Source organism: Sebastes umbrosus, chromosome 1 (assembly GCF_015220745.1).
Source record: "Sebastes umbrosus isolate fSebUmb1 chromosome 1, fSebUmb1.pri, whole genome shotgun sequence".
Taxonomy (NCBI): Eukaryota; Metazoa; Chordata; class Actinopteri; order Perciformes; family Sebastidae; genus Sebastes; species Sebastes umbrosus.
Window position 1 is genome coordinate 11,646,915 of NC_051269.1, and position 57,282 is coordinate 11,704,196.

The 57,282-nt window shown below is 41.3% G+C and overlaps 2 protein-coding genes across 5 annotated transcripts in view; both read right to left on the reverse strand.

Moving 5' to 3' along the window:
- Positions 1-6,872: 6,872 nt before the first annotated feature.
- Positions 6,873-49,187, reverse strand: LOC119492565 (E3 ubiquitin-protein ligase TRIM62-like). 4 transcript variants are annotated; one of them, XM_037777092.1, is made up of 5 exons: positions 49,044-49,187; positions 46,552-47,071; positions 14,006-14,367; positions 12,156-12,271; positions 6,873-7,776 (listed from the first exon to the last, which is right to left on the reverse strand). In XM_037777092.1, the coding sequence occupies exons 2-5, from the start codon at positions 46,957-46,959 to the stop codon at positions 7,226-7,228; spliced, it is 1,437 nt and encodes a 478-aa protein (XP_037633020.1). In that variant the 5' UTR covers positions 46,960-47,071; positions 49,044-49,187; the 3' UTR covers positions 6,873-7,225. The 4 variants fall into 4 exon arrangements, with proteins under 4 accessions (XP_037633020.1, XP_037633028.1, XP_037633046.1 ...); XM_037777100.1 differs by having other exon boundaries at positions 14,111-14,367; positions 49,044-49,186; XM_037777118.1 differs by lacking the exon at positions 49,044-49,187 and adding an exon at positions 19,475-19,571 and having other exon boundaries at positions 14,111-14,367; positions 46,552-46,670.
- A 3,334-nt stretch (positions 49,188-52,521) lies between these two features.
- tnfrsf1b (tumor necrosis factor receptor superfamily, member 1B) overlaps positions 52,522-57,282 on the reverse strand; it is a 7,593-nt gene continuing 2,832 nt past the window's right edge. Inside the window, exons 3-9 of the mRNA XM_037785831.1 lie at positions 55,666-55,791; positions 55,395-55,553; positions 54,229-54,322; positions 53,797-54,149; positions 53,592-53,684; positions 53,391-53,446; positions 52,522-53,287 (exon numbers count right to left, since the gene is read on the reverse strand). Of these exons, the coding sequence (XP_037641759.1) occupies positions 52,718-53,287; positions 53,391-53,446; positions 53,592-53,684; positions 53,797-54,149; positions 54,229-54,322; positions 55,395-55,553; positions 55,666-55,791 (1,451 nt within the window). The 3' untranslated portion in view covers positions 52,522-52,717. The remainder of the gene's footprint in view (positions 53,288-53,390; positions 53,447-53,591; positions 53,685-53,796; positions 54,150-54,228; positions 54,323-55,394; positions 55,554-55,665; positions 55,792-57,282) is intronic.

Here is a 57,282-nt window from a genome sequence, read left to right on the forward strand (position 1 = left end):
GACATCATTGTGAAGGTAAATAAACAGGCTTTCCAACCATGTAAAATACAATGCTTAAAAGCATACTTAAAAGTATACTTTTAGAAACTAAAAAGTGGGCCAATTTAGTCCCAAGATTTATTAAAGCAGTACGCTTATAAGTATACTACTAGTACATTGATATTAGTATACTTACTACATAAACTTGGGAAATATATACTTGAACTTTCCTTAAGTATACTTCATAAAATAAACTTGAAGTGTAGGCTACTGCTTTTTCGTAAGGGAAGCGGCTGCTGGCTGTTTAACGGACAGACACGAGTGGCCGTCTTCTCATTTAACTCTGTTCCTGTAAATGGAACAAAGAGATGTATTGTAGTCTGTGATGTATTGTGTAACTGGAGAAACTCAACATAGCACGGCTGCTTTGTGAGTTACTCACATGTAGGACTCATCAAGCCTGAGCTGTCAAGTGTTGAAGTTAAAGGCGAGCAGCAGGGACACAGATGTCAACACCAGAGGGCACTCCGGTACAACAACAACTCAGAGAGAGACTAACTAACACCCTTCAAGACACTGAAGCTCCTAAAACGTTTGATAGGTGAGCTTTAGGAAGTAACATGAGAGGGATGAAGGGGATTCAGGAGACAAAAGACGGCATTTTTAGCTTGTCTTGCCTTTATGGAGCCTCGGGGTTCGAGTGAACGGCCTGCACGCCTCCTCTTTCAAAGTGCAGAGACCTGTGCAGACAAATACTGAAACCACAGCAGCACACGCTGACTTTGGCAAGATTAAACGACAGAGCCACGTTCCTATTTTAGACGCTGTTAAAGATCCAGATGTATCAAAAGGAAAAGTATTGCTTCAATCAGACACTTAATGAGTACAATGGTTTTGTGTCTTTGAGGATTTATATTTTTTAATGTTTTAATTATATGAATGTCATGAGAAATATTAAGAAGCTGTATGATACAAGAGTTGAGATAATTCTCTTCCTAATGGTGTTTAATTTTATTGCTTTAACAGAACACCCACAAGTGATTTAACTGCTCCCAGCCAGATGAGTAGCTTTGGAGACTCTTAAATTGCACAGCACAGATTTTTGGAGGTAGTCTAATATTCATTTCAGATTGTCTCTAGTGCCAAATCAAAACAAAAAAGCAGATAGACTGCCAAAGTGACTTAAAGATGTAGATATTCCTGTAATTATTCTACATAAAATGAAGAAAAGAACAAGAGAAGTGCAATTTGATAACTCCACCATTAGGCCTATTGTACATCTGAGAGTGTTGGGCTCTGAATATCTTTATTCTGTTCAATCTGAATGATCATGTTCAGATTGAACAGATTGATTAAGAATGACGACAAAATATCATCAGACCATCCACCCAACCGTCCAATACTGATAATATATCTTATCTTCAATGATATAAATGAGAGAAAAGCAGAAAATCCTCATATTTGACAAGCTGGAACCAGGAAATGTTTGGTATTTTTGCTTGTTAAAATTACTTAAATTAAAAAAACAGTTGGTGATTAATTTTTCTGTTTATGACCAACACTTTATTTGGTTCTAAACAGACATTACATCCTTAAATAACAGGCAATTGTAGAAACAGAGAAAATAATGTTTTTATTAATACCGTATTATCATGAATCCCAAGTAATATTTACCCTGATACATAATCCTAAAACATGTATAACAAAATATGGATGATTGATGTGGTGTTTGAGCCACCAGCGTTATAGCTGCAGTTCTTGTTATTTAACTGTAAGTGATAGCAAAAATGAGCCTTCATTTCTGCTTTTTCCATCGCTTACAAGATTAAAAACCTTACACTGGCGCCTCCGGAGGGCCACATCAGACTGGAATCAGATACAGGTCTCTCAAAGGAGAGCTCAGTGACTTTTTAATGGACACTTTCCCCTTGGGTAAAAATGTCTATTACAGGATGGACACCTTCTGCACGGATATAAATGTCTCAATCACAGGAGTGAGAGGAGGAAATCAAAGCTGGGGATATGAAGCCTCTTGTCCCCGAGGGTCTGCTGTGAATAAACGGCACTCGGCTTCAAACCGCACAGTTTGTTGTGGAACAGCTGTAATCATGATGCAACGAGGCTCAACTTCACAGTGTGAAATAATAAAGCAAGCCGGGTACAAAGTTGCACCCAAAAAAAACTTTCTGGGTTTCTGACGCAGTGTATGACTCAGATCTTAACTTTCTATCAGGATTTCAAACTGTATGATAATTTATTCCCACCAGTTTAACAACCAGTCATTCAAACGCGTCACAGATGGCAAATGAAGAGGACCTATTGAAAGCGGCGGCTCACCCGCGGCGAGGGAACACTGAACCCATGCAGACATCTTGTTATTCATCATGTCACATGCCCGGGCCTCAGCCTATGCCAAAATAGGGAGCAGTAATAAAAAGAGTGCACCGCCTCCCACCTCCCAGCTGGATGGCTTAGCAAGGGCTGAGAGTTTGGCACATCTCAACTAAAAATGTCTGGCATGAAACTCGTACTGAACTGGAGCAGGTATTGACAAGCAGAGCCTTCCTACATTTCAAAGAGGAGACGTCTGCCTCCAAGATATGTTTCATTTTATAGTTTAAATTACAACTATGTTGATTTTCTTGCTCTCAAAGTAATGATTGATCGTGTTCGCTCTCTGACTAAAGAGTACAACATTACACCAGCGTCAGCATTAACGCAAATTGACTTGTATGTCCTTTAGCCCGTGACCTTTTACAATGAAGCATCATGACCGCTTGTCAAAGGCTACATTTCTTATTGAACTTGAAGTAAAGAGTGATTTTTTCCCTGAATTGGATAATTGTATTGAAAGTTTGTAGACATTTCCCCAGAGGGTGTAGCTCAGCGGGTAGAGTCATTCGTCCTTTAAATGTAAGGTTGGGGATTTGATCTCCGGCTCCTACTGTCTGCATGTCGAAGTGTCCTTGAGCAAGACACTGAACCCCAAGTTGCTTCACAGCAGCCCATTGCTCCGAAACGCTTAGGATGAGTTAAATTCAAAGGTCAAATTTCATGTATGCAAGCTATATGACGAATGAATGTGCTTACTTTGGTGATCCCCTGACTTTTCATCTAGTCCCACCAGTAGGTCAAAGTTTTGATTTGTCCAATACGCTGGTTTATGAACAAATACCTGCCGTCACCCATTGGTCTGTGGACTGCCGTTTTGAAGCCTCGAGTTCGGCTTTTGGCCGTCGTCCTCTTGGGTTTACTGAAAACACACTGTGAAAGGGTTAAAGTTCTACGATGAAAGCACAGACAACTGCGTGGTAACAACCTGTCAATCACAAGGTAGCCACGCCCTAAAGCATACCCTGCTTTATGGTCTATTTGACTCTAAATGGGACCATAATTTACTAAACGAACATCATGCTGGATTGAAGAGGACTTGAAACTATATAGACGTTAGCATTTATAGCTCAAAGCATCACTGTGCCTATGTGCAGCCTCACAGAGCCGCTAGCACAGCTGTAGATTATTAGTTTTATAGGCCTGAAGAGGTAAAATGACCCAGTATCTCACAAGAAAATAGCAAAGATGTGAGATGTCTGGAAAAAAATAAACAAACTTCATGCAGCAGATGAATGATTTGTTTCATCTCTCTTAAATTGTTAATCACCCAGTGAACCCTCGGATCTAGCTTGTGACTTCTCGGAGGTTACGAACCCCCAGGTTGGAAACTAGGGACAAATGGATCTGATACGCCGGATCAGATCTTATTTAGTGGTTCGGGCATTGGCCATGACATGACCTCATCCATATTAAATGCAGTACAATTCAGTGTTTGCGCTATCAGTTACATTCATCATGGCTACTGCTGACTCAAGTTTTTAGTGCCACAGAAGTTTCCGGCTCATGTTACCTGCATACGTTCCACACAGAGGGGTGAACAGGTTTTAAATTTAGGGCAAAAAAATCCTTATCGATGCTCTACAGGCTCGGTGTTGATGCAAATCCAATCCAGGACAAATATAAAGAGACTGGCTGATTTTCGCAGTAATTTATTGTACATTAAAACATTTCCCACAAACCTCAGCTGCAGCTAAAGTGAAACACTAGGGTGTGTTCACACAATGATGGGTGCACAGCGGCCATCATCAAAAGACACAATCATCATTATATAATCATTAAAAGTGTCATAGTTATCATCATAAATCATTTTAACAACTAGCGTCACCACCACCACCACCACCACCACCACCACCAACACCACCAGTAACCCGACACCACCTCACAATAATCTCCTTCTTAATATTCAAACAGAAAGTCTTAAATGAAGCAGACTCCACTGAAGTCTGCCACACAGCAAACTGGGGTCAAATGTAAGCTTTTTGTTTTGAAGCACCAGCTGGTTGGGATTTACTTCTCAAGGACAATAAATAAGAGTCTCAATCAGAGAGATGCAAAAAGACTAAATACGGTACTGATTGTCTGGTAATTACATAAATCCTGTTTACAGAATCATCTGTATAAATCCCAGAAAAAAAGACATGTTCACGGTTTTATTCAACTTAGTAGATCTGCTTCTTGAAGCAGGCTCCTGCAGATGTGTGCAAGATAAAACAAATACCAAGAATACTTTGCAGATGCTCATCATTTGACCCTAGTTTGCATCATACTGCACATACCGGAATCACATCCTACAAAAACAAGGGCACTGCCCCAATTTTTTTTTTTTTTTTTTAAATGGACAACAGAGACAACACACACACACAAATGCAAAGATGTACAGTGGCAAAGGAAGAGTGAGGTGATTTCATTTTTGTTTGTTGTTGTTTTTTTTTTTTTGCTGTTTACCAAAGTTCTACCCGATTCCAAAATATTTCGTAATGATCACTTTTGGCCACTGCATGGGTTCGCTCGGAGGGCCAGATGGGCTTTATCAAGCACAACCAAAGCTGGATTTAAAATTATAGCTGAACCAGGCCACACAAACACACCCGTGTGTGCACATGCCCGCCCACCCACCCTCCTACAGACATGTCTCTCCGTATGCTGGACTTGGCTGAGTGACTGGAGCCTCTTAGAGCAGATTCTGCAGGAGTTGTGTTTCAATTAATGATAAACAAGAGCACTTGAGGCACGTGGGGCGAAGAAATAAACATGGGCGAGCCTCGGGGGAATTATCAGTGATTATGTCATTATGTAACACAGCAGCAGCCTGGGGAATGCCAATCACACAGGAATAGCATATTTAGCGCAATCCATCCATCCATCACTATTTTCCTTGATAATTGCCATTTCCCAAAACATACAGCTTGACTTCATTTACATAAATTATATGATTTAAAATAAGAGAAACAAAGTCAATCAAATCGAGTAATAATTCATCTTTAAAGGGTAACTTTGGAATTTTTCAACCTGGATTTTCTATTTTCCAATGTTTTTGTGTCTAAGTGACTAATGGGGGCAAGGCTTTTTGAAATTGGTCCAGTATTGAGGGAGAACGCTGCAGCCGCCAGCCGCTAAACAAGCTGTAATATAATAATTTAGGGCAACCTGGCACCGTCAGTTTACGTACACTAAAAGTGCTTGTTTTTGCCACGGACAGGCTCAGATTGTTATCATAAGTGTCTGACAACATTATGGAAAGGATCCTACAGAGAAATTAAACGTTTTTCTTACCTTTCTGTTTGTCATCGTGTCATGTGACTTGTTGCCGGAAGAGGTAATGATGGAAACATGAGTGAGAGTTGGAGTGCCGCTGGAACACCAGTGTTGTCAGAGTTTGTTGTGTTGGATTACAGAAAGCGTAGCATAGTGTTATCTTTCAATGTCATGGCCGAATATTTAGCTGATTTTCACCATGAGGAAAAGGTAAGAAAAATGTTTAATTTCTCTGCAGGGTCCTTTCCATAACGTTGTCAGACATTTATAATAACAATCAGAGCCTGTCAGTGTCCAAAACAAGCACTTTTAGTCGACTAAACAGACGGTGCCAGGTTGCCCCAAATGATTACATTACAGTTCGTTTAGCGGTCGGCGGCTGCAGCGCTCACCCTCAATACTGGACCAATTTCAAAAGTGTTGTCCTTATTAGTCACTTAGACACAAAAACATGGGAAAAAGGGTACAGGTTGAAAAATACCAAAGTTATCCTTTAACCTTTCAGATTTTCACCTCTGAGAAGTTATGCTTTTACAACTATAGGTCTCCGCCTCTTGAGGCTATCTACTCAGAGGGCATAATATAATATTCTTTTCATTTTAAGACAAATAGAACAAACATCATGACTGAAAGCAGAAATGTACTTGAATTCAACGCTGAAGTGGACAGAAATACCCCACAGGTATGCTCGTGGTTAGCATACTTGAGGTTTTGGAGCGGAAACTTAAACATGAGCCAGCATGAAGAGAGACTTATTTCTCTTAACCCTTGATACTCTATATACAAACATGCACGTCCTTACTCCATCAGTAGCAGCATAATACTGGACAACCTGCACCTCCAAACAGCGGATAGGACGGGCAGCCTGTGAACTACTTTTTGACTCATTTAGTTTGTTCTAGGTGACGTGGAGCTTCCCTTGCCATGATTAAGAATGAACAGACACATGTGGACGTGACCTGCAGGAGGAACGAAGATCCTGGTCTCACACAGGAGTAAAAAGTACTGACAGACCTGACGAGATCAGGGTGGATCGCTGGCCAAACAAAAGCCAAAAAAAGGAGCCGAGTGCCGTCAATCACATTCCACACACAAAGCTAAGCCAACTGTACAGCACAGAGAAGACAAGTGACCAGTCTTCAGTGTCCTCTTGCCTGGACGGAGAGGGGACGTCAAGTCTGACAAGCCTTGAGCTTGATAAGGAGAGGGGAGCCCCCTGGGAGTGTGCAAGGTGGGTCAGGGACTTTAAGAGGGGGAATCACTTTATTTATTTATTTATTTTTTTACATCACTGCCACAGACCCCAGAGGAGCCTAGCGGTCCCTCTGCCTCCATTTAGTGTCATCTTTTCAATTAAAGATGCGGAATGAGGCTCAAAGTGCAGGCCATTATCGCATGGTCGTTTCAAGTCACACATAAAATAACAGCGCCAGTTTTAAGAGCAACATCAAGCACAATTCTGAACTGAACTGAAAGAAATAAAAACACCCTATTAAACATTTTTTTAAACGGATTTCTTGAACATCTTTTCGAAACCTACACAAGTCCTGTGAACTATCTGTCAGGACAAATCGGGGACCACAGATGCGTGCAGCTCTTAAAGGCGTACAGTGTTGATTCGCAGCGGCTGCACATTCTTGCCGTTGGCGTGGCTCTGGCCCGGGCTGAAGTAGGGGAAGACCTTGGCGGGGAATTTCTCCCGGTAGGTGTAGAGCCAGGACATGTCGTCCGCATTGTAGAAGATGAGCAGGCCTTTGTGGTAGTCCAGGTACACACCCACCTTCTCCAGCTTGCTCTTTACGTTGAGGCGGGTCCACGGCTCGGTGCAGGCGCTGTACTGGTTGCCGTCGTGCATTACGATGCAGTAGAAGCCGCGGCTGGGCTGGATTTGGATGCTGCCTTTGCGGCTGACTGTCTCATGGGCCACGCCGATCATCCACTGGGTCTTCTCCGACACCATCACCTCCCAGTAATGGACACCCGACACAAAGCCCTCTGCACCCAGGACAGACACCTCCACGTCAAAGCGGCGCGGGGAGTCCTGCAGGGGCTGCGGATGGAGATTCCCGTAGGCCACTATGGTGCAGTCGTCCGAGAGGATCAGTCTTTGGTGGGCCGTGATAGGGTCGAGGGTCAACGCCACCGGCACTGAGGAAGACGAGGAAAGGGAACAGACAGTTTTAGCACAAAGAGTCAGCATTTATTTTCATTTTTAGATTCAAATCCGTGGAGAGAAAACAGCCAGCCTAGATAAACAGGCCAGTCATGGATATAAGTAAGTAGGATAAAACAACACAGCAAAACAAATACATCAATATGTTATGACTGAGCTTGGCCAAACAGAAAAGCGAGGACAGCAGTGTCACTCTCGGAGCCTCATTTTTCTTTCTCGTTGCAGATGCTGTGTGAACAGTTTTATGCTGAGGCAGAAAGTAAATACATCCCGGCTGCTCAGGAGCTTTACGGGAGAGGTGCGTTCAAGGTTATGAACTGATCTCTGAAATGATCCCAGTGAAAAGATTTCATCACAGGCAGCAGATTAAAAACAAAGGACGCTGTCTGGTTGGAAAATATATAGTGAAAATGTTTTTTACCAGGAGGTCACTGAAAATGGTTTCCATTATATATTTTCCTAGGTAGGTTTCACAGAGCAGATACACTTCCATTTGATCAAATGCATCAATCTACACGGATTCAATGGGAAATAAAAGCAATGAGTCAATGAAAAAACACAGCCGCTTTCTTCCTTTATACTCCTAATGGAGCCTACTTATAAACTATTTTTGTCCAGTAAATATTGCTGTAATGTGGAGCCTCAGTAACACAGTGGAGGTCAATTAAATTTAATTTGTGGTGCTTGAAGCATTGAGAAAAGCATTTTTCTTAGCATCTTGCTTTCATCTGATAGTTTTGACATTAGAGACAGAGATGAAAGATGTGGAGAGAGCATGGTTGCCAGCCAGAATTGAACCGGTGGGGACATTACTACATAGTATGCACCTTACACCTCTTTCTAAATGGACTCAATGCGAATATCAGATTGTTTCAGTTTTTCCCAATGAAGATGTCCTAACCTACTCTGTGCATCACCGAACAGGCTAAGCGGCGTGTCACTTGCTGCTCGCCCTGCCTGTATTTTTGCAAACTTCCGCGCACCTACTCCACCTCTGAATTTTTTTCATTGGTGAAAATTGATACTAACAGTAACCAACAGTTAAAAGTCCAATGTGTAACATCTGGGGCATCTAGCGGTGAGGCTGCAGATTGTAACCTCTCCTGTGTACCATGTGTGTAGAAGAACTACGGTGGCCGACGTGAGTGTGTGTACGTGGGAAGTGAGTGGTGAAGCAAGAGAGAGTGAGCGCCGTCGAATGTGTGTGAGCGAATAAGTAAGGGAGTTAGTTTAGCTCTGAGAATATCAAATGAATGTTCAGTGGAAGTTGCAGTTTGTGCAGAAATTAATGCTGCAGCTCCTCAAGACCAACTAGTTTCTTGTTTCCCGACGGCTGAGTGGAGTGACAGCGAGGGTTAACTCTGGAGCGAGTAACGTTATCGACAACGGCTCAAGCAGGAAAAGTTAACACAGTGGTTTGTTCGTTCTGGGCTACTGAAGAAACATGGCGGCCGGCTCCGTGAAGAGGACCCGCTCCTTATGTAGATATAAACAGCTCATTCTAAGGTAATGAAAACACGATTCTTATTTTCAGGTGATTATACACTAAAGAAAACATACTTATTAATATTATATTCCATTTCTGCCAATAGATACATTTAAAAAAAATCATCAGTGTTGTATCTTTCCAGAAACAACGTCCAGGTGACTCTGGACGGATCGCCTCACTGTGGACAGTTTATCACGGAAATATTCACTCCGTGTATTATCCAGAGTAAAGACATTGTTATTGAAAATAGATGTTGCTAAAATCCATAAAACATCCATTCACCTCCATTGTTTTGTAGTGGAGGCAGAAATTTCAAAAGACAGAAGCCAGATATCTCTAAACCTGGACAAATAAAACCAGATTGATCTCAATGCATAAAGACTAACACATTAAGACTAACAACCTGGTGGAGATACTAAAGTATATACATACATCAGTACTGCCAGAGTTGGAGGTGGTGATCAAAGGCATGCCCTGAGGTAAAAGATGACTTATGGCTTGTTATTATATGGCGCGCCCAACTGCTGCTGCTCGACTCTTATTTCAGGAAAACGAGCAACGAGTGTGACTGTGAGTACACCGCGATACATTTTTTATAATCTGTTTTACCTTCATGCATAAACTAGAGTCTTCAAAGTCAAGTGCTCTCCAGAGTCTGATAGGGTAGCTCAATTTGAGCAATATCAGACCGCAGGAAGAGTGCAAACAATACAGTGAAGCAGTAATTACAGCGATGGGAGGAGCTGCTCCAGCTCGCTCCACAGGCTCCAGGCCCGCAGGAGGCTGTTTCTCTGTGCAGTTATGTGGTTTTAGGGAGGGAGAATCTGCACCCATGTCTGCTGCTTATTAGGGAACCATATCAGGCTGTGAACAATAACGGCTTGTTCTCTTTGCTCTCTGGAAAGAGTGGGAGAGGCATTTTTTTCTTTTTTCAGCTCTTCTATATTTATATCAGCTCGGATAAATGGAGGTGAAATGTCTGGCGGCCGGCCAGCGGACAGGACAATGCCTTCTTCAGTCAATGACATCTCCAGTGTTTGTTACAATCAGGTCATTAAAATTTCATAACCTGAGTGCCTCTTTGTGTCATACAGAGAAACCTGCAAGCGTACACACATCAGCGGAGAAACCATTTTTCCTGCTGAACATGAGAGGGGTGGGAAAAAAAAAAGCTTCTAGTTATTCCCGCTAACCCATCGGTGACAGCGAGGGATGAGGGATGATGGGAGGAATGTCTTTATTTCGTCTCTGGCAACCGGTGGTGATGGATCGTAACCAATTGTTCCATTTGGCAGCCAGTCGAGGGAGATCAAAAATACCCTGCCTGGCCCCTCCTCTCGGCCCAGTAGCGGGCTGAAATGGGAGAATTGATTGAGGGAGTAAAAAATTCCTCGGCACATTATTTGAAATAATCTCCTGTGAGTGAGTGATGGCTGTAGGGCAGCGGGAGCAGAGCTCCTCTCGGCACTGTCAAACACAGAAGGGCATCGCCGCCCTCCAGGTCCGACCACTATTTCTCAAAAAAAAGCACAAAGCATTCCAGCAATTCAGGGTAAGATCAGTTCCTGCACTCCGTGTAATCAAGCTGTTTTTAAAGGAACAGTTATACATTTTGGAAAATATGGTAATTTGCCGAGAGTTAAGGCCCAGACACACCAATCCGACATCAAAGAACTAGCGGGGATGAAGGCCGACTGTTGCGTTGCCTCACGTCGCCTTTGTCTTGGCCGACAAGTTGCACTCGAACACACTGCAAAGACTACAGCCGACGGCCAGTTAGCACGTACATTCTGCGCCTGTGTGAGAGGAAATAACTCTCCATACCAGCAGGTAGCGGTAGTCTGTATTCGTCATTCAAAAAGGGAGACGGAGGACTACGGATATACGAGCCGTTGTTATGATACGGACATGAAACGAAGCGGCGTTTTGCCGACCATTTTCACACCACTCTCACTCACCACTTAGCTTCATTCCAGATGGCCATGTTGTTGTGAAAATATCCGTGTGTTGGAATGATCAGGTGAGATGAAGATGAAAAATGAGAAGAGCCTTCTGTGTTTGCCTTCTTGACTTTACTCGTTGGCTTGCTTTCCTCACGTCTGTTTCTCTTCTTGTGCACTGATTCGTTTAAGCTGAACAGCCAATCAGAGGGATATCTATCACCGACTGGCTCCTCCGCCGATTCAACATGCTGAATCGGCTAAAAAAAACTCCCAACACGGGCAGACCAGAGCCGATGGTGTGCGACACACCACAAACTAGGTCGACAGACGCTCACTGACGGCACCAAACTGGCCGATGGCCGACCTTCAGCTTGGTGTGTCAGGGCCTTTAGATGAAACAACTGATAGCACTCTCCCATCTGTCTGTTATATTACATATGCTGTAAGTCTACAGTAAGCTAGACGATGGTTATCTTAGCCTAGCATAAAGACTGAAAACAGGTTGCATGGCTTTGTCCAAAGCAACAAAATCCTCCTACCAGCACCTCTAAAGCTCGCTAAAGAAACAACAATTGGTAGTTTCACATGGCCAAGAAATACACCAACTCATAACTGTGAGCAAAAGCACACAAAAAACAGATTAAACAGAAGAGATATAACGTGTTAATTAGTGATGGATTCTGTTACCTTTGAACAGAGCCGGCTGTTTCCAGTCTTCATGATAAGCTAAGCTAAGCTGCTGGCTGTAGCTCTATATTTAACAGAGTGGTATCGATCTTCTCATCTAACTCCCGGCAAAAAAAAGCAGATAAGCATATTTGTGGAATCATTCCTTTAACACCTGCAGTGCTTTACACTAAATGACACGCTGTATATTTACTAACCAGCATGTTTGCATAACATTCAGCTTATGTTCACATACCTGGCGAGATGTCCTGGAAGAGCGACTTCCATATTGTGTACTGTAAGGGCCCCATGTACTTGGATGTCGGGAAGTCTTCATACGTCAGATTGGTCTCATGTATCTTCCCTTTAATCCTGAGACAGAAAAAAAACAGATCAATAACAGTCTAAATCCAATTTGCTGCTTTTCTTCCCAAATAACACTGCCTCTTGTTCAACCCACAACGCCGATGCTTCATGTCATTATTCTGGTTTGTGTCTTTGAAATGTGCCATTATTGAAATTAAAGAGATGACAAACTGCTTCATGAATCACCAGCAACAGTGATGAATGTATCAGTGAGAGAGGGGGGGGGGGGGGGGGGGGGGTGGGGGTTCAGCTCTAACGCCATTACAATATGATTCAATATGAACCTCCAAATGAATCACTCAGCGCACTCCTACATGTAGTCCAGAGTTCAGCCGAGATATTGAGTGGGTTACTTATCACAGTGTAAACCTGCAAATAACAGTGCACTGTGTTGAAAAGGGACCTTGTATAATTGTGCAGAACATCATGTTATTTGTGGTGTATTGTCAGACAATACGGAATAAAATAAATGAATAGTGCAATGTGTATATGTATATACCAGAAGCAGACAGGAGTTACCGAACGGGAGAAAAGCAATGTACTGCTGTGGACGGGGCCAGAAACAACCCACCTAAAAGAAGTTTAAGTGTACGTTATATTAGAATACTTTCGCCGGTTTACCTTGCCGTGAAACAGCTATACAGTCTATTTTTTTTAAGCCGTTATCTGTGCTCTCGCCAAAGCAACCAGACTCCATTGAAAGAAACAGCAATTTTACTTCACAGAGCACGGGAGTTGCTGGTGGACCGCTGCATCGATCGGTTAGTCTGTTTGTGTTATTATGTGATTTGATTAGTTCTTCGGCTTCACCAAAGTCACACAATAGCACAAACAAACTAACTGTTCGAGGCAGCGGTAGAGCAGCAACCCCTGTGTTCTGCAAGGTAAAATTACAGTTTTTTTCTCCAATGGAGTCTGGTGACTTTGGCGAAAGCATAGATAACTGCTTCAGTCCCGTGTTGAAAGGGCCGTCTCACAGCAAGGTTAAAGCGGTGGAAATATTCTAAATATAGCATACACTTAAACTGATATTGATTTTTTTTTAGGTGGGCTTTTCTTTTAGGAGGCTATAATATGTTTTGCTGCCGGACCCGACCACAGCAGTACATTACTTTGCTTCCGTGCCGGTAACTCCCGTCTGTTTCTCCGAACTGGGGGCGTGCTGACCGTCATTTACTGTAGGTAATACACTGACTATGCATAAGTACCTCATACAACCCCACTTCAAAACACACTGACTATCCCTTTAGGGACACAGGGAAATAAAATAAAAAATCCTAAATGTGTGTTTCCTTTGTTTTAGCTGAGTGAAATGTACACTGATCATACCTGCATGTCCATCATATTTACATACATTTACAATCTCTTCTCAGACATGAAATCATCCCCCTCCAGTTTACATGAAATACAAATGTTAATATTGTAACTTTAAAGATATTGTGGTATTTTGCAAAAGATAACATAATATTCTATTCTGTCACTCTTGTAAGCTCTATATTCAACCTCATTAATCTTCTCTAAGATATTAAACTGTTCAATTAAATCGTCCTCAAGTACCCTCCCAGATTAAACACTACAGTTGGTTTATTTCAGGCCCACCATCTGTTCAGGGATTATCTCATGCTGTTTTTTTTTTTTTTTGCATTTAAGCAACTTTACGTTTTGCACCAGCAGAACACACATGTGGCATGTCATGTCAGGCTAAAGTGTTGATGCAAGACTTCAAGAGTTGATAAAAACCTGATCTTTCTCGAAGCAAATGTGTTTACAACCACATTTCTGTTCTTATCGGACTGCGGTGATGATACTGGGACTGCTTTAGCAAACTCAGAGCAGTTGAAGCACCTCTCAGATGTGACGGCCACTCCCTCCAGGAAGTCGTGTCGTCCCGTCTCGTTGAGGCGCTCCTGCAGGATCTGAATGCCCTCCTTGACGTCGCGCAGCTGCTGGCTGTAGCGCTGGATCTTGTGCTCGATGTCGGCCAGCTTTCGGGCCGTGTCCATCTCCAGCTCCTCCAGCATGCTCTTCTGACGCTCGCGCAGGAAGCGGTGGAGGCGCTCGAATGCATCGCCGATGGTTGCGCGCAGACTCTTGGCTGAGGACTGAAAAAAAGAGGCGGTTTACTTAAAAAAGAAAACAGCCAAGGTATTTATAGCTGCCATTACAGGACTGTGAAAGAGACTTCGTACTGTAGTTAGCTGAGTGTTTGAGTCACAACAGCCTGACTGTTCACTAGACAAGGGTCAGTAATTCAAGGGCTTACAAAGTGCTCTAAATTGTGTTAATATTACATTAACATTCATTAATTTAGTTTGTATATGTATAAATTATAAGTGGCTCTCTGAGAACAGTGTGTGTACAACCTTCCACTGAGAGCATAAAGCAGCTTTTACACCGTTTTACTGTAAGGAGAAACAAACATGAGTATGCTGTAACAGAAATAAAGACGATCAGGATGGGGGTCGCAAAGGACATCCTGCCTGTGAAGACGGCTGATTACAAGGCCCGTGGCCAGGCAGAGAAGCTGACGCTATTACAGACAGAGCCGAGCAGTTTGCAGGCGACAGCAGACAGGGAGCTGAAGAGTTGAAGAAACTGATTTGTTGCTGAAGAGGGGGAAAATGGGAAGCTGGACATCAAAGAGAATAAATCATCTGGGTGTCGGAGAGACAGAACAAGAGCCTTTCAATTAGCCGCTTCTGAGGGAAGCAGAGTCTGGACTTCATTCAGAGGTTTGTTGAAAGTTTCCCTGTCTGTCCGTAACAGTCATCGTTTTACTGGAAAAGTTTGTACAAGTTTGTTAAAATAAAATTTAATATTCTTATTTAATACTTATTTATACTCTTCTTGCATTTATATTAGGGCTGTCAAAGTTAACGCGATAATAATGCGGTCTCCCTTCTACATAAATGCCCACTTTATGATAATCACATGCAGTTTAGGGCAAGTCATAGTCAAGTCAACACACTGATTTTTAAACTTTCTCATTTTACAGCTAAACCGTACACTACAAGATGATTCTGAAACATCTGAGGAGAGAAATAGGCATTAACGTAACATAATATTGATTCATATTTGATCAGCGCTGCCTAGTTTGACCGTTTGGTCAGAGTTCGCGAGTGATTGACAGCCGGCTCTCATAGACAGCAGATGGACAACAGACCTCAGATCAGCTCTTACTGCTTGTTTTCCTCTGGTATGTGAAATCTTGTAGATGCCGTTAGGAGCACTGGAGGACACAGAGGAACACATTTTTTAAATGTTTTAAATTTTAATTGTTTTATAAAAATAACTTTGTCTAATCCTATTTGCTCCAATCTCGCCTACTTCAGCTTTAATGGATCCCACAGCAATTTTATATTTACCTATTTACACTGTGGTTCTATATTGTATGCCTTTGATGCAAATATTTCCTCATTTCTTATTATCTGTTCATATTTCTTTTATGAAAGTTTAGTTGCATTGTGTACATACTCCTTTATTATATATTATATCTTAGATTTCTTTATGCTTTTATATAAGAGCAGCTCCCCCCGGGATCAATAAAATATTTCTGACACCAAAAAAAAAATCTGCCCATCAAAGAGCAGATCAGAACAAGAGAGAAAGAATGAATCACAGTAAAATTGATTTAAACAAGATTTTCAGATGAAACTAGTTTTATTTTCTCTGTTGGGAATTTCAACCACTCCTCTGATCTTTTTCAGGATTTAGGAGCTGTGATCTGCGATTTAATTACACTTGCCTAAAAATTCAATCAATCCCCTTCAAACAGCAGGCGTGTTCCTCTCAGAGACCGGGGGCAGGTATTATCACTCTGCCTGTGGGAAACTTCTCAGATGACTATTTCACTTCAAGCACGAGAGCTATGACATTAAGGTGGGCTGTATCCCAGCCCTCCTACCTAGTTAAGAATTGAAAGCCGATGGTGTAGGAGGGAGAGAAGGAGGAGGAGAAGGAGGAGGAGGAGGAGGGCTGCAGCAGCCCAGCTATCAGTCTCTCAGCGACGTGTCTGCTGCTTTGGCCCAGCAGGCTGTGATGGCACTGAGAGGGCGTCTGCAGCCCCTGGAGACAGCAGGCTGGCTACCTTTCAGGGAAGCATGTGATTATCAAGCGAATCCCCGGCGGTGGGCATGACAATAGGACACAATGTCTACCCTTCAGACAGAGACCCTCCCGAGCACACACGATGCCAAGGACCCAAATTGGAGTGCGAGGCGGCCGCATCCACTTAAAATGACAGCCGGGCTGCTGCAGCGATTCCTTCTCAATCTGATACACCACTCAGTCTAACAATAAAGTATGCAAATAAGGCCACTGATTTTACACATAAAAGTCTGTTTGCAGGTCTTGATGAGTACTGCTGCATATGTGAAAACGTTTTATTCAGCCTTTTGTGGCTCCAGAGGGAGCTGAGCGAAATCTGATATATTGCCTCGAGTTGATGTCACCTTGGTCACCAGCGTCGGTCGGGGCTGAAGACGAGATTGAAAAAGAAAAAAATGTGGAGGTGTGAAATTAGAAAGAAGTGAGCCCACCACCAGACCTCTGTAGCTCCTCATCTCTGCCTGAGGCATCAGCAGCCGCTGCTAACATAACGGACCTGGATCTATGATCGAACTGTCGGCGGTGGAGTTGCATTGTGGGTAATGTAGGTGCAAAGTTTCAACAAAGTGGAAGAATGTGTGGAATAAATTTGCCAATATCTCTGGCTCTGCTATACTGATTATTTATTTATTTTTAACAGCCCATGGTGGAGTACTCCTTTAACAACAATCAGGTACGGACGTCACGAGAACAGATTCTTCAGCACCAAGTCGATGACAAAAACCTGAAAACCTGACGGTACTTGTTTTCATTCGTCAGGGCTCGAGACTAACATCATCACATCATCCAAGGGACGATAGAAAATGCGTTTGGGACGCAGTAAACTCACTATTGAAGCGTCTAGAGGACGCACGCTATTTTTCCCTGATAACGCTACATTGTGAACAATAAATGCGTGTTGAAATCGTCAGAACGAGAGCTAACGTTAGCCGTTAGCTCCGTGCAGGACTGAGCTGCTCACCGGCTGCTAATATCTAACGTTAAATAGCTCTCATTTTGCCGATTTCAACACGGGAGGTACCAATGATTTATATTATGATGCGTTCAGGCTCTATTCAGTAAAACTGAGTAAATTCTAACATTATCATGATGTGTTCAAATGCAATCTTGAAAAAAATGTACTTTTTAGTGAGAAACTTGAATGAATCCAGTTGATTGAAGGAGATGTTTTAACAGAATATAAAATAGATAATAGAGGAAATTATGACCTGTTTAACTTCCTAACAAATACCAGCATGCAAACGGTAACAAAGGAGTGGATGTTGAAGTACATGGATTATTGTTTCACTTTTGTTTTTTGCTGTTTTTCCTGGTATCGTGACATCCCTACATTCAGGTAAAAACAAAGAAGAAAAATGGCTTCAAGCAACCTAAAATTTGGCAAGAAGAAGAAATGCAGGGAAATGTTTCATTGTCAGCTACCTAAACACACCAGAGATCAATGTGGCCACAGCGTGGCTCTCTTCCAGGCAAAGCACTCTGTGCAAATGGATGTAAATCTAATGAGATCAGCTCATTTCCAATGAGAAGTGGGGGCGGCTGAAAGGCCTACATCTAGCAGTCAGAGTGAGTCGATGGACGGGCTGAAATGGACGGGGCCTGGCTCCCTCTGGCAGAAAGAAAGACGAGCGGTGCCGTGACGCCGGGCAGCACTTGGGTACAAAAAACAGGAGAAAGAGGAATGTGCTCCCTTAATGACAAACAACGCTGACGGCTGTGACATCGTCTCTGCCAGAGACCCCTGGTCAATAGCTTCAATGTCACTACAGGAGAGAGAGGAGACGTGCATGTGTGGAGGGGTGAGAGACCGACGTATTGAGTGGGTGCTCATGGTTCGCTGATTAAAACAAGGTGTCGAGATCAAACAGCCGCTCAATAAACCTATTTTAGGTGTCGAGGTTTAACTGTCCATCCAACTCAGTTTGAAAGAAAAGGTGGATAATCAGTGACTGAACGACTGCACACGTTAAACAGACCTGTCCTTCTTTCTCCTCCTCATTCAGACAGTCTCATTTGGCTGCTTAAGATGCAAACAACGATGTCTTGTTTGAGTAAATATCCACACCATCTGTTACGACCGATGCCATTTTGTTAGTGTATAATTAATTGTTCAATTCTAGCAATTATTTTCTTGTTTCTCTAATAATTGTTGAAAATAATGAATAATGGCCATCACACATTTTTCAAGCCCACGATGGCGTCCTAAAATCGTTTGGGTTTGGACTGTTGGTTGGACCAAAACAAAGAATAGAGCTGAAAACAATTAGTCGATTAAGTGATTAGTCTGACTAGTTAGTAATTTTCAAATTGGTTAATCGTTTAAGATGTTTTTTTTTAAAGCAAAAAAAGCTCAAAATCCACAGGTTCTAACTTCTTGTATGTGAATATTTGCATATTTTTTAAATGTTCTATGATATTAAATAGGTTTATCTTTAGATTTTAAACTATTCATCAGACAAAATAAGGAATGAAGATGTCACTTTGGGTGTTATTTATTTTTTATTTCCTGATTTTTATAGACTAAATTATTAATTGAGAAAATAATCAGCAGATTAATCGACAGTAAAAATGAATTGTTAAGTTACAACCCTACCAAAGATTTTCCGTTTACTGTGAAATAAGACAAACAAGCAGCACATGTTCACAAGTAAGAAGCTGGATCTTGGAAATATTTAGTAATTTTGCTTGAAAAATGACAATTAATCAATCATCAAAATCGTTGCTGAACTGATAAATTCTGTCGATCTATTAATCAATTAATCCACGGATTGTTTCAGCTCTACACCTGACAATTAGACGTTAACTGATCACTCTTAAGTTGTATATCCAGCAATAATGGCAAACAATCCCTGGTTCCAGCTCCTCAAACGTAAAGATTAGCTGCTTTTCTGTTTTATATCATTGTATACTGATTATTTTTCACTGTTGGTGCGATGAAGCATGACTCCACCTGAGGCTCTAGGAAACTGTGATGCCATTTTTATAAACTATATAGATAATGAAAATGATTAGTAGACGCAGGCGTATGAGGCTGAACGATTGCTGTTGGTATAGGTCTATATATGAGAACTGTTTGTTTTAAAAAAGAGAAATGTTTGGTACCTTGGTCTCAGTGAGTTGTCTTTGCAGGAGCTGCAGGGCCTCGGTGTGTCCCTTCTCACTGTCCTGCAGGGTGGCCAGCTGCTCCTTCATCTCCCCTCTGCAGCACAACAAACAGCAGGTCACTAACTAGTGATTGGTACTCAGTGGAACAGAAATGACACTATTTCCCCTTCGTCTTTGCTCAAACAGCGTCTCGAAAACACTGTCAGTCGCATGAAATTAATGATAATATTTTTGGCAGACAGATATTTTTGCATCTCTATTCTATTTATTTAAATTGTATTATTTGTGTAACCGCTCTCGTTGCTTCTTTTTTCTTTGGTACGAGGCAGAAAAGATTTAAGGCTGAGCTACAAAACAAGCAAGGCAGATGGAGAGCGAGATATGAAAGAGATAAAAATGAAATCTCTGGAGGTGTTGGGCTGTGTCAGAGAAAACTGGGTCTCATCTCTAGTCAGGCACACGCTGGCACAAACCTGCACCACTCAGCCACCTTCAAGTCTCCCCAAGGCAGGAAAGAGGCTCTGCAGGAGCTGGCTGGGACGCCTGCTGTCACGAATGCTGCAGAGTTTTTGTGCAGGTCCCATGTGCCAAACAACACCGGCGCACTCAGATTTAGCTTTTAGGACAAAAGTGGTTCAACAGATTGAACTCCCGAACGTAGAGACTTGTTTATACAAATGTACAAGACTGAAGGTACGGCTCTGCACTTTGTTAATCAGGACTTGGCTCATATTTTCATACCGAGTAAATAATGAGGACTGAAATGGTAGAGTTTCCCTCAAACACTTTGTTGACATATGGTCACTTTTGAAAATGTAACATTATAGAGAGAGAGAGAGCAATCATCCCCAGGTATGTAGAGGAAGTACTAGCTTCTGTTACTACAATGAACAATAGTACACAAAAGACATTTATAATCAAAAGGACACAAAGAAACATTGCATCATGGACCTGACCTTGAAAATCAGACCTGATCCGTGAAGCCGAGCCTGAACCACTGCAGTATTTAATGAGCTGGCAGACGATAGAAACCTTTTTGTCTTTTTGGTAGTAAAATAGCATTCTGGTAACCTAGAGGGTCTGGATTTCTGTTCATTAATAAAAGGTGGTGGGTGGACAAATTACATTTTATAATAAAAAAAAATACAAAAATAACTTATCAGTGCAAGAACGCCATTATATTCAAATTACACCTTTGTCAGTTTACAAAAATGTTAACAAAAATGTTCTCGAGGTACAAACAATTATATTAGGGCTGTCAAAGTTAACGCGATAACACATTAATCCTAAATTTGTTTTAACGCCACTAATTTCTTTAACGCATTAAAGGGACTGTTTGTAACTTTGTAAGCGTATAAATGTAGCGGGTCGGCACACATGCGCGCTCGCATATGCGCGTTCGCGTGTGGCCGCTGTACCCTCCTCCTCTGCATGCTCGCCTTCACTCAGACAGCGCGCGCGTTCTCGCTCAGCTCGCTCAGCTCGCTCCACCTCTAGACGTGAACGCACGCTCACTCCACACTGCAGAAGAGTTAGTTTAGCTCTGAGAATATCTAGTGAATGCACAGTGGACGTTTGTGTAGAAATAAATGCTGCAGCTCCTCCAGACCAACAGAGGTTTCCCGTGTCTTGTGAAGTGATGGAGCTCTGCAGAGAGTTACGTAGTCTTCTCGTTACCGACCGGGTGCCGGTGTCTCCTCTGCTCTCTCCGGCTGCGGGCGGATGAGAGCAGGGAGACACGCTGCAGAGCCCCGCTGCTTCAGCCTGCACTGAGGCAGGAAAAGCCAACACTAGGATCAGATCTAAATCATGTTCATGGAGAGACCTTCGTCTGGTCAGCTAACATTACTGCCAAGCAGCTGAAATATAGAGTGATATTGTGGTTTTAGCTGATGTGTGTCGCCTCACTGTTTTGAGCGACGCTCGTTAAGGTATATTTAGAGCGAGCATTGCGCGAGCCCGACGCTAACTTTCGTTCATTTCACGGCCACAGGTGTCGCTGTTAACAAGCATTTCTGAAAGTTACAAATAGTCCCTTTAACGCAACTTGGGATTTTTAGGTTGTAGCGAACTCAGTTTTAAAGCTAAATGCAGATCCTGTGAGCGATTATGGAGAGTACTTGCCATTGTTTTTAGGGATGCACAGATATCGGATATCGGGCCGATACTGACTCAAATAGCTGGATCGGATATCTGTGACAATGGGTCGATCTTTTAAATTCAATTCGATGTTTATATAGTATATACATTATATACTGGAATTTTAATTTCTGCTTAAGTTTTGACCAACTTGTTGCTGCATTAAAAAGGTTTACACCTTAATTGTAATTCCTGTTAATTTCGAAAATGCTTTTGCATTTAGCTGTTGGTGTACGATTTATTAAAATAAATATAAAGTGTGCATTTGGACAAAAGCCTCATACATAAATGATAATACATGTGTGGCAGTAAAAAAGGCGTCATTGCCTTTGCTCTGATTGAGGGGAAAACTGAAACAAAGGAAACAACCTGGCACAAGCCTCATTTATTTATTAAGCCGCCCCCGCTGCTGGTCTCTCTGCTCATGTAACCTGTGTGTCACATAGTGTCACCTCCCCTGAACACCAACTGCGGCAAAAATCCACCGAATGGAACTGTCAGTTTAGTGGGGCTGATAAAACAACCATCACTCAGCTACCGGGCTGAAATAAATGCCAGAATAGATCTCAAGTGACCGGAAACATATATAATAATTTAACCATCTAGTCTAGCAGGAAAAAAGGTTAAAGGTAGAGAGGAAAAAAAAATCAGTCAATCTGTGATGCAAAATTAAAAAGGAGCAAATGTGGGCTGTTGGAGATGAAGCATTTTTCCTCTCAAGGACAGAAACGGTGGAAAACAATGGTTGGTGCAGAGGGGGAGCGTGACTCTCCATGCTAATGATAGGAGTGCGGCAGGCTCAGCAGGCTCTCCGCCTCATCGCTACACGCTTGTCTGCAGCAGGTCAAAGGCCGCTCCCACACACTGAGATAGACCAACACTGACAGACTGGCAGAGAAAACCTGCTCCTCCACTCTCCTGCTGCACATCGTCTGACTGACTGACTGGTCAGAGAGGGGCAACTTCAGCTGTGGCTGCCGTCACGCCAAGAGACGGATGTGTCAACATGAACCCACACGTTCCTGAAAATCACCTGCAGTGTTTCTTTCAATAAACCAAGTTTTAGATTCACATTGTCTGGGAGTTTTGCATCATCCTCTGCAAACTGGATATATCCACTCTGAATAGAACTTGTCGCTAAAATTAAATGCGCTGAAGAACGTGTACTTAAGCTTAATTTAAGCAGGCGAAGCTGCATTTTAGAAACAGCAAAAAAATCAACCTTAGTGAAATCATCTTCATACACGTTAAGGTCCTAAACCTCCTCCATAACGTGCAATTACATAATCCTCTTTAATCTTCCTGGAAGCAAAAGGAGTCCTTTGAGTATCCTACAGATGGGAGATTTTCTGTGATGACATATAACCCAAACAGAGAAAAAGCCACAGCTGTAGTGTCCATTACTACTACACATGGGCAAAGAATTAATACCTGAATGTGATTCACTGGCATCTCGAGGAAAAATGTGCGTTATTATGTGACAAAACAAAAACAAACAAAGACTCTGACTCTGTGTGTGGAGGCGTCGCTCTCCTGTCCATCACATCTGGCCAACACAAGTCTGACATGACATTTCCTCAGGACGTCAGCTTGTGAGAAATGGGGGTCACGGCTGGGGGATTACAAATCTAAAATTCATTTCATCCTACTGTCGTTCCTTTCTTCCTTTTCCTCTCCTGTCAGGTTAGCAGCTCCGGTGGATATTTACGAGTAAATAAATGAATAAAATAATAGACTATCAGCACGATTCGGAATGTGCATGGGGCTTAAAATTCCTCAAAAACTTTCGTTACAGCTGCAGACATGATTATATTCAGCAGCTCGTTCAGGATTGAAAGAGCGTTATTGGCTTCAAACTGCCAGCCCCGACGAGGAGGCGAACAAAACAACATGCAGTGCCACAGTATGAATAATAAAAAGCCTACAGGATGGAGAACTTCCTCTTACACACAACAGGACCAGCTTTCCAGTGATTTCATTCACGTGCACTGACGAAAAGGGAGAAAAAATAAACAAACATAACAAAGCGCACTTTGCAACTCATCTCCTCACTGGAGGACATACAGAAAGCAGAGCCAATGCGCTGCTCAGACTTATAATTAAAGTGGAATCTCGTTCATCTGTTCATCATTAGACAGGGAATGCAAACCCCAGCACAGCCCATAATAACTCAATGTACTGCGAGTGATTTTCACAAGGACAGTTTGGCATAACCTTCATCAGGCTGAGGGTGTAATTCTGTCAGGCAGCAGACAGGGTTGGGTAAATAGGACGCCAGCCAATAACAGAGTAGTGAACACACTGCAGCCGTTTCAGTTAGGCAGTAAGCTTCATGGGCTAATTCAACACAGAACCGGATCTCAAATATGTCATCCATGTGCCGCTTATGCTTTTTTTTGCTGCTGAATGATTTATTTCCAAGAATTTTTGAGCACATCTCTGGTAAACACAAGATTTAAAGTGGTGCTTTTGTGTGACTCTTTGTGGAGAAACTCGCAGATCTGTCGATTAAATCAACTAATTGATTAGTCGTGTTAGTCGACTAAGAATTTCTAGGGCTAGAGGACAGCCCCCTGGATGTTTGTGATAGTAGATATTATTCTAGCATGAAGTCAAAGCTAATGTTCTCCACATCTGTACGCGATAAGCAATGCATAGCCTTTAATGATGAAAGAGCATTTGGAAACACTTGGTTCATTCTTTATGTAAGATACAAGGTTCATTTACAGTATTGTCATGTAGCAACCAAACAACTATCATAACAATCTCTCCATTATTTATTTTATTATTAATATTTCATTTATTATTATATTATTATTATCATCATTATTATTATTATTAGTAGTGATAATTAAAATATGTTTATTTAATTTATTAATTATTATTTTATTAAATCATTATTATAATTTTTTATGTTTTGTTTTGAAATATACAATTTGTTTTTTGTTAATTTCCAATGCATATCTTTAAAACCAATAAAATTTGATCACCAAAAAAAACAATCCCTCCATTATATTATGATACAAAATGCATCTTACTCTCCCCGTTACCTGTTTCTGTACCTAACTATATGTTATGATTAGGGCTGTCAATCAATTAAAATATATAACATTTATTATCTGTTCAAAATGTAACTTAAAGGGAGATTTGTCAAGTATACTCTTAATACTCTTATCAACATGGGAGTGGGCCAAATATGCTGCTTTATGCAAATGTATGTATATATTTATTATTGGAAATCAATTAACAACAAAAGCAAATATTGTCTAGAAACCCTCACAGGTACTGCATTTAGCATTAAAAAATATGCTCAAATCATAACATGGCAAACTGCAGCCCAACAGGCAACAACAGCTGTCAGTGTGTCAGTGTGCTGACTTGACTATGACTTGCCCCAAACTGCATGTGATTATCATAAAGTGGGAATGTCTGTAAAGGGGAGACTCGTGGGTACCCATAGAAACCCATTATTATTCACATATCTGGAGGTCAGAGGTCAAGGGACCCCTTTGAAAATGGACATGACAGTTTTTCCTCACCAAAATTTAGCTCAAGATTGGAGCTTCATTATTTAACCTCCTTCGCGACAAGCTATCATGGTTGGTACCAATGGATTCATTAGGTTTTCTAGTTTCATATGATGCCGGTTATTAGGTCATTCTAGTTTTAAAACTGAGCCCGCTACAACCTACAACAAAACAGCAAACAGAAGGCAGAGAGCCAAGATACATAATCTGCCAGTGGACCAAAAGTAAGAGGAATCCTACAAAGTGCTGCGTTTTCTAATTGGAAGCGAGGAGTGAAAATACACAACTAAAACCAACAGTGCACCGTTGCAGCAGGCCGTCTCATCAGCAGGTTGTCGCGATGAAACATGATGACAAGCGACTAGCCTGTGCGTGGTCCTGTCCTCGCAGTGCAAGGACCCTTTCACAGCACTCAATGCCAAGCCGAATGCAGCCTGAAGACACTGACACAGTGAACGAGCTAACAGCAACTACTGATGTCACAACTGCAGAAATACTCGCTGTGATATGAGCGTTGTGTTCTGAGGTGCAAGAGTTTCTAATGTTTTTTTTCTCTCATCTGTTGTTTTCACAAGCACTGCCATTCAGTGCGATATCAAAATGCAGGACCGATGACCTCTGGGAATATATAACACGTTGTGTAAGCACCGCAGCCTTTCAAAATATTTCTGATATATACACACAAGTCATCACTTTCGTGTATAAGCCAACAGAGGCTGATGTATTTGAGCTGTGTGCTATGATAACTGTGGTCTAAAGGATTGGAGACCAATCATAAAAATGTTTCACCTGCCTGTCTGGGGTGACGTCTGCCTCCCCCCCCCTCTGGTCCCGGGAGGCAACCAAAACAAAAACTTGTGAAAAGAAACAAAAAGCAAAACATCTAAACTGCTGTCTCAGGCTGCAAACTCTGGTATATTTGTTCCAAGACGTCAAATAGAGCTCAAGCTGCGCCGTACATGCCGCAGCCGTGTTTCCTCTAGCATCAGCAGAGCCTGCAGCCTCTCCAGGGGGACGAGAGCGTCCCTGCAGCCTGAGCTCAGCCAGCAGAGAGGCCAGCTGAGCTGAGCTGACTGAGCAGGACGGAGACACAATGTTCACCTCCAACATCTGTCCTGGCGAGACAGAGGCAGCCGGAGACGGCCTGTACAGTACGTGGGTATATGTTCATCTACTACACAGGACAGGCTGTGGTACTTTCAGATCTGGACTGATGAAGACATGGAAGATCATTTTTATCAGGGCTGCAACTAACAATTATTTTCAACTCATCAGTTTAGTGCTAACGAAGGTAACACTTCATTTACAGTTCTGCAAATTTCATGGTAATTAGGTGATAATTAGCAAGTAACCTATTTGAAATTTCTTGGATTTACTGCCAAATTACCCCAATATTTACCTCAAAATTTATCAAAATGACTTTATTATAAATGTAATTTAATGATTATATTATGCTATTTCCCAATAGATGGTCATTTATTGTAATACATTTCCTGGAAAAGAATACAAAGTTAATTGATATGCTTTATTTCCATGTATGCTGATAAATAGATAATAATTAGCAAATAACTTCTTTAAAATTTATTTCAAAAACTCCCTGAACCATTACATTAGCTACCAGGTTACATTTGTGTAGACAGTAAGTTGTGTGACTTACTGGCGAGATTTGTGCCTGATCAGAAGTGTCTTCTACTAGTTTTGGTTTTCCACCTCTGATGAAGAGCATCGCACAGCCGCCTTCTCAAGCCTAAGGGCCATATTTTAACCATTATATGCTATTTTAACATATAATTATGAAATCATGTTTATAATAAAGTCATTTTCGATACGTTTTGAGGTAAATATTATATAGGTAATATAATATAATTATCCCCTAATTACCATGAAATTTGCAGACCTGTAAAATGAAGTGTTACCCTGGAGAGATTACAAGACTGATTAATCGATTGACAGAAAGTTAAATGCCAAAAAGTTTGATAATCGATTTGATTGCTTAAAATGAATGTCAGGCAGAAATAATAACCTCTGGTTCCAACTTCTCAAATGTCAGGATATGCTGCTTCTTACTGGCTGTAAATTGAATATATTTGGGTTTTAGACTGCTGGTCGGACAAAACAAGAAATCTGAAGACGTCACCTTTGGCTCTGGAAACTTGTGATGGGCATTTTTTACTATTTTCTGACATGTTCCTAAGTGAACCAATTACTCTATAAGATGTCAGAAAATTCAAAAGTTCACACTACACGACATTCACAGACGTCAGATCGCTGTACTGTTCACACTACACAACTTGCTGTCTTGTAATCGGGAGTCTTTAAGTGGTTGTGGTTTTCACACTGCATGACTGACCGGAGACAGGAGGTCACACACTACAAGATCTTTCACCGGGAGAATTCCCTATTGAGGTCGCCAAATTACATTTTGCCAGGAAAACACACCCCGGAAGTGACACGCGGCGTAGTCATGCTTGTTGAGGATGTCGTTGGCACACATGTTCCCAACATAGCCTGTTTCCACACGTCTTTACTATTTCCACTATGTAGATAAGTCACTGTCTGATCTGGGGCTTTTGCCCGGAGGAGATCTAAAAACTGTCGGCAGGTGGAAAATCCGGGCTTAAGTCGTGTAGTGTGGACTAGGCATAAGGTTTAATTGTTTGTTTTGTCTGACTGGCAAAGAGTAAAGAAAAACAAACACAAAGATATTGAGTTTACAATGATAAAACAAAGGGGTAAAAGCAGCAAATCGTCATATTGAATTAGCTGCAACCAAGAAATGTTTTGCATTTGTGCTTGATAAATGATTTAAAGAGGACACATTATGAAAAAACTCACTTTTCCAGTGCCTGTGCTCATACATTTGGGTATCTGGAGGAGTGCCTACCAACCCACAAACTGTGAAATAAGACAACCCAGTCAGTTTTTCTTGTGGGCTGCCTATATCAGAAAACATTTGATTCAACAAGCCGTTCAGATTGACTCCCCTTCCTATGTCAAATGCAGGCTCGTTAGAATATTTCGCCCACGGTTTGAGAACTACCTTTACACATAGGTTGTACCATATTTCTCACAAGCCAATCAGAGCAAATTGGGCTTTTTTGGAAGAGGGTCCTAAGAGACAGGAGCTAAAACGGAGCGTTTCAGACAGAGGGTGAATACAGATATATTCAGACAGACAGTATGAAGAAAATAATGTGTTTTTTGAACATTAAAGCATGAAAACATGTTCTACTAGAAACCCGTATGAGTATAAGTATGAACCTGGAAATGAGCATATGTCTCCTTTAAAGATTAATCTATACATTTTTTGTTAAATTTTCAGCAATATTTTTTTTCCACAATTAATACTAGTGTAATAACTAATTTGTTCAATTCCCATCAAAGGAAATTTAGCTGACAACTATGTAAAAACTAAAAGGTACATCTTTTAGTCTTATTACTGAGCAGCCCTACTACTACACTACTGCTACAATTTCAGCACAATATTTGACAGATATATCTTCAGAAATAGCCGTTCTTTGACAGATGAAACAGGTCTGCTGTGACTGATCCAATGACCTCCACATCTACTACATCTATTTTACAGGAAACATTTGGTAAAAGCAGTAGGGATTATTGGAGGCGCTGATGCTGGCGGCCTCCTCCAGTCCTCTGAATATAGGGCACGTCATGTAAATGATGAATGCTCAGGGGCTGCTGCTCCACTTCCTGGAGCGAGGAAGGGCACAGAGTATGCAAATATTTTACCCCCAAACATGAATAGCTGAGGACAAAAAAAATACAACACTGCATGTCGGTTTTTAATATTTTTATCCTTAAAATGAAAAAGATTCACAGGGTTTGAATTGCTGACGAAGGTCTACAGAGTCCACACACTGAACTGAGGGAGCAGTGAGAACGGAGAGTGTGTAGTAAGGTAGCTGGATGTCTGAGCGGGTCTCGGAGCATCAGTGGTAAGTTTGATAATCTACACAGCGGAGGACAAGCCATTTAAGAGGAACAGGGGGTTCGTTGTTGGCACTGAAGTGGAAATCTGAGAAGTGTCGAGCGATAAGAGCGAGCCTGCTGTTTGCAAAGAGTCACCAGCTTGACAGAAGACACTCAGTGCTTCACCATCCGTCCTGAGGCTGTTACAGCACAACCGGCTTCTACACAGCTATTCAAATAACAAGTCTGAGGTATACACACAAATTTCACAACTGAAGTTGGAAATTTATATGACAGACAGCTGGGTTAAATGCTTACGGGCCTAATATGGAATTTCAGAATATTCTCACTACAGCAGCAACCCGTTTAAACCCATCTCTGAAGAGCCATCAATCAACCCTGTCAAGAGCAAGACGCTAATCTCGGAGAGTGCCGCACATCATCTCAACAGGCAACTGATAAACATTAACGTCACAAAAATGTACTTCCTTTAGGACTGTGAGATTACAATCCAAAATAAACCACAAGCGTCTTCTATGAATCACCAACGTCTGTAACTATTTCCAAAGAAAGGGATCATTAGTAAAACTGGTTCAAGTAGCTATATAAGGAAGTTGTGCAGCAACCAGACTCAAACTATTCAGAGTTTTATATGTTTGCATATAAAGAGCCAAAGTGAGACTGGAACTTCCTGGTTCTGTTCAAGAAGTCCAAGTCTCCAGCCTCAGAACAGCGCCTTCCTCAACAGTATGTTGTGTGTTTGTCTGCATAAGTCTCTAAAGGTCATTTTCTAAAAAAAGAAAAAGAAATTTGGTCCAATATTGTTGAAATACTGAATATTTCTGTATTTAGCGGCCTTTAAGGAACAGCATTGCACATATGCCTGAGTATATAACAGGTCAGGGCTTGACAGAAGAGGTGAGTCGAGGGACTGAGGGGGGTTCAGATGTCTGAAATAAGATTATGAGAAAGACTACTAGAAGTATTGGTGAATTTTGTGCCTGCATGGGTTTTTGTGTCCTCACAGTCCAAAGACATGCAGGTTAATTGTGTGTCCATGTGTCAGCTCTGTGATTGACTGGGAACCTGTTCAATTACCCCGCCTCTCGCCCAATGACAGCTGAGATTGGCTCCAGCCGACCTTCTAATGCAGTCATTCCCAAAGACTGGGTCGGGACCCACCAAGAATTTATTAGGGTCGCCAAATGAATGTGCAGAATTTCTTCCATAGTCTTTAACATTTATATCTGCAGTAAACCTTTGAGCCACATGAGGCAGCCTGAATGTTTGTATTGTTCTGATAATTGTAGTCCACTTATAACAAGTGTTGAAATTAAAATTGTTGGAAATTGAATTTCCCCTCGGGGATTAATAAAGTGCCTTTCTTCTTCTTCTTCTTCTTCTTCTTCTTCAATTAATCTAATATGAAAGACTAGCGTTTATTCTGTTTCTTTTACTGATGAGAGGGAAAAGACAAGAGCCTGTTAACTTCACCGAAATGCATTTATTTGGTCTCATCTATAAAGTATTTAACCTGTGCATTTGTTTTCAATAACATATAAAACAAAGTTTATGAGACGTATATCTCTTCGACATGGCTGGTTTACCTGTTCAAGATAACACGAGGTGATGTGGAAATGGCAGTAAAAATGGTCAGGAACGTTGATTTACGTACAAATTCGCTCTTCTCACGATTTATAGATGAGGCCTATTGTGAAGTGGGTTGTGGTGGTTTGTCATTTTTATAAAGTGTTCCCCAGAAAAAAGATTTGGGAAACACTGTTCTAAAGCATAAGCAGGAAAAGCTAATGTATGGAAGGAACCAAGCAATGATGACAGTAACCGCACTAGTACATTTTCGTGGAAGCTTTTTTTGTATGCAAAAAGTACACAAAGTTCTGTTAAACATTTTAAATAGTTTCTAAAAACTTCCTTGAAGGACAATCAGATATGTAGTCATTGAGCTAAGAGACATTGAATGTGGCCAGCATTGGTACTGATATTGTGCTCCCTAGTGTGAACTTAGTATTGTTCTTCTGTTGTTTGTTTTGAAGTGGTTGTTGAAGTTATTGTGACTCCTTTAAGATTTTGATACAAATGATGTTTTATCTCTGTAACCTGCGCAGTACTTGTGGCCTCAGCCCAGGGACTACACATGAAAATAAGCGTTTAGCTATATCTGATAGGATATATGTATTGTGCACTGTCCCTGCTAAATAGATACAAAAATAAAGTAATCGTGTAATGCTGTCGATTTTCCTAGAAGATTTTTGAATATTGGAACTGTCCATAATAGTATTTTTACTGTCACTGTTTTACGTCAAAAGTTTCAACTGCAAAATTTCAGCAGTGAGTTCACCTACATTTTCTTCAGTTTAGTCTTTTCTAGTTTCATTTTCAAGGTTCATTCACTAGACTAACAGCTATGTTAGGAAGCTCCACCTGGCTATACAGAAACCAAACACACAGAAACCAAACTTGCCGTCATGCAGGCATAACAACACAGCATTTCCTGCTTACACCATCATCTCTTTGCTGCTGCACACTGACTTCACTGTGAGGACACGCTGGGTAAACACACCCTGAAAATGACCCTTGGACACGTTTGACTGCCAGCAGATTTTCATCACAACCAAACACAAGCTCGTGTCATCTTTTAGAAAAAAGCTTCTTAGGATTAGTCAAAAACCTCTAATAGTGACTAAAAGTCAACATGTTGTTAATATAAAAACCATGTAGCATGTGTCAAGCGCAACAAATCACCATGTGAGAAAACATGACGTGGTAGCATGCCAGCGAGCGCCACACGGCAGGGATAACAAACAGATTTGTTTGCCTCTACTTCGTCTAAGCACCGTGGGTGCAGCTGGAAGCTATTCGGTCGTAGCTGTTGTGTATGCACTCGCCAGCAGCTCTATCTGACCAAATAAAGTGTGCGTCTGCTTCTCTTTCACGCAGACATCAAATAAATATTTGGGATGTGTGCCTCTTTTGTCGAGTCACACTGTAAAATAACAGACTGTTTCTGCAGAAGCTGGCAGTACAGTTCCATGAATTTTAAGTGTAGCCTTCAGTCAGGTCTGCATGTTATTAAATCCCCTGATGATTCCTATAATCTACATATTGAAACCTGGATCATCATATTAAAAAGTTTCAGGCTCTGCTTGAGCACAGAGCAGGAAAAAAATATGTTTACAGTTGATGCATGTCTTGTTTGTGCAGTATTGACCAGCTTCAACCCACACAGCCTTCCAAAACTTAATATACTGAATATGATTAAGATCAGTCTTCAGGAAAACTCTCTCTCGGTTTTACTCCCAATTATAAGAAAAACCAAGGCCACATACAAGCAAAGTGGTATTGTGTGCTGTGCAAACAAAATATATAATACAGAGTGAATTATTAATCAATACTACCACAGTATAGAGAGACAAATAACTTCCCCTTTTTAAAGCTAGACACTGTTTCACTCGCTTCAGCCAGACAATGCAACATCTACTACTGTGCTGGACAGAAAGATTTGAGCAGTTAGTCACAAGATGACACATGGGAGCTCCAGTTGTTGAAGTCTTTGTCATGTAAGCTTTGTTAAAATGACAATGCTCGAATCTAAAGCCCTGCACAGCAGTAGAGACCAACTCAGCGTAAAAAATGGACAGAAAATCCCACTAGGGCTGCAAATAACAATTATTTACATTGTCAGTTAATCTTTTAATTATTTTCTTGATTAATCGATTAGTTGTTTTGTCTATAAAATGTCAGAAAATGGTGAAAAATGTTGATCAGTGTTTCCCAAAGCCCAAGATGACGTCCTCAAATATGTCCACAACTCAAAGATATTCAGTTTACTGTCATAGAGGAGTAAAGAAACCAGAAAATATTTATATTTAAGAAGCTGGAATCAGAGAATTTTGACTTTTTTTTTCTTAAAAAATTACTCAAACCTATTAATCGATTATCAAAATAGTTATTTGATTAGTTATCAACTATTAAACTAATCGACAATTAATAGTTGCAGCTCTAAATCCCTACTTTTTACTTTTCAGAAAACATAGATTTAAGCAAAACGTCTTTATAAGCTAGTGGAACAGAAGCTAACCAGAAAGTGGGGCAGGACTTCAGCTCTCCAAACGACCTCCTGAGAAAATGCTCATCTTTTACCACATACCCACATATTATAGCAATGACGACAAAGTGAAATCAACGTTCGTCCACACTGCCGTTTTAAGGTAATTTTTGTAAGTATCTCTGCCACATTAACGGCTGAACAGAACAAAAGGCAGATGAATCTTTTCTTCCTCGTCCGGTTTTGGTCAGCAAACCACAAAACTGAGCTTTAACATCTGGTAAGGAGTGGAACAGACAGCCAAGTTACTGCTCTAACCTCTGCTCAGTCTCCTGCTCTCTGTGATAAACTAGATGGTGTTTTAATGCAGACAAGTTCACCATTTAGTTGTTCTCATTTACATATTTTTCCGTTTCTGTTGACAGACATCTGAACCAGCTAAAAATAGTCATTTTATTGCTGGTCATAAATGCTACTTGTTCATCAGGCTAGCAGTAATTCTTTGGTGCAAATCAATACGATCATGAAGTCGCCTCATGACAACACCTGTATCATGTGATCACCTAGATTGACATTTAAAAGGAAAGTGGGTTAAAGGGGGTTAATCTTCTTAACTTTAGCGCCACACCGCCCCCAATCAGGCTCGCATAATTTAAAAAGCTCAGTTTTCTCATTCACATTAAAATGCATGTTTTCAGATTTAATCTTTCTGCAGATCGTTTTCAAAAAGCTCTGTTTTCAGGTGTCAAAAATCGTCATCTTGGTGTGCATGAAAAGCCAAAATGAAGAGAAAAAGATTTCTGAGAGACGATCAAGCAAACAAACCGATTCCGAACACCTCCGGCGCTTATTTAAACGTGTTTTTTTTTTTTTAAACCACCACCAAGGCATGCCTTGTATATCAAAAGAGGAGTTTTCTCTGTCACTTCAATACATGGCGGTGCTGATAAGATGTTCTTACTTGACTTTTCCTGATTTAAGATGCATCCCTTTTCCCAGCCCTCTAATCTATCTGACAACTTACATTTTTAATGCTTGACGAATGCTCGCTTGTTTTACAGCTGCAGTTATTGTAAGTCACAGCGGATAAGAGCTTCTGCTAAACGCCTAAACTGCAAACAGCTGCTGGAGCAGGAAGCCTCCGTTAATGTGCAGACTGGGAGCGATGATGAGTGGAGGAACCAGGGTGAGGACAGACAATACAGCTGGCTGCTCCCCACTGATTAGCCTGACCCTGGATGCATACTAAATGCATTATGGGAAATAAACAAGCTCTTAGATTACCTAGCCAGAGAAACTTGAATTGACCATATATCACATTAATAGGTAATTTAGGAGTTACGGTGTTTAAAACAGCTAATGGGGATATCAGTTAATATACAGGCCAAACCAGCCATGCAAAACCTTTTTTCACTTTCATTGAGTGTTTTCTAAGACAGAGTATTAGGGCCACGTTGGGGAAAACTCAATAAAAGTCAGAAGTTTAAGCAAAAAATAGTCGTAGTATTATGAGAATAAAGTCATAATATTATAAAGTAGTAATTTTACATGTTTATCACACGTTACACGTTACATCATCATAAGTATCAGGACCTTGAAAAGATTGTGCAAGAAACTGTGTTTATTTCGAAGAAAAGAACCCCACGGATCTGGGGGAAACCGCCTCTCTTGTGGAGGAGGAAATTACTCTTTTTCCTCATAAAGTTATGACTATATTCTTGTAATATTACGACTTTCTTTTCCTGTAAAGTTATGACTTTATTGTCATTAAATCACAATGTTTTTCTCGTAATATTATGACTTTATTCTCGAAATCTCCGATTTTTTTCCCCCTCAATGTGGCCCTTATACTTCTCTGGTAGTTTTCCACTTTCACACATAATCATAAAAACGGATTATTTAACAAGCTTTTATTCCCTCTTGACTCAGATAATTACACAACTGTTTTGCAAAGAGCTGTTGTTTAATTTGACACCATTTCCCAAAGCTAAAACTAGACCGAGACTAAGCACCTGCCTGCCTGCCTATCAATCACCTCCTGTCCCACCTGGACTGTGGGAGAACCACAGGGTTGTAAGAGAAATACAGCTCGACTCTCTCATCTAGACAAAAGAGGTATTTAAGAGGTAAACATCATCAGGCTCCTTCTCCCTCCTCCTCCTCCTCCTTCTAGACTTGTTAGCTCAGGGTCAGACCTGAGTCTGGCTGATTGGAAGCTGTAAATGAGGACTCCTATCAGCAGCACGTCTAATTAAATCAGCTGCAGCAAATCACGGACGCTGGGAATTACAGGAGATTACAGCCCGGTCCGGCCCTGCCCAGACCCTCGAGAACAATGGCCTGTAATCTGTCTTAATTCCCCAGCTAATCAAGCAGCGCAGGGCTCAGAGTCTCATGGCTGCAGCGGCTGGGTACAGCAGTTCACATCCACCCAAATATCAAACTGACACGGACAAAACAGTAAAGCAGAGAAGCCTAAATAATGCGACCACTCATGGAGCAAGATCTGAAATTGTCTCAGCCAAGAACTCATCTTCCTCAAACTCTCATTTCATATTCACCACTTTTTAAAAGCTATTCTACCTCAGAGAGAGAGAAAAAGAAACATCTTCCACTGCCTGGTCTTTTTCATTTAATGAAATCTTTATAGCGGTGTCGCTGGTGTGCAGGCGGCTCTCCCTGCTGATCTGCCTCACATTAGGGAGCAGCATTAAGCCTCGCTTTAAGCCGCAAAACTTTAAGGACAGCACTTCCCCTTTCATCCACTAAGATGACCAGTAAATCTCTCCTCTCCACCAGTGATCCTTCCTCTCCCTCTCTGGTCTGCCAGACCAGTTACAGCATGCACAGCAACCCTGTGACCTGCAGGTTTGACTGGCAGAGAGACATGTCTGACTACTGATGTCAGCAGGTACAATGCATTCATTTACAATGAATCATTGGGAGCTTGTGCAATTAAACAGGAAATGAAATACAAGGGCTGTCAACAGATTAAAATAGTTAATCACGATGGATTGCAAATTAATCACACATTTGTTTTATCCATTCAAAATGTACCTTAAAGGGAGATTTGACAAGTATTTAATACTCATATCAACATGGGAGTGGTCAAATATGCTTGCTTTATGCAAAAGTATGTATATATTTATGATTGGAAATCAATTAACAACACAAAACAATGACAAATATTGTCCAGAAACCCTCACAGGTACTGCATTTAGCATAAAAAATATGCTCAAATCATAACATGGCAAACTGCAGCCCAACAGGCAACAACAGCTGTCAGTGTGTCAGTGTGCTGACTTGACTATGACTTGCCCCAAACTGCATGTGATTATCATAAAGTGGGCATGTCTGTAAAGGGGAGACTCGTGGGTATCCATAGAACCCATTTTCATTCACATATCTTGAGGTCAGAGGTCAAGGGACCCCTTTGAAAAAAAGGCAATGCCAGCCTTTCCTCGCCAAAATTTAGTTCAAGATTGGAGCTTGGAGTTTCGTTATTTAACCTCCTTCACGACAAGCTAGTATGACATGGTTGGTACCAATGGATTCCTTAAGTTTTCTAGTTTCATATGATACCAGTATCTTCACTCTAGCTTTAAAACTGAGCCCGCTAGAGCCTACAAGTCGCAAGTTGCGTTAATGCGTTTGACAGCCCTATGAAATGCACTTCTGCAGAACTCTTCAGAGGTGGCTATCTTTGAGGTTGTATGATTTACAATGTCGCAAAGCAAATATACACTCAGTTGCCAGTTTACTCACTACATTTCTAAAACTATCCATCAATCTATATGACTCAGTGTTATATTTGACTTTTCCCCTTTCCATAGTTCATAAATTTGTAGTGTGTTATATCTTTATTACACCTACTGTGTGTAAGCATGTGGCAACAGAACATGTTCACCATAAATAATGAAAAAAGAAGATATGGAGACTAAAAACCAAAGATCAATGTATTAGACGAGGAGAGGATGACGATGGCAACAAAAACTGGCAAATCAATTGCACAAATCGAATGTTCAACAATTTTTTTTCTGTGTGTTAGTTTAGTTTTATTGTCTGATTTTGGAATATCACTCATCTTCATCACTTCATAATTTTAACCTATTAGACATTAGTGTACAATTGTTATAATTAGCATATTAATTATTGAGTTATGGACAAAAATGTGTTTTGTGAGGTCACAGTGACCTTTGACCACCAAAATCGAATAAGTTCATTCTTGAGTCCAAGTGGACGTTTATGCCAAAGTCAGATTTCAGACTGGGAACAAGAGAGAGTTGACAGACAAGACGATGGCGGAGGATTTGGTGTCAAAGCGAAAAGCAAAAGCTCCTATTTGGCAAAGCGTCAGATCTAAACCAAATGATATAAGGGAACCATAACATAATAAGACAATCGCTGAGCGACGGACGGAGTGGTCACAGCCGGTGTGCATGGTGCAGCGGCTCCGGGTGGAAACCTGCAGCCTTGGAGCGAAAGCTGGACCGGAGAGGCCAGATACACAGCCGTCCAACGATAAAGATCAAAGTAAGCGGTCTACATATATTGAGCGCCATATTTTCTTGTAAAATGTCCTGTGTAATCGGTAACACCGGTCACAAGTTCATTAAACCAGTGGGAAAATTCCCTCACCGTGACATCCCTACTCTGGCCATTGCGGTCGCGGAAGCATAACAACATCAGCTTCTTAGCTATCTATGAGCAAGTGGGGACTCATTAGTCTACAATCATTTCTAAGAGTATCATTAGTCAATATAGTTTTAGGAAACACCTGTTAACTGGATTTTGCGATCATCTTGGCCTTAAAATACTTTGGGAGATAATCTCTTTACAGTATGTGGCTGTAAAACATCTTTGGCCTGCATGTTTCCTGCCCTCATCTGTGCAGAAGGCCTACATAAACATTTCTAATGCACAACAGATGTATCGACATCTGACTCACTTCACTTAAGCTTGAGCCAAAGTAATCATCTAAACAAGACAAAATGTTGTGTGATGGACGCAGGAAGCACCAGCTCTACTTTCTCCAATCAATGCAGCTGTTTATCTGCTGATCTACCAACAGCCTGGGCTGAATTAAACATGCAGTCCAACTCTGCCCTGCCTCAAGCATCATCAGTGGTATCAGTAATAAGTGCAGCACAAGCTACTGCCTCTCTCTGGATGAGGATAATATGCCAGCGCTGCCCTAATGGAACATGACTGTTCTGTCTTTCCCCATGGCTTCATTTCCGCATGAACGCAGCCTCTCTGCCACACCACTCTGACTGACCGCCAAGCCGGACCAACTCATTTGTTTGGGGGGGAATTAGCAGGGTGGGAAGCAGCTTCCCAAACTTCCCAATTGGTTACCAAACAAGATCTGTAGCTTTTAATAAAGCACATACCTTCAAAACAAGAAGATTACTGAGAGAGAAGAAAGCACAGGAAAGAGAGGGAAAAAAAGGAGAAAGAGAGAGATGGAGCTGCTGGAGGAAAGGAGAGCAGACTGTGGCGAGCCACAGGGGAGATGGCAGCCGTGGGTGCCCTTGAAATTGCCTGACTCATTACTGCAGCAGCACGGCCATGCGTGGTGATGGCAGGCTCGGAGAGAGCTCTCGGCTGGGGCTCTGACAGTCAGAGAGTGAAAGACAGCCATGTTTTTTTAAACCACCAGAGGAACACTTCAAAGGCTGGCATGCTCGTTCTTCCTTTTCAAAACGCCACCCTGCATTACAGCGAGGCGGACGAGAGAACCCGCTAATACGTTTTCATGATTAACCCGCCTGTTTGTTGTCTGACAAGGAGGGAATAAGTAGGTATAAGAAAGGTGTTAATGGAGGACGGCTCACAGGTGCATCTGGACATTTTGAGTGACAGGTCTGCGTGGGCGATTCAACACTACATAATCATTTAATTCTTCAGCTGCGTGGGCTTTAGTCGAACTCAGACCAGCATTACTGCACAGCTGCCTGCTGCTATACCATCTACTGTATGGTATCTATACTCTGTGGGACAAAGTTAAGTCCCCAAGTATGCATGGATAACCAGGGGCCACAGTCTTAGTCCCCTTCTTGTCTGGGCTCAACATCGCTGTCAAGTAGAGCGGAAACACGTCCCTAGGGCTGGTAGACAGCAGGATGTCTAGCCCTGCTATACTGTGGTCGCACACAGCCCACTGACAGCCTCCATCATCACAATTAAGGCACAGTGGCTGCTGTGGCTCCCACTTTGTCCTCCACAGGAGTTGACTGCCAACTTTTAGGCCACAGTGGTGTGATAATAAGAGCGCAGCTTCGTCCAGCACCAATCAGGGTTACAGCGATCCAGCCAACCTCTATTTAAGATGGCGCCAGTGCTCGGAGGCTGACCGAGGGAGGGAACTGTAATCTCATCACCATTAACCATGTTGCCTAAAACAAAAGGCATCATTTCCCAGAACATAAAGCACACATTGTACAGGGTGAAGGATGTGGCTCGGTAGATAAGAGTGTCTGGCTCTCTGGTTATAACCTCATTTAATGAGTTCAAAGTAAGACTGACGGGCCAAATGAATTTCACAACAAAATAAGGATTAAAATGATGAGACTGCTTGGTTAAGAATCTGGAGATTTTTAGGGCTGATTGTGGCTCAGTTTAATGTTTTAGTTCAAGATGTTTGAGAATTTTTTTTTTCTTGAAAATTGAGATTTTGCATTTAGAGTGCTTTCTGCTCTTGTACATTACGTTTAAATGGTGTTTAATGCCGTCCAATATGCCCGGTGGAATAAAAACCCTACTAATCAGAATGCATTAGTTCCCTGTGAAATCTCCGCTCCCTCACAAATCCTCCTCCATCCTACCTTAATGTCCTTTATGTTGCGAAATTTGCGCATGCAAGCAATTATGTGCTGGGTGAATGTTTGCCAGATGTGCGTGCGTCACCCTGCAACGGTGGTCGGGTGCTGGGTCTGTGTGCGTGTGTGCATTACAGCTTTGGCCGCAGAAGCGTTTACGGGAGGAAAAGGATGCAAATCAGCAGGAGGTAAAGCTCTCAACACGGCAACAAGACTCAAGGCCTGAGGTCAGCGGAGTGACATGCCAGGCTAAGGAGATTACAGCCTGCCACGGACTAACCAGAGGCTGCCCTCGTCAGTGGACACTGGCCAGTCAAACACACTGTCAACACACAGTCTCAGTGGTGGTGCCATGACATAACACCAGTGTGTTGTGTATAGGGCTGCAAGATTATGGCTAATATTGATTTTAATCAATATTGTGGTCACGATTATTTATTATGATTATTCATTGATTTTAAGGACAAATATAAATACATTTAAATAAACGCAGCACTGCTTTATGCTTTCACTTCCAAGTTGAAAAACTGTCATGGCCATTTTCAAAGGGGTCCCTTAACTTCTAACCTCAAGATATGTGAATGAAAATGTGTTCTATGGGTACCCACGAGTCTCCCCTTTACAGACATGCCCACTTTATGATAATCACATGCAGTTTGGGGCAAGACATAGTCAAGTCAGCACACTGACACACTGACAGCTGTTGTTGCCTGTTGGGCTGCAGTTTGCCATGTTATGATTTGGGCATATTCTTTTATGCTAAATGCAGTACCTGTGAGGGTTTCTGGACAATATTTGTCTTTGTTTTTGTTTTTTAATTGATTTCTAATAATAAATATAGACATACATTTGCATAAAGCAGCATATTTGTCCACTCCCATGTTAATAAGAGTATTAAATACCTGACAAATCTCCCTTTAAGGTACACTTTGAACAGATAAAAAGAGCCAAAAATTGTGATTGCGATTAATATGCGATTAATTGGGCAGCCCTAGTGGTATATCTAAAAACCTTTGGGAATTTAGTCTGTTTGAGAATATCAAATCTAAGGCTTCAAATACTGAAATGTATTGTAACAGTGAATTAAAGCTTATGTAAAATATAAGCCATGAATAGATATAAATTGTGAGATGATGTATTTACAGTGATGACATTTATCACCAAAGAAATCCGAACAATTTTGCCGACACAAAGCAGTTCTGGATCAGACTACGTTTTTATGTTTCTGTAGTTCATCATGGTGGCCCAGCGTAGGGGGTTGTATGTTTGAGTCTGATTGTCTACTGTGGATGTTGAAATTTGATTTTGTCATCCTTGGAGCTCTGAAACACGTCAGTGTGTTTGAAGATAGAAGGGTTGATGACAACAAGGTGATGGAGGACATGTGTGTGTCATCCTGCTCCTCTTGCGGGTGATGGAGGATGACGTAACTCAGCAGCAAACACTGCCGGGAAAACGGACAGTAACCGTGAACCACTATTACTCAGACATTAGTGTGCGTGTTTTTTTTTTTTCTTTGGTTTTCCCGTACAACAAAATCATGACTCTTCACAGAATATTTGGCAATTTTAAGCAGACCATAGAAGTTCTCCTCCCCCTCTCTGTGAGCTCATCTTAAAGAGGAGTCACAGTTCTGCAGAACCACACAAATGATGAGTTATATCGCGCTAACAGAGAGGCAGAGGAGAGAGAGCAACGTATATACACAGCTTACGCCAATCCAAAATCCCATGTGCCAAAGTGTCAAACAATTCGGCACAAAAAATCAAGCTTTGGCTCTCGACCTACCAAAATCCCCCCTCTCATCGCCAAACTTTCCCACCCTGTAAAGGTTCATTTTAAAAGAGGTCACCAAGCTGGCACGGCATGTACCCCTCTGGCCCAGGCAGTCAAAACACTGGAGCTGATTGCTGCTGCACTCTAACACATCCTCACCATGTTGTTTTGGCACTTTAGCTAAGCATCGTCGAGCCTCATGCTGAAAGTGAAATTTGTGCCTGCAGGCACAGCTCTCACACATTAGTTTCTATCTGACACACAGCTCCTGTCTGCTCTCTGGAAGGAAACAAGAAATGATATCTATTATCACAGTGTTACTTACATGGACTCCTTAATTCAGAGAATAAAGTTCACAGTTACGGTAGACACGTTCCTAATAAAGTTGACTTTGTAATCTCAAACGAACGTGACAGAAAATAATTGTGACACCATCTGCCGCCGTGTTCTGATGTTTGTGTTTGTCTCGTAAGACATGATGAGACGTTACGTAACAAACCGCCCCACTTGTAGATCTAAAAAGGCGAGTATGCCAAGCTCATCGGGAGACTGGGTTGTCTCCGATGGGGCCTCTGTATGCTCGTACTCTCTTTCAGTATTGTAGATCTGGGAAGCCTCCAAAGCTCCTGCCAGAATATAAAATGCCAGAACGCCGCCTTGAAAAGCGCTCCAAGCAGAGGGACAAGCTGGTGTCCAGGAAGAGAGAAACATCTTGTGCTGGGCCTAATTACTTCTGCTCCAAGATTACACGCTTTTGACCTTTCTCAGGCTTCCAGTGCAGAGCCTGACTGGAAATTAAGGAGGACAGCATTGAAGTTCACAGCGCTGTTAATTATATTCAATGCAGAACACAGAAGGGCACCGCTGGAGCTCTATCGTCTCACTATGTTTACATGAAATCTGTACTTGTCGTTTATGTTTTGATTCTCTCCTCACAACCACCTGAATGGAGTTAATTGGTTATAATCCCATTAAAACATCCCTAAAAAAATAATAATATTTAAAAGCATTTGATATTAAGAATGAGAATTAGACTGAATTGCCATATTGCTTCACTCATTCATATGCTGATTATTGTTTGTGAGGTTTTTTTTATTTTGTCTGAACAGAATTTATTTATTGTGCACATGGAATTTGTTTTGGTGCAGGTATCAGAAAAGCAAAATAAAGAAATAAGAGAGCAAAATAAAATAAAAAATAAATGCTATGTTACATGTAAGGGTCATTGTCATTGTTGTGAAATAAACCCCAACAGGGCGATGCAGGACCCCGATGCTAACATTTATAACACTGCTTATCACAAGGCTACTTACTTAAGAAATCAATAATGTGACACAAAAATGTTCCGCCAGACTCCGACATCAGGACTGCGCCCATAGCAACGGTCTGTTATACATAGCAACGGTCTGCTATAAAGAAAAAACAGACCGTAGAACGCCATGATTAACCAATCAGAATTGAATATTTATGATAACATACAAATACACAAAAGCAATACACTGGGGCTGTCAAAGTTAACGTGATAATAACAAAATCGTTTTAACGCCACTAATTTCTTTAACGCAATCGATCTTTCGGAGGTTGTAGCGGGCTCAGTTTTAACGCTAGAGTGAAAATACTGGTATCCTGTGAAACTTGTAAACCTAATGAATCCATTGGTACCAACCATGTCATACTACAGCGGCTAAATTCAAACTTACGCAAAATTTTGACGAGGAAAAACTGTCATGGCCATTTTTAACGGGGTCCCTTGACCTCTGACCTCCAGATATGTGAATGTAAATGGGTTCTATGGGTACCCACGAGTCTCCCCTTTACAGACATGCCCACTTTATGATAATCACATGCATTATGAGGCAAGTCATAGTCAAGTCAGCACACTGACACTGACAGCTGTTGTTGCCTGTTGGGCTGCAGTTTGCCATGTTATGATTTGAGCATATTGTTTTATGCTAAATGCAGTACCTGTGAGGGTTTCTGGACAATATTTGTCATTGTTTTGTGTTGTTAATTGATTTCCAACAATACATATAATTGCATAAAGCAGCATATTTGCCCACTCCCATGTTGTTAAGAGTATTAAATACTTGACAAATTAACTATGATTACTATGATTAACTATGGGCCATCATGCGATTAATCGCGATTAAATATTTGAAATCAACTGACAGCCCTACAATACATACAACAAAGTTTACAGAGAAAATAATGGTCTGCGTTATATGTACATAGTGTACAAAGATACCAGTAATGTTGTCAGATGAGTAACTCCAGTGCAATCAGCAGTTTAGATATATAACCAATAAAGAAGTAACGTATCTGTCCTGCAACTTAATTTTCAGTTAACATGAAAGCTGCAGTAACAGCTGATAGGAGCAAACGTATAGCTGCATAATCTCATCCACACTTATCGCTATTTTTCTGGCTCTGGCAAAGAAGGACAAGGTCCCAATTCTTAATCCAGTTTTACAAAACTCTGATTGGCTTTGTTGTTTTACCAACAGCTGTCAATCAGCACAACACAACACCTCAGAATGTCTGAGAAATCAGAAATGGTGTCAACTTCTGAGGTTCGTACTCTGAAAATGACAAAATGTCCTTCATCAATTCTGTCTCACTATTCTGCATCAGATGAAGTTTATAATTCAGCTGCAGCTTCCATACTAACCGGCTCACGGATTCAGAGCAGTGAGAGCAAAATGAGCTTGCCAGTGTCAAAGATACACTTTCAGAGGAGTGCAATAGGTCAGTGTAATGAATAGTCAATCTCATTGATACAGTCTCTGCAGCGCTTATAAAGTAACACTCAAAAGTTACAGCGGCTGTGGCATTATATAAATGCAAACCAACAGTAAAGATGATAGTATAGCATTAACCTCAATGTTATGAATAACCAGAGCTGTGAAAGATTGTTAGTGTGACGTCCAATGTGGCCTGAGCGTTGGTCTGATCTGCAACGGCAGAGTGTAAACCCTTCAAACCTGCATACATGAGTGTTAACAATCAACACTTTGGTCTGTTTCTTATCAGAAAGTTCAGCTCGCTGTCTGCCAACAAAACTGGAAGCCAAATGTGTTTTATGTTATAAAGAGCAGATCTCAATATCTACATTGGTAACAGCAGCAGACTTAAGAAATGAGACAGGCTACATGAAATGAGACTGGAATGTGTTTCTTTGCATACTGGAGCTAAGGAGGAACGGGATTAGGAGCTTTGTTTCACAGTTATTGGATTTTGGCTCTGTGGGAATGGAATTATCCAAACACAGAGAGGAGAGCAAACACTGAACGGTTCCTGTTGATGTGGAAAATATGACTCAGTGTAAACACACATGACACATTAACATAAGCTTCGTAAGGAAGCTCGTATCTACAAAGTTACTGTCATGAACAATATTATTGATCTGAACATTAATGGATCAGTTTTTTGTTCTCATTTCAACAAACGCTTCACATCTTCTCGTACGCTTACATTTCCGGAAGGCTGGCCCACACTAAAAGATTTTTGAAATCTTAACAGATGTTTAAAATGTGAGAGACCTCCCACATAACGACATGTTAAATGTTAAATATAATAGTTTTGTTCCTACAGTGTGTGGTGAGCAACGATTTGGTCAAAACAGCACACCACACACTAACAGATTCATTCATGAACAACAAAAGTCCCGACTCAAAAAAATGGATATCTCGCAAAATCTCAAACGATCAAACGTGACTTTAGTCCAAATAATCATGGCGTACGATGGGTAGGAAGAATTAGCGATGTTAGTTTTTGCTCTCAATGGATGAAGTCATGGAGACGCGTTAAATAAACACTCGTGTTGTTGCCACAAATCAAGTTGCTCCTCCATTTCTGAGGTCCATCTTACTACTACTTTATGCGTTGAGGTTTGCATTAGCTCATGCATTATCCGTGGGCGCCATGGTGGCGGTGATTGTCCCACTGCTTCAGTCAGCTTGGTTACCAATTGGCTACCATTTTTCCCACGTGACTGCGTCATCGGCTGTCCTCGGGGTTCCCCACACACAACAGGATATCCGATTTGAAATCGGTGTGGCCAGGATGGATCGGGGGGGATGTAAAAAACACTCTTAACATACCTCACACCACAAGAATATCTGGATAGATAGTCTTCAGAACTATCAAAAAATCGAGGTTTTGCTGACGATTGTCAGGAGGGAGGAAACAGGTCCAAAATCAGCTTGGCTCTCATGTAGTCTGTGCGCGGCATTACTTGCAGAGCCAAAATCCTCTCACTGAGACACAATTCTTCTACTTTATGCATAAAACACTCAGAACACTATGACACTCCAATACTATCCATAGTGCATCACTAGTATCAGTGTTTCATTTGTACATTTTGTGAACTATTTCCAGAATTTAAATGTGTAACTTAAAATAACCATTGCTGGCAAAAGGCAGGTTTGACATTTATACACAGTGTAAAAAAAACTTTATTTCAGAGCCAGAATGACACCCGACTGAACTCACAGATGAGACAGGTAATGTGGCCATCAGCGAGGGAAAACTAAATTAGATACGTTTCACTCTTCAGCACCTATTGCGCTCTAAGTACTCCTGAGCGAAGCACAAAATCCCCAAACTGCTTCAGTGGAGCTGCTCTGTGGCAATAGAGGACTGAGGTTGAACTGTCTGGGCAGCTCCCACAGGGCGAATGAGTGCAACTGCCTGAATGTGGCGTGGAGTGCTGATGGGTTTTAAGAAAATGTCAGCCTCACCCTTGCTAATGAGCTGTCAGAGTGTGTGTGTGTGTGTGTGTGTGTGTGTGTGTGTATGTGTGTGTGTGCTTTAACTGACCTGTATCTCCTCGTACGCCTCGTCAATAGTGGTGACCTGGTGCTGCTCGTGTAGCGCCGGCTCGTCGCAGAAGAAGCACACCAGACTTTTGTCGGTGAGGCAGAAGAGCTTGACCTTCTCGTGGTCCTTGCAGGGGTAGGAGCTCCTCTGAGCGTTGAGGATGGCGTCCAGCGGGAATGCCGAGTAGCGCTCCACAATGTTGGACAACTTGAGACTCGGCGAGAGGAGGGGATCGGTGAAGGTCCTACGGCACTCAGGGCAGTCCCGCACTCCGTGAAGCTCCTGTCTGCTCCAGTGCTCGGTGATGCACTTCCTGCAGAAGTAGTGCTCGCAGCCAAAGCTGACGGGGTCCTGATAGATGCTGAGGCAGATGGAACAGAGGAGCTCGTCCTTCAAGCAGCAAGCCATTTGCAAAGACGGAGGCTGAGCGGCATCTACGAGGGCAATGCTCTGGAGCTGAGTGGTTTAATCTTCAAGTGAGTGGGTTACTGCCATGTGGGAGACTTCACCTTTATTGTGTCTGTTGAAATAACCATAAGATGCTATTCTTTTATTATGCACATAAACAAATCATCAACAGGAGCGGATTCTCTTGGTTGCACTTTAACAAAACAGACTTCAATGAGAGCCCAATTAACACATAATGGTATAGTGATTGCAGTGAGCTGTCACAGCTGGCTGTCACTTTTTAAGCAAAAGTGCCAATCTAATCACAGGTTCCAGCTTCTCAAATCTGAATATTTGCAAGTTTTCTTAGAATTTTCGGACAGTATTGAACAGCTTTTTGTTGGTTGGGTGTGTCAGTGGCAGTCTTTGCATGTACTGTTGGTACTGCGTGTGTGTGTGTATGCATGTGGACTAGTGACAGCCTGTGTATACGGCATGTACGGTATGTACTGTGTTATGGCGCATTTCTTAACGGCAGATAATGTATGTATCCAAGACACATTTCCTTCGGGACAATAAAGTCTTATCTTATCTTTTGGATGAGTAAAACAACTAATCTGAAGATGTCCCCTTGGCCTCTGGGGAAATTTGATTTTTGACAACTTTCAGACCAAACTACTCTTATTGAATATAATAGGAAAATAACAGGAACATGGACAATGGAAATAATAGTTAGTAGGGGTGGCAGTAGCTCAGTCCGTGGTGACTACGGGACTCAGGAACCGTAGGGTCGCCGGTTCAAGTCCCTGCATGGACAAAGTACGGAGTGTGGACTGGTAGCTGGGAGGTGCCAATTTGCCTCCTGGGGCACTGCCGAGGTGCCCTTGAGCAAGGCACCAAATCCCCTAAAAACTGCTCCCCCCCGGGCGCTGTATAGTAGCTGCCCACTGCTCCTAACATACTAGGATGGGTAAAATGCAGAGAGTACATTTCACTGTGTGCTATGCTATATACAATGTGTGACAATACAAATTTGATTTACATTTACATCATCTAATAATGATGTCATACAGAACCTGAAGCATGTCCTATAGGTTGCTCTTGTAACCTCTTACTTTCTTAACATTAAGATTAATTTTAATTTAGCTTTCACAAGAGAGCATTCACACAATCTAGTTTCACTTTCTTCCTTTACCTGAGGAAACACCTGAATATAGTAATGCTTTTGTCAAAAACACTTCTCCACCTTGCTCTCATTGTGGAGGATTTGTTGATTTCCACAGCAAACTGGCTGCAGCAACCAACCACCCAGTACATTTCACTGTGTGCTGTGCTATATACAATGTGTGACAATAAAAATTGATTTACCTTTACATTGTAGCCCTATGATAAGTGTTATTAAAAAACAGCACAATCTAATAATGATGTCATACAGAACCTGAAGCATGTCCTATAGGTTGCTCTTGTTAACCTCTTACTTTCTTAACATTAACATTCATTTTAATTTAGCTTTCACAAGAGAGCATTCACACAATCTAGTTTCACTTTCTTCCTTTACCTGAGGAAACACCTGAATATATTAATGCTTTTATAAAAAAAAAAATACTTCTCCACTTTGCTGTATCCCTTTCCACCTCTCATTGTTGAGGATTTGTTGCTTTCCACAGCAAACTGTCTGCAGCAACCAACCAACCCACAGGGACACAGAGGAACACCTGCAGCAGTAGGTGTTATCTCTCAGCCCAGTGTTATAACAAGCTGACCTTTAAATTCACATTATGAAGAGAGCTCCAACAGCTTGTGAGCTTTTCACAAACTATGGAGCCAACATGTGTGTTGTAACTCAGCATGCATGCTATTTTAATTGCTCCACATTGCTTTAAAGCTGGGTTTGTAAACATAAACCGAGCAGCAGGACCACGACAGCACAGCAGGAGGATGAGAGGAGGCAGACACACACAGAGGAAAATGAGGCAAAACTACTTTAATACGCTACACATTAAGAAGCTGGAGTCGGAGGAGACGTGTGAGAGGTGAAGGTATCTATATCTGACAGTTAATAACCAAATAAATGAACAGGAATGGAGAAAAAAGGCTGAACTCACCTTCCTCCTCGCAGCGACAGACCGCGGCTCTGATACACTAGAGTCTATCAGGAAGGAGAGCAGCAACCAGCGGCAACAGACCGTACCAACTGCGTCTCACAACGGAGGGGTGTTATCAAACATTATATTTACAAGATAACTGCTGTTCGATGATAAATACGTTACGAAAGGGAATAGCAGTTCATTTGTTTTTAATTTGAAGATTTCAGTGGTTTTATTTTAGTAAATACGAGGGTAAAACAAAATAATAATGTAAAGTTTAACTCCCTGTAACAATGGAGTGGCCCAGACTTCCTCAGCCCTGCTCTCCTGGTTGGTTAGCATTGCTGCTTATAGCTGCCTTGACTACAGCAAATAAACATGCTATAATACATGAACTGCAACTATTGATATTATATTATATTATAAATAGTTTGCATTCAAAATAATAATAAAAAAGTGTTGGAGTTGCCATAAAAATGGGCTATCCCTGCTCAGTGAAGGAGAGGTGCTTCCACAGGCTGCAGTGTGCAGCTGCAACCAGCAGGTGTCAGGAGAGATCACCTGATTGCTCCCAGTAGAGGTGGAGGAGGCTCCTTCACAAGAGTTATGGGAGAGTTACAGGTGACCATGTGTTGTAAAATCTTTAATCTTGGCTCTTTTGTTTAATCTGCCTCTTGTGAGCCCCCCTACTCCCAACTTTATGGAAAAAACACTGACAGTAACTGACAATAACCTGATATTTTCAGGTGGGATTTCATTTCATTCTCACTGTGCAATATCATTTTCCACTTGTGCAATTTTGTTAATAGTCTGTTTATTGTCAATACTGTATATACTGCTCCTATTTTTATACTTCCTTCTATTTAAATGGTTCATATTTTGTTACACTTTGTTTAGCTCTTTTTTTTACCGTGTTAGCTGACGCATCTTGTTTTTTGCACTATCCCCTTTGCTGCTGTACACTGCAAATTCCCCCACTGCGGGACTCTTAAAGGAATATCTCCCCTTATCTTAATCTTAAACTACCATCAGTGTAGGCCTACATTTACCATGTACTAATTTGCATTTTACTTGAATATTTCCATTTAACATGCTACTTTTACTATGACTACATTTCAAATCGTAGTATTGTACAATTTACTCCACTACAATTTTGTAAAGCACACTATGATTTTGCATACAAAATATAATGTGAGCTAAAAACAGACAGATAATAATGCACACAGTGCACTTTCATAGACTAAGCTACTGGAGTTACCCTGCACTATATTCATTTTTAACAGTCTCTTCTGCACTATATTCACTTTTTTTAATAGTCGTGTATCACAGCTGTTACCCTACACTATATTCAGTTTTAACAGTTTTCTTCATCTCCTTGTATTTTTATATCTGGTATATTTTTTTGTACTTTGTACTACTAACTTCTTTACTGCCTTTTTACTAACATGTTTTGCACTATGGAACTGTGATGCTGGAAACTTGAATTTCCCTCGGGATCAATAAAGTTACTATCTATCTATCTATCTATCTATCTATCTATCTATCTATCTATCTATCTATCTAAAAAGAAAAAAGCATAATGCATTGTAAATAAATAAAACTAGCCATATGTATACAGCAGTTATAATTAGCTCAACAGTGACCAACTACAACATTAAAATGTTGCTTACACAGTGATGCATCAATAGTAATCTAATACAATCATAAAGCACTGACAGCCTCTCAGCTGTCTTGAGTACTTTTACTTTTGATAAGTAGCCTATATTTTTACTTACTTGCTTTTACCTTCATAAAAGATCCAAATACTTCTAGTATGATGTATGAAATCTTAATCTTAATCTTGTGTTAAAGCGCAATCCTTTTTTCACAAAATACACATTGCGTACTAATTGTACACAGCTTAGTAAATTCTAAATCAAGTACACACAATTGTACATTTTACAACATATATGGGGTGTATTACAAGTTGGAGGTGGGGCTGTAATTTAATAATCATGTAAAGATATGTAAGGTACTTTTAGGGCTTTCCCGAATAAACATTTTTTTGGGCTTCGAAGCTTCGGTGTGAGATATTCGAATGTATTTGAAGCTTTGCGGTGCATCACAGCAGGCTGACATGTTCTTCTGTCTGTCTATCTCCATTTCCCCATTTCAGTGCATGTTTCAGTGCCGCTGCCGCACTACTGTACACACACACACACCTCTACACACAAACAGCAATATCCGTCTGAGAATAACTAATAATAACTGATGTAGAATATATGTGACGGAGTAGCCGTCACTGACTGTGGGCAGCGCACACACATCACCTCAGGCCCCACACACCGCAGGCACACACACACACACACACACACACACACACACACACACACACACACACACACACACACACACACACGCCAAACATTTCTCCGCTCCCTTCCTGATTCACTTCATAGTTAAAACACATCGCGACATATCCCTCTCCCCTAAACTGTTTATCAGTAGTGCGACCAAAGGTGCACACGTGATTGTTCTGCTGTTTCCTATACGCATATATTCACACAAACATTATTCTCACTCACCAGTTGCTGAAACGCTGCCTGTCCATCCTGTCATGTCCCATTCATGGGATTGACGAGCAAACAGGGCCGTAACAAATCCCCCCGTTATAAAGGGTGCCCTCGCGCGTTTTTGAGATCATGTGATCAGTTTAAATATGTTTATTATTTGGAATTGTGATTATGTTGCAAATTAACTTGTTTTGGTTGGGGGGGAATGTTTAGACAGAGGTATATCATTTAAATGTAAAATATGCCTAGGTTAAAGGGACTATAAATATCTTCTATGATGAAAAATAATGTTAATTGTTATTTTTCTGTGTAAGGAATACGCCCAGGGGAGGGGCTATTGGTTTAAAAGGGGGGTCATCTTGGCCAGCTGAGGTGAGTCTGATCTTGAAGTGTTGACAGAGAAGGTCACACTCAGGAAGGTAAAATATAGATTGTATTTTTGGATTGTTTTTGCCTATTCTGAAAGAAATCATGGAGTTATTGAGGAACTCGATTTTCAGTACTATCTGATGTTTTGTACATAGCTTATTTTCTATTTTTCACTTTTTGTAAATAGTAAGCAATGATTGCACTTTGGGAGGCCGGCATAATAAAAAGGGATTAATACAACGTTTTCCGACTATGCCAGTGTTTTTCATGTTGCACGGAGTTTTGACATAGAACCCCGCGACAATATATATCCAAATGTTGTAGGATTATTCCTTATTTCATGTGCTATTTGGGGATTTATACTTTATTATTACATACTTACAGTGTATCAAAAAAAACAAAAAAAAACCAAAGCATTCGAATACTGATTTGGAGGTTGAATACCATTGCAACGGTCGACGCTTCGAAGCATTTGAGTCAGCCCTAGTTACCTTATGATGACTGTAGACAACACGTCATAATTTATATCCCCTTTTTAATTTACAGCCACTTATAATTGCACTACATCACTGAAGGAAAGACAATATTCACATCTTTATTTAATGTATATACATATAAACACACTGTTGATAACTTTGATATGGAAACAGAACTAAGCTTGTCTTGTTGTCCTCATGAAAACATGCCACATCTACAAGTGCATCTTGTAGCCAGTCAGATTGTTTTCAATGTTGTATCATGACAGAAAGAAAAAAGCAAATGGATTTATCATCAGTCTTTCACGCAGGTGACTCTTCGTGCACTGTAACTTTCACTCTCCTGCACTGACATCAGTGATTGTTTTCCAGCTTCTTGCTGCGGGATGCTAAACGTCTCCTCCTCCTCTCCAAAGGGCAGTTTAGAGTCAACCTGCCTTAAGTCTGTGGGCGTGATAGACGTCGGCGTGCCACAAGACCCGTTTGCTATGTGGAAAGTGATGTTGACGTTGACGTGGGGACTGGTGGTCACGGGGCTGATGACCTGTGGGCTGGTGGGCTGAGAGGAGGGCTGAGAGGAGTACTGTATGGGGATGCTGGGCTGGGGCGTGAAGGGCTCTATGTTGGAGTGTAGAGACCTGGGCTCCGACAGAGCAGAGTGAGGATCGTGAAGAGCTAGGGTGGATTGCAAAGGGCCGATGGACTCCAGGCTGCTGCAGCCGTCTGTTCGGGTTAAAGTTTCAGTATTGTTACTGCACTGACTGTGGTCACTGCTGGCTTCCCCATTCTGCAGCAGATGCCGTTGTTCTGGTGAGGTTACTGTGAATGAGGCCAGCTGCGTTTCCCCCAAATAATTCGGATTGATCTGCAGTGGAAATATATAAAAAAAAAGGTTGATTCTCAGTATTCTGTATGGCTACACCTATGTTTAAAAAGGTATTCAAAAAGAAAAGCAGAGGAATACTCACTTTATCACCACTCTCGCAGTTTCCATTTGCATCTACTTTGGGATGTTCATCAGTTCCTGATAAAGATGTTGACAAATAATGATCATTATCATTCTGTATTTCAAGTTGAAGATAAATATAACGTAGATACAATCCTAGCTTTTCCACAAAACAAAACAAGAACATGAATAATGCATTTATTTTTTTACAGGATGCAGTTACCTGGCTTCCAGACTCGATTGCAACGGAGCAGCAGAATGACAGCGATGAGGATGAAGAAAAGTAATACTCCAATGACGCAGGCCATGACAGCAGCTAACAGAAAGGTGAACACATACACAACACAGAGGCAGAGACATGAAACACAATTAGATCTCACAGTTTTCTCACGATGACTTGCTTAGAAGCACAAAATCAGTCACCGTACCCAGTGTGCTGGTAGATACTGTGCTTGGTGGCGGGGCTTTTGTCGAATAGTTTGTTACTCCCTCTGAAACGGACGTGCTAACAGACAGCGTGGAGTCTGTCGGTCCACGTGGAGCCTTGGAGTCTGAGGTCGCTAAGACTGTGCTCATCACTGTGCTCATCACTGTGCTCCTCACTGTGCTCATCACTGTGCTCCTCACTGTGCTCATCACTGTGCTTCTAGTTGTGAGTACCATCTCAGTGTGAGGCTGTTTTGTTGAGGTTTGAGGCTGCGTGTTGGATGTCAAACTTTCAGGTCCACACATGGTGTTCAAGGTAGCGTCGCCTTTTCTGACAACAACCCTCCCGTTACAGCTGTTGGAGAAACAGAGGGAGAGGTCAAAAGATCTGAGCTCCAAACAGCTGTGTACAGATGTGAGTATCTTTCACTCACTTTGTATGAGGGCGACAGCGGTCAGTGGAGGAGACGGTGTTCGAGAACGTCCCATCGGGGCACCTTTCACACCTCACATCTGCATTTCCTGTCCCTGAGAACAACACCCAAACATGTTGCCATTTACTCACATTTCACCATTTGACATCACATTTCATTTGAACTTTATGCTACACACTGTATGTAAAATGTTATACTTTGGATTAGACCATAGACTGTATACAAGAAGTGGACGTAGTCATCGTGACATCACCCATTGGTTTGTGGACTGCCGTTTTAAGACTTAGAGTTCAGCATTTTGGCCGTCGCCATGTTGGCTTTTTGCAAGCAGACACGAGAGGGTAGATTTAAGTACAAGCGAATGCTGAATAAGACATTTTAAGGCGACCAAAAAGGTTATAATTAACTTTCATGAACTGAAAACACACTGTGAAAGGGTTAAAGACGAAAACACGGACAACTCCCAGACCGGACAACGCTATGGTAGCGACCTGTCAATCACAAGGTAGCCCCGCCCTAAAGCATACCCTGCTTTATGGTCTATTCGACTCTAAATGGGACCATAATTTACTAAATGAACATCATGCTGTATTGAAGAAGACTTGAAACTAGCAATTGAGACCATAAACTCATGTTTACAATGTTTACTGAGGTAATAAATCAAGTGAGAAGTAGGCTCATTTTCTCATAGACTTCTATACAATCAGACTTCTTTTAGTAACCAGAGGAGTCGCCCCCTGCTGGCTGTTAGAAAGAATGCACGTTTAAGGCACTTCCACATTGGCTTCACTTCTCAGACACCGGAGGTAGCCCACTGGATTCGACTAATAATAAAGTTTTACAGTAAATGTGGTCGATACAGACCTTAGAGACAGGTGTAAGTAACCACTATTATGATGGATGTGATATAGTTATGACAATACATATATAAAAGCATTGGTGGATAGATAGTCAATGGGAAACGCGTCTTGTGAATTGACCATTACAACACTTATACTCTATACTCTCCAAACTGTAATCCCATTCTTCACGCATGCAATTTTTAATAATTATAATCAAACCTCACAAAAAGGAAATCTTACAAAGGGTTGTGCCTAAGTTTAAAAAAAGTATATTTATGGTAAAACACACAAACAGTGATAACTGAAAAATAGCAGTTACTGTACCTGCCACAGACACTCCATAGCCAGTTTTGCATAGCTTGTACTTGATACATGCTGTGCAGTACGGGTCATCAAATCCCATGCTGCAGTACATCCCAGGCTTGCACACACACTTTGACTTTGTGCTAGAGGAGCAGCTCTGGGCCTCCTGCAGACCTTTGGCTGGTTGTATGTAGAAAATAATATTATGCTTACAGGGACAATTATGTGTTAAAAACAAAAACAATAAATCATTTCAACATTCTTTAGAGAGATTTACAGTGCAGATACTGACTTTGTTTGCATGTGGGACATTTGAAGCAGTTTTGAGCGTAGTTCCAGCTCTCCATGTACAGGCCTGCCGGGCATTGTTCACACACGGACTCATTAGTTTCAGAGCATTCTTGTGTCAGATGCTGTCCTGTTAGAATATATACATAAATGAACCCATATTAAAGCTTCAGTAGGCAGAATGTTTTTGGCAAAAATTTCCATAATAACCTTTCAGCATATTGTAATTCAAGTATTCTGAGAGATAACTAGACTTCTGCACCCCCTAATGGCTCTGTTTTCAGGCTTTAAAAAAATCTAGTCCGTGACGGGAGACTTTGACCAATCACAGGTCTTTTCAGAGAGAGAAGCTGTGCTCCGGTCATGTGAGCGGTGCTTGGTATTCCCTCAAGAGATCTCAACATGGCTGTCGGGTCACAAACTTTCAAATTTTACAGCTAAACAGTGCACTACAAGATGTTTCTGAAAACATTTGAGGCGAGAAATAGGCATTACAGTAACAGAATATTGATTCATATTTGATCAGCGCTGCCTAGATTGACCGTTTGGTCGGAGTTTGCGAGTGATTGACAGCCGGCTCTCATAGACAGCAGACCTCAGATCAGCTCTGACTGCTTGTTTTCCTCCGGTCTGTGAAATCTTGCAGATCCCGTCAGGAACACCGGAGGACACAGGAGGCACATGTTTTTTTTCAGGTTACCTGTTTCATGTACTACTGTCATGATATAGTGACCGTTTTATAAAAATAACTTGTTTTAATAATATTTGCTCCAATCTCGCCTACTTCAGCTTTAAGCCACATGTTCGTCACTTTAAATGCATTTTATAACAGCACACAAGCATTGTAACTCCAAAATTCCCTCTAACAGATGGAAATGTAAAGATTAAAAGATTCCTTTCACATTATTCCTCATACATTGTCATTGTACATCATAGTACCATGGTGTTATGACTTACTGGTTAATATCATCACATCTTCATGCCTATAACAGTGTTGCTCATGACAGTCCCAAATAAAATGGTGATACATATGTGTGTGTACATCGCAGAATACTGCCTTACATGTATTTTATGTCTGGGGAGGTCATTGAATGCTTACTAATTTTTAATAATGCAATTAAAAGTGTTAATTTTGAGTGTAAGAGATTGTGGCTGTGCTATCTGGTACACACATTTAACAGCTAAAAGGCATTCAAATAAACTTCCCTCACTCACTGCATAGAGAAGTGGCATGCAAAACAATTAACTCCACTCTGAGTGGGAGAGACAAGGTCAGCAGGCACATGAGACCACCTTACTGTGTGAGCGAATCATCAGCTTTTATGGCCCAAATATTTACAAGAAGATTGGGAACATGTGGGGAGGACAGATCTGATGAAAATGTTTCCGAGGAAAATTCCCACAGAGAACGTGTCTGTACTGATGTGGATGCATTTGACAATGTGTTTGCATTCCTGCTCTTCATGAGTTGCATCATTGCACTGCTTGCCGCTCCCACATCACTGAGCTACAATTGTATCACCCATCTCTATTGCTTAATAGAAGTACAGGTCAATAGAGAAAAAAAAAGTAATAACATAATTAGCAACATCATTTTTATTTATAGAGAGTGCAATGCAGC

Excerpts from the sequence above, each read along its gene's own strand:
- LOC119492565 (XM_037777092.1), bottom strand. The coding sequence starts at position 46,959 with ATGGCTTGCTGCTTGAAGGACGAGCTCCTCTGTTCCATCTGCCTCAGC. Across the intron at positions 12,272-14,005 it reads TTTGCTTCGAGAAAGATCAG|GATTAAAGGGAAGATACATG; the intron begins GTTTTTATCAAC and ends TTTCTGTCTCAG. Across the intron at positions 7,777-12,155 it reads CTTCCAGGACATCTCGCCAG|TGCCGGTGGCGTTGACCCTC; the intron begins GTATGTGAACAT and ends CGTCTTCCTCAG.